This window comes from Felis catus, chromosome B3 (genome assembly GCF_018350175.1).
Source record: "Felis catus isolate Fca126 chromosome B3, F.catus_Fca126_mat1.0, whole genome shotgun sequence".
Taxonomy (NCBI): domain Eukaryota; kingdom Metazoa; phylum Chordata; class Mammalia; order Carnivora; family Felidae; genus Felis; species Felis catus.
The window spans coordinates 131,249,433-131,315,735 of record NC_058373.1 but is presented as its reverse complement, the minus strand read 5'-3'; the positions used below and the strand labels follow the sequence as shown (position 1 = coordinate 131,315,735).

Sequence of the window (66,303 nt, the reverse complement as noted above, 5' to 3'; positions counted from 1 at the left end):
GAAATTTATTGTGCTTCTGGCATCATCATCATCATGATGATCATAATCATAAACATTTACTGAACGCTTCTGAAAGTCAGGCGTTGTGCTAATGAGTGCCTCCCATGCATTTATTCATTTGCTTCTCACGATAAGCCTGTGAGGTAGGAGTTATTGTTACTCGACACACCCCTGGCACTGGTTTCCTCACCTGAGAAGTGTGTTTCATAGTCATGGTGCAGCTGAGGGCATGAGGAGTAGAGTAAAGCCTTGGATTGTGAGTAACTTGCTCCGCGAGCGTGCCAAAGATGAGCAAACCTTTTAACACATTTTCACTTGATAAATGAGTGATGTCTTGCAGTACGAGTAGTACGTGACGCAGGACGTCCCGTGATCACCACTGAGCCAATGGTTCTTGAAATTCTCTTTGATACACGAGTGCTTTGGATGACAAACATGTTTCTGGAATGAATTATGCTCGCAAACCAAGATTTTACTGCATTTAGCAAATAAAAGCCAGGTGTGCTACGTATCTTACAATGCGTGGGGCGGTTTCTTGAAGTTGGCCAGCTCAGAATGCCGACAGAATAGCTCTACAGACCATGTGAGCTCTAAAGAAGTCCCCAAGTTTCTGAGAAGCCTCTCAGCGCAGCTTTAAGGGGGCGTGGGCTCTTTCCTTATGATGGGGCATTCGGACTCTTATACCAATGGCAATAACTAAAGTGTACAAGCAGTAGAGGGTGATTATTGAAGCTTAAGGGGCCTGGGTTTTATCTATGGTGTCCAGTGATTCTTGGTCCCGACAGACCTCAAGAATCTTCCGGAAAGCTTTGAAATATACAGATTCCCTGGGCACCAGCCCTGGAGATTCTGACTCAGTAGGTCTGAGGTGGATAGATAGCCCAGGAACCTTTTTGTTGTCGCTATTCTACGAGGGAGTCTAATGATCAGCCACTGGCCCCACCGCCCTGCTTCAGTCCATCCCCTTGCACATGGGGCTGTGAGTGCTCGGCGTTGCAGAGCTGGGCTTAGCACCCAGGTGTCCTGCTTCCTTCTCTCCCACTGCAAGACTCTGCTCCTTGCTTGCTGCTGCTGCTTTGTGTTGGGCCTTCCTAAGGGAAGAAAAAGAGAAAGCGAGAAAAGGACATCCTGAATTTCTAAGATACACCAATGGTTGCGTGTAATTCCCCCTCCCGCCATGGCCTCCCCTGGGGGTTGCCTGTGCCTTTAGATTGCAGGCCGTTATGTTGTATGATGATTAGTGCAGGTCCAAGATTGATCATGAGCACAGGTGGGAGTTTGCACCCACCCAGATAATTAGGGAAGCTCTCTAAATAAAAGCTGTAGCTCGAATACTTAATTACTAGGTGGGCTTGTGACTGTCAGGGAGTAAAGAGTTTACTTTTTAAGGGGTTGAGATGATGTCAGGAAGAAGAGTCAAAGGAGCCCTTTCAGCCGGGAAGTCAAACTGATGTCCCATTGGGAGAAGCCCAGAAGAAGTTGTTTTAATTTTACCCAGCACCTTCCGAGCTCCAGAGTGGCTGAGGGAGGAGCCCTGGTTGTATGAGTCTGTTTGTATAGAGGTGTGTTTGTGCGTGACAACTTTTGGGAAGAGTTCACCTCATTTTAGAAATAAGGAAACAGAAACCCAGCAAGAGGTTAGACAACCTGCTTGGGTGGGTCCAGGGGCAGCGCTGGGATTTGAACCACAGCCGTCTGACCGCCACGCCTGAACTCAGACCTGCCGCGCTCCCTGGCCGCACACAGGGAAGGTTGTGTTGAGCCAGGGCAGCCAGAAAGAGCCCATCCAGGGGTCAGAACCCTCATGCTAACCTGAGGGTCGTTTTCCCAGCCCCAGGCTTAGAACTCCATTTTCCCTTTTCATTCTCCTGGCTTAAATTCTGGCCTGCGTCTGTTTGCTTCCGGAATTGTACCCACCTGCCCACCCTCCCCACGTCCCATACCCAGCTTAGCAGGGGTTCTGGTGCTCACCCCAGCATGCGCGTGGGCCCGGTACCTCATCTGCAGCTTCTAGTCTGGCTTCAGCAGGGCAAGTGGGAGCTGCCGCCCAGGGTTTCCGCGCCTCCAGATTTGCCTTCTCTTGTACGTGCGCGCCTGTTCCGGAGCGGCGCTCTCGGAGGGGATGGCGTGTGGGTGGGAGACATGACCGAACGGACACATGTTTGCCTCTGAGTCCCAAAGACCTTGGGCCTAAGGGAAACCAGTAGCAAAGTAAGATGCCCAGCTTCCCAGTTCCGAGCCTGGGCTGAGGGGAGATGGAGGGAAAGGAAGGGCCGAGTTGGCAGCTGGGGCCGGGGGTGGCTTACGTAAACCCCAGTTAGGTTTGGAGGAGTTAGGATAGAGTCAAGTCCTCTAGTGCGGGGTCCACATTTCCAGCAGAGATTCAGGAGGGGTCAGTCCCCAGGACAGAGGTGACTGTGCTGGATGTCCACGAGGCGGACTGATCCCACCCAGCCCAGCGTGGCAGGGCACCCGCAGGGTCATCCTCCCTCACCGAAGAGTAAGGTGTCAGAGGCAGAGGGTCCTAGCCTCACAAAGGTCCCCAGACGCCAGCGTGACGTCAGAGCATCACGCTTCCGGGAGAAGGCAGGGGACATGGGAGATAGCGGGACCCAAACAGGCCTCGAAATCAGGAACAAGGGCTGATGCTGCATTGAGCAGTGCAGACTGAGGACAGGTGTAGACCGAGGACGGGTGTAGACTGAGGATAGGAGCCTAGTTGGAGACAGGGGTGGAGGGGGGGTGGGAAGCAAGTCCTGACGCCGGTGTGGGCAGGGCATGAATGAGGTCCAGTCAGCCTCTTGTAGAATTTGCAACAATACCCTGGCCCTGCATAACCCCCCCTGAAACATAGCCACAACGCTGGGGGGACGAAGGGAAGGGAAATCCGGATCACGGGTTGAATGAGATTTCCTGCTAAAGCAATTAAGAGGATTCAAAAAAGTTACAGTTATGCTTTTTTTTTTTTTTTCCCCCAAACACGAGATTCTGAAGGGACAAGCCTTGCACTTTCATTGTTCTCGGGCTTTCTGCAGCCCATGGAGCCCTTCTTTGACTTCTGGGGCTGGGGAAGCAGAGAGACCGGTTCTCTGGATTCACATCCACCACCTTCCTCTCCTCCGGCTGCTTTGAGTGCTTCCCTGCCCCCAGGCAGATTGCCGCCTCTGACAACCCAACTTCCTCCTTTCGTGGGCCCCTAGGATTTCATCTCTGCGGGTTTAGTGTTAGTTTTGTCACTCCAATTTATCTGGTGGGATCACAGCCTGCTGCTGCTCCCTGAAAGGTACGCAAGCTACGGTCTATTAGGAGAGGGAGGAGAGAGCAGTGACTTGACTGCTTCCGTCTGTACAGCCGAGAGCTTAGCGTTTGACTGATAGGTGTGTAAACAAGAAAATACCGTGGCTGGATCCCCATGCTTCTGAGGAGTCCGATGACACACAAGATGCTGTGCTGTCAGTTGTATAAGTTCAGTTAAATTAATTGGTATCAATTCAATTTTTAATTAATTAACTAATTAATGATTCAAATCTGTGGAGGACCCATCATGTGCTGGGTTCTGTAACACTAATGCCCTAGAATCATCCATCTATCTATCTATCTATCTATCTATCTATCTATATTCTATCAGAGGAAGTTTCTGGAAGCAGCCCTCCAGATCGGCTTTGTATTTAGATTCTGACTTGTGCCTATTTCTCTCCAATTCAACCATATGAATCTGCAATATAGGAATCTAGTAGTTTTCTTCCCCTGGTAGCTTTCAAGCCCGCCTTTAAAATGTATTAACAATTGCTATCGTTTGTTAGCACTAATCTGTGCATATTCTGAATGTGGCACTTCCCTTATATTATTTCATATACACCTCCTAAAAAACTGGTAAGGAGGAATGATCATTGCAGGAATACCCAGTAAGAAAGTGATTCTCAGAGAGGTTACTGTGCCCAAGGTGGCACAGGACGTGACAGCCAGGACTTGAACTTTGGCCTGCTTTACTCCATGTCCTAAGCTGTACTGAAATGTACTGAGTCCTTACTCTGTGTCTGGCACTGTACCAAGAGATCCGACTCCCATAATCTCCTTGCTCCTCAGAACAGCCCTATGAGGCGGCTCCCATTTTACAGATGGAGGAACTGAGGCTCAGAGGTGATAACTTGCCCACTGCTGGAAAGTAGTAGACTTTGACACTTGTTCTTTCTGATTTCAGTACCACCTATGTTATATCTACAAGTGTACATGTAATTAATTATATCCAAGTGGAAGGGAAAGAAATTAACATTTATTGAATGTCTTTTTTTTGTACCAGGGCATATATTACTTTTTTCTAAAACAGCTCTAGTAGGTGGAAATTATCCCCACTTACTGATAGAGCAGGCTCTCTGGGCAGGTGGATTTTTAACTCACTGTCATAGAGCAAGTTCAGTGGAACTTGATACTTTATCTGGTCTATTTTTTCCCATTACATCATTTTGCTTCCCAAAGAAATAAAAACCCACTTATAAAAATCATTTTATGCATTAATTAGTTTTAATTCCCGAAGGACTAGCAAAGAAAAACATCTATGACTAGCACTAGGGGTCAATTCACTTAACTCATTGAACTCATTGAATGGTTGGTGCTTCCCACTGTTTCTTTTTTTTTTTTTTTTATTTAACATTTATTTATTTTTGAGAGACAGAGCATGAAAAGGGGAGGGCTAGAGAGAGAGGGAGATACAGAATCCAAAGCAGGCTCCAGGCTGAGCTGTCAGCACAGCTTGAACCCACAAACATCGAGATAATGACCTGAGCTGACCCACCCAGGGTCAGCTTAACTGACTGACCCACCCAGGCACCCCTCCCCACTGTGTTTCTAAGCATCTTTTAATTCACAAACATGAGTGAGTTGTGACACTTGTAATTCTTATTAGGTTTGCTTAAATAAGCGAGCATCTTTTCGTGTGTCTGTTCGCCATCTGGAGGTCTTCTTTGGAAAAGTGTCTATTCATGTCTTCTGCCCATTTCTTAACTGGTTTGTTTGTTTTTTAGGTGTTGAGTTTGATAAGTTCTTTCTTTATAGATTTTGGATACTAACCCTTTATCAGAGATGTTGTTTGCAAATTCTCCCATTCCATAAGCTGCCTTTTAGCTTTGTTGATTTTTTCCTTTGCTTCGTAGATGTTTATCTTGATGAAGTCCCAATAACTCATGTTTGCCTTTGTTTCCCTTGCCTCTGGTGATGTGTCTAGTAAGAAGTTGCTCTGGCCGAGGTCGAAGAGGTTGCTGCCTATGTCTCTTCTAGGGTTTTGATGGTTTCCTGTCTCACATGTGGGTCTTTTAGCCATTTTGAATTTATTTTTGTGTATGGTGTAAAAGAATGGTCCAGTTTCATTCTTCTGGAAATACAAATCAAAACCACAATGAGATACCACCTCACACCTGTCAGATGGCTAAAATTAATAACACAAGAAACAACAGGTGTTGGCGAGGATGAGGAGAAAGGAGGACCCTCTTACACTGTTGGTGGGAATGCAAACTGGTGCAGCCACTCTGGAAAATAGTATGGAGGTTCCTCAGAAAACTAAAAATAGAACTACCCAATTACCCAACAATTGCATTATTAAGTATTTTTTCAAAGGATACCAAAATACAGATTAAAAGGGGTACATGCACCCAAATGTTTATAGCAGCATTATCAACAATAACCAAACTATGGGAGAGCTCAAATGTCCATCAATTGATGAATGGATAAAGAAGATATATATATATCTTCTTTATGTGTGTGTGTGTGTGTGTGTGTGTATACACACACACACACATATACACACACATATATGTGTATATACATATACACATATACATGTATACATACACATATATACATATGGAATATTACTCAGACATCAAAAAGAATGAAATCTTGACATTTGCAATGATGTGGATGGACATAGAAGGTATTACGCTAAGTGAAATAAGTCAATCAGAGAAAGACAAATACCATACGATTTCCAGTCATATGTGGAAGTTAAGAAACAAAATAGATGAATATCTGGGAAGGGGTGGGGAAAGAGGACAGATGGAAGCAAACCACAAGAGATTCTTAACAAGAGAGAACAAACTGAGGGTTGATGGAGGGTGGTGGGTGGAGGGTTGGGGTAAATGGGTGATGAGCATTAAGGAGGGCACTTGTTGTGATGAGCATTGTTGTATGTAGGTGTTGTATGTAAGTGATGAATCATTGAATTCTACTCCTGAAACCAATATTGCGCTGTATGTTAACTGACTAAAATTTAAATTTAAAAATAACAAACAAAATTGGGCGCCTGGGTGGCTCAGTCGGTTGAGTGTCTGACTTCAGCTCAGGTCATGATCTCACAGTCTGTAAGTTCAAGCCCCGCATTGGGCTCTGTGCTGGCAGCTCAGAGCCTGAAGCCTGCTTCAGTTTCTGTGTCTCCTTCTCTCTCTCTGCCCCCAACCCACTCACGTTCTGTCTCTGTCTCTCTCAAAAATAAATAAACATTAAAAATAACAATCTAAAAAAGAAATACTGAAAAGAAAAAAAAATAAAGAAGTGATTTTTATGGTGGAAGCCATGGAGATAGATTGTCTCTTGTATGCAGGACATATCCTACTGCCCGTGGCTTGAAAAATGCTGTCTGTGGGCTTATCATGTGCCTAAAGAGATAGTGACAATGATTTTTACGATAGGAGGACCGTTGTAACTTATGAGGAAACAGACAATAAGGGACTGCCCCTGTGGTAAAAATAAGTCATGGCTAAAAATGAAAGAGCTAATCCAGGCAAGGTGATGAGAAAGATAGAAAGCATGGAAACTGTCCTGTTGGGACAGATAGCACCAGACTCAAACACAGGGGTCAGGAGCCAGAACTTCACATGTGTATTGTGTGTCTGAAGAACACTGCCCAGCAACTTCTCATAATCCCTCTGTCGGAGTCATCTCTCCAACTAAAAATTGGGATGCAGGGGCACCTGGGTGGCTCAGTTGGTTAAGCATCCAATTTCAGCTCAGGCCATGATCTCACAGTTCGTGAGTTCGAGCCCTGCATTGGGCTGCGTGCTGCCAGCGTAGATCCGGCTTCCGATTCTTCCCTTCTCTGCTCCTCCCCCGCGCTCACACATCCTCTCTCTCTCTCTCAAACACAGACATTTAAAATAAATAAATAAAAATTGGTATGCAAATCTTGCCGTTATAGTGTTGAAGGCTAGAATGTCTAGCAGAATGTTAGGAATCATGAGTAAGTCCCTGAGAATCTAGGAGCCCAAGGGAAATTTAGGAAAGTCACAATTTTTTTTTTAAACCTGCCAAGATCCTATTTAAAAAAATTATGCCTTGTGATGCAGAGAAACAAAAGCCTAAAAAAAATTAGATTGTTCTATTTAGTTTCCTTTTTTTTTTTAAAGGAAAAGCTTGTACTTAGTGACTTTAATCAAATACATTCTTTTTATCTGTTGCTTTCTTTTATTGGATTCTGGAACAAGCAGAAGCAGAGTGTGTGTGTGTGTGTGTGTGTGTTGGTGGGGAGTAGGGAGGCTCCATGTTATTGCCACAATAAATATTACAGTGCAAAATCCCGCCAGACTATTTCCTCTAGCGAGAGCTGTTTGAGAGTGTAATAAGGCTTGGTGACTGTGAATTCATGCCTTGTGTATGTTATTGTAAAATGAACATGGCGACAATACATTGTCTTAATGGGTCTGGAACTGGCAGTGAATAAGAGAGGCAGGCTAGGGAAGGGGGCCAGGTACAATAGTAGCCCAGAGACTGAGCGATGCCACCAGTTTGTCAGGGAGGCCGTCTTCAGTCTTTATAGTGTGCAAAAGAGGTCCCTGCACTGGGTCCTCATGCTTTAGATGGTCCTGCTCTGGTCCTTTTCCAGCTGTGTCCTTCCCCATTGGGCACAGCTCTTGAGAGGCAAGGGGATGTGCTTACCCAGAGTCCATATCCATCCCTCTAGACCATACTTCAATAACAGTTTCTTGCCCAAATAGTCCACTCCCACTTCTGGGATCTTCTTATAAAGTCTATCCTCCTGAGGGGAGGTCACTGTGTAGATAGGAATCCCTGGGTCCCTGTGCTGGCCAAGGGGAAGTTGTTTATAGAGGCATGGACATACCTTAGATCCTGGGTGGGGTGTCCATACAGGCACACGTGAGGTGTAACAGGTTGCTGGAGAGAGAGAAAAAAAAGTGGGGTGGTCTCTGAGCTTAGGGCGAGCTGTCAACTTCCCCAACATCACCACCATGTTCTGTTACGAAACTCCAAAGGGTTTGAGACTGGCAAAGTTGAACTGGATCTCTAGGTCATTATGATGGCACACTTGTTAAGGTGGAAGGATAGAACGTGTTCTAGATAGCAGTTTGCTAGCTTAGTTTATAATGCCGAAAAGGCTATAAATGTGGTATATGGACCTTCGCTTGTCTTCCTGCCACAGGCCTCGCAAATATCAGGTATGGGACTGGCAGAGCCTGGCTGCACTTGAAAGGGGATATAAGACTGAGAATTTGGTCTAGCGTTAGGTTGGAAATAATTGGACGTCCCCAAAGATGACTTACCACTTCTGTGAGAAGGACAGAATTAAGAGTGTTGATGTCAGGCAGAGGTGAAACAGACCCCAGCTCTCTTTTGGACCTCTCCTCTTCCTCTCCCTGGCTTCTCTGCATCTCTTGGAGATATAGTCTGGTTGGACAGAAAGCAGATGTAGTGGAAAGTATATTCAGAACTGAATTGATGGGGAATCTTTCAGCACTGCCAATTATTGGCCTCAATTTCCCTATTAAAATAGTGATATTTACTTCTGGGTTGTTTTGAAGATAAGACGAATTAATGTAAAGTGGTATAATGCGAACTAGTCTTCAAGTTGAAGAGCTGTTCAACCAAGGGCCCCCCCTTCTCTTTCTGGCTTTGATGAGAATAAACTTTCCTGTGTTTTATTTCCTTGGATACTTACCAAAAGTCTTATTTAATATTTAATATAATTCTTACTAATGACATAACATGAATACTCTCAGGAAAAGTTTTGAAAAGTGACTCCTGGAAATAGTGCACTTTAATGCCACAGAAATATTTTGGGGCAACAGGGTCCTTTAATTCTCACTCACAGAGTGACCAGTGCCCATCTCAAAGGCTTAACTATGTTGAGATGCAGGTTTCATCGCTCTGGTGTTATCTTTGACATATCAACATTGGCTTCATCTCAGTTATTGGATTTTGATTTATTTCCAGAATTACCTGGACTGAGTTCAATGCCAGAGAGTATTTGGAATGATGGACTATCACATGGACTTCATTTTCTTGAAATGTCGCATGCTCTAATGTTCCAATTTTTCTCAGCAGACAGTAGTGTGATGGTTAGTTTTATGTGTCAACCTGACTAGGAGACAGTACCGAATTATTCAATGAAATGCTAATCTAGGTGTTGTTGTGAATGTATTTTGTAGCTGTGGCTAACATCTACAGTCAATTGACCTTAAGTAAAAGAGATTGACCACATTATCTGGGTGAGGCCCATCCAATCAGTTGAAAAACCTTAAGAACAATCAGGTTTCTCTGAAGAAGAAATTACGTCTCTATCTGTCTGTCTATCTCTCTCTCTCTCTCTCTCTCTCTTATCTAATCCCCCTTCTTTCCTTCCTTCCTTCCTTCCTTCCTTCCTTCCTTCCTTCCTTCCTCCCTCTCTCTCTCTCTCTCTCTCTCTCTCTCTCTCTCTCAATTGGTTCCCTTTCTCTGCTAGAACCCTGACCAATACAAATTTTGGTACCAAGGGTAGTTCTAGAAGTACAGAATCTCAAAGATGAGTTTCTGAATTGATTCCAGCTTTTCTGGAATTGTTTTTCTAATCTGGCAGAGTCCGGCTACATTTACAAGGGGATATAAGATTGAGAATTGGCTCTACTGTTAGAGTAATGTGATTAGACTGTTTACATTTAGAGGCACTAGTAACGCCATTTCCTGTGGAAAGAGGGCACTGGTAGTCTGTGGCATGATGTGGCAATAGAGGAACACAAAATATCATCATTGGATACTCCTAATCAAATGGGTATAAAAGGCGAAGTTCTGGGTAATTACATTTGATTGGTGCTTCAGAATATTTTAGTCAAATTAAGGAGTATAATGATCTTGGTTGCTTGCTTCTAACTGGCCTGGAGAAACTAGGGAAACACAAGGATGAACTCAGAGGTACAAATTCCTAGCTCAAGTTCTGCATACATATCCTGAAAGAAACACCAATCTTCTATTGTTGCAGGACTGAGATTTCTGAAAGCCAAACTCTGAGTCTTATCCTATGTGTAGCGTTAATACAACAAACACTGAATCCCAACCTCACAGAGTTTCTTCTGTTAAAGTGGGCCCATTGGTGGGAAAGAATGGGATCCTGAAAATTGAAATGGGATGTATCAGGAAACCTCAATGAACCTGAGGATACTGGACCCTTAAGTTCTGCTGGGTGTTCTTTGCCAATAGTACCTCCCCTTCCTTGTCTGAGGACGTTAACACTGCTTTGTCCAAAGAATCTGTAATAATCTCCCTGATGTGATTCCCTGGCAAGACACTGCCGATTTTTCTTCAGGACATACTCCATACCCCTCTTTGCTTTAAAACTCTAATGAGACTGAATTTCCAGGGGGTGAGGTGCAAAGTGTGATGCATGAGGAGATGCAAAACATACCCAGAGAACCTCATGATTTTTCCAAATCATACGGACAATAATCTGTGATATGTGTCAGGATGCATAGTAAGGGAGTGGGGTATCGCAGAAAAAAACATAAAGTTGGGTCAGGCTGAATTTAACTGATATGCGTTCACTAAGCAAAACTCCTGGATTCGGTTTTTTAGCCTGAAGATTTAGAAACCACTCTTAAGTTTGTTTGTTTAATTGGCTGAAACATGGACCGAAAGGTTGTCTGCTCTAAGCTAAGTTGAGGGGCGCCTGGGTGGCTCAGTTGGTTCAGCGTTCGACTTAAGCTCAGGTCATGATCTCATGGTTCATGGGTTCAAGTCCCACATCAGGCTCTGTGTTGAGAATTCAGAGCCTGGAGCCTGTTTCAGATTCTATGTTTCCCTCTCTTTCTGCCCCTTCCCTACTCGTACTCTGTCTCTCAAAAATAAATTAATTAAGTTGAAATGGCAGAACTGCCTTGCTGTACTATTCAGGAAGGTTTTTAAAGGCTTAGGGAGATTGGAATTTTAGAGTAGATTTATCATCTAAGACCCACTCATCCACCCTGGGAGGACCTAGGGAACACACCTTTCATTACAACTGTGAGAAATAAATTTTTGAGGGCAGTCTCAGCGTCCTTCATGAGCTCTGTGGTTGCTCTTCCTTTCAGGTCAGAATTTACAGTGGGGACTGTTGACACCAAAGAAGGAAGCAGAATAATCTGACTCACAAGGAGGTATGGTGCTGGCTAGATGATCACAGTGTCCCTAGAAAAAGAGTAGATAGACATTCTACTGAATTCTCACTCGATCTGTACAAGTGGAAGTGTTGCAGGTTGAGGGAACAGGAGTCTAATTTGAAGCATAGAAATAGTTATGCATCAAATGGTGCCCTTCCTAAATTTGTATGTTGAAGCCCTAATTGTCAATGAGACTATATTTGAAGACAAGGTCTTTAAAAGGGTAATTAAGGTTATTTTTTTAAAATGTTTATTCATTTTTGAGAGAGACAGAGTGTGAGCAGGGGAGGGGCACAGAGAGAGGGAGACACAGAATCTGAAGCAGGCTCCAGGTTCTGAGCTGTCAGCACAGAGCCCAATGTGGGGCTTGAACTCATGAACCGTGAGATCATGACCTGAGCCAACGTCGGACGCTTAACTGACTGAGCCACCCAGGCACCCCTAAAGGAGTAATTAAGGTTAAATGAGGTCATGGGGTAGAGCCCCAATCCAGTATGACTTGTGTCTTTATAAGAGGAGGAAGAGGGGCATCTGGGTGTCTCAGTCAGTTGAGCTTCTGACCCTTGATGTTGGCTCAGGTCATGATCTCACAGTTGGTGAGACTGAGACCTCGAGCTGGGCTCTATCCTGACAGTTGTGGACCCTGCTTGGGATTCTCTCTCTCTCTCTCTCTCTCTCTCTCTCTCTCTCTCTGCCCCTCCCCACCTCATGCTCATATGCTCTCTTTCTCTCTCTCAAAATACTGTCAAAATATTTTTCTCTGAGCACAGAGAAAAGGCCAGTAGAGGACAGAGAGCCATCTGTAAGACAACTAGAGAGGCTCCAGGAAAAACCAAACTTGCTGACCCCTTGATCTTGGGTCCCAGAACTGTGAGAAAATTTTGGTTGTTCAATCATCCAGTCTGTGGTATTTTGTTGTGGCTATGGGAGTAAAGTAATACAGAGAGTCATGACTCCTCAGACAATCACTGGACTTGAGCTGATTAAGGCCAGGTTAGAAAGGAACCAGCTACACTTGCCAAAAATGAATACTTCTAATTTAAAAAAAAATTTTAATTATTTTTGAGACAGAGAGAGAGAGCACGCAAGGGAGGGGCAGAGAGAGAGGGAGACACAGAATCTGAAGCAGGCTCCAGGCTCTGAACTATCGGCACAGAGTCTGATGCGGTGTTCGAACTCACGAACTGTGAGATCGTGACCCAAGCTGAAGTCAGATGCTTAACCTACTGAGCCACCCAGGTGTCCCCAAAGTGAATACTTTTAATCTTTCTCCTGGACTTCCCTAAAGGGATCTATTGTCTTTTACCAGAATAACTGCACTGGGTAAAAGGAAATAATCAGACCTTTCAGGGACTACTGGACACTTGCCCTGAACTGATAATAACTTCAGAAGACTCAAAATATCGTTGTCGTCAAAAACAGTAGGACTTATGGAGATTTGGTGATCAATGGAGTTTCAGCTCAGATTCATGTCACAGTGGATTCACTGAGTTGCTGAACCCATACTATGGTTATTTTTTCAATTCTGGAATGCATAATTAGAAAAGACATACTCGACAACTGACAGAATCCACACATTGGTTCCCCGACCTGTGGAGTAAGAGCTGTAATTGGGGGAAGTCCAAGTGGAAGCCACTAGAACTTATGCTATCTAAGTAGTGAACTAAGACATTAGTGCCACTAATCAAGGACTTCAGAGACACAAGGTCGTGATTCCCACCACTCTCCACTCAGCTCACCTATTAGACTGTGTAGAAGACAGATGGGTCTTGGAAAATGACAATGGATTATTGCAACTTAACCAGCAGCTGCTGGTGCAGATGTGATTTCATTGCTTGTGCAACTTAACATACCCCCTGGTAACTGATATGCAGCTGTTGTACAGGCATATGCTTTTTTGTTTTTTTAAAATATCTGTTAGTAAAGGCAATCAGTAGCAGTTTGATTCCAGCTGGCAAGGTCAGCAATACACCTTCACTGTCCTACATTGGGAGAATATAAATTTTCCATCCCTATGTCACAACTTCAGGAACCTCAATCAACTTTGGCTTCCACAAGACATCGTACTAGTCCATGACACTGATGCTATTATGCTGGTCAGTATAGACCCTTTGGACTTTGGATCAAAGCCTTGCCATACCCTGTGGATAACTACTCTTTGGAGAAACAGCTTCTTCTTGCAGCTGGGACTTAATAGAAACTGAATGCTTGACCAGAGGTCACCATGTTTCCATGTGACTTGACGAGTTTCCATGTGTTCATGACAGCATAATACACTTGCTATTGTCTGATCTGCCCAAGCCAAGATGGATGTGTACAGTGGCATTCCATTTTCAAGTGGAGGTGGTATATACAAAAATCAGACCCTCAAGTTTTAATAATTTACATGAGGAAGTGACCAAATGTCCATGGTTCCTATTTCTACTCTATTACTGTCTCTCTCCAAACCTGTATCTATGGCCTCATGGGGAGTTCCCTATGAGCAGTTGATGAAAGAAGAGAAACAATTTTGATGTACAGGTGGTTTTGATGTACATGCTATTCAGGCACCGCCTAAAAGTGGACAGCTGCAGCACCACAGTTCTCTTCTAGAACATCCCTGGAGTACATGGTGAAGGGAAATCTCTCAGTGGTTTCTCATATTACTTGTAAAGAGAAGTGGCCAGAGGTGTGAGTTTATATCAGTTCATGGGCTGTGGCCAATGGTTTGGCTGGACAGTCAGGGACTTGGAAGGGAAATATTGGAAAACTGGTGATAAGAAGGTCTTGGGAAGAGGTATGTCGATGAATATCTTTGAATGGGAAATAGAGTGAATAGATCTCTGTCCTATGTGAATGCTCACAGAGGAGTAACCTCTTCAGAGGAGGGTATTAATAATCAAATGGATAGGATGACTTGTTTTGTGGCTACCAGTCAGCTTCTTTCCTTGGCCATCTTTCCCAATGGGCTCATGAACAAAGTGGGTATGGTAGCAGGGACTGAGGTTCAGTAACATGAACTTCTACTCACCAAGGCCAATCGACTACAGCCACAACTGAGTGCCAGTCTATCAGTAGCAGAAACCAACAGTGAGTCTCTGATATGGCACCATTCCCAATGGTGATCAGCCAGCTACTTGGTGGCAGGTTGATTACATTGGACTGCTTCCATAATGGAAGGGGCAGTTCTTTGTTCTTACTAGAATAAACATTACTCTAGATATAGATTTACCTTCCCTGCATACAGTGCTTCTGCTGAACTACCATCTGTGGACTAACAGAACACAGAATTGCTTCTGATCAAGGAACTCCCTTTGTAGTGAATGAAGTATGGTAATGGGCCCATGATCATGGAATCCATGAGCTTTATCATGTTCCCCATTATCCTGAAGCAGCTGGTTTGATTAAAAAAGTGGAATTGCCTTTTGAAGCCTTAGTTCAATGCCAGTGAGGTGATAATACCTTGCAGGACTGGACCAATGTCATACAACAGGCTATAGGTACTCTGAATCAGCATTTAATACACGGTCCAGTTTCTCCAAAAGCTAGAATTCATAGGTCCAGGAAATGAGGGGGTAGACATAGAAATGGCACTATTTACTATTACCCCTAATGATCCACTAGCAAAAATTTTATTTTCTACCCCTGGGACTTTATTCTCTATTGTTCCGGAAGTCTTAGTTTCCAAGGAAGAAACTATTTCCAACCGAGAGACACAAGAGTGGTTCCACTGAACTGAAAGTTAAGACCATCATCTGGCCACTTAGGTCTCCTTATGCCTCTAAATCAACAGGCAATGTTGTCCTATGCTGGATGGGTTCCTTGATCCTGATTCCCAATGTGATTAAAGTAAATGGAAAACTACAGGGACTTAATTCAGGCCGGACTAATGGCCCAGACCTTTCAGAATGAAGATTTGGGTCACTCCACTAGGCTAAGAACCATGACAAACTAAGGTTCTTGCAGAAGACAAAGAGAATATGGAATGAGTCATGGAAGTAATCATAAATGCAAGCTAAGACCATATGACCAGTTGCAGAAACAAGGACTGTCATTGTTAATATTTCTTCCTAATTTTTTACGAATATATTTATGTGTGTGTATGCCTCTATTAATATATATATAATATTTTTGTTTTCTTTCCTCTCTTACCCCCTTATCATCTAACATAAGATGTATTAATAATAGTTAAGCTTACATCACAGTGTTTAAGTCATGGAATATCAAGGAGAAGTACAAATGACACCCCAAAACGTTGTGTCCTCTTCTGGGGAAAGGGTTAGTGCGTTTTCAGTTATATATAAGGTCATTGGATCCTGTTAGGTGGAATTATTCCTTTTTTTTGTCTTGATTTGGAGGTAAAGTATGGTTGAAGGAGGTATGAAGGGGTGCCAAATTGATAAGGAGGGAACTGTAGTAGTTTTACATATCAACTTGGTTAGGTTATAACACCCAGTTATTCAATCAAACACTAATCTAGGTGTTGCTGTGAAGGTATTTTTATATGATTAACACCTACAATCAGTTGACTTTCAATAAAGAAGATTATAAGGTAGATGAACTTCATCTAATCAATTGAAAGACCTTAGGAGAAAAGCTGAGGTTTCCCTAAGGAAGAAGAAACTCTACCTCTGGATGGGAGCATCAGGGTCAGCCCTAGAAATTTAAGTCCAGTCCCCACATTGTGTAAGCCAATTCTTTGAAATATGTGTGTATGTGTGTGTATGTGCGTGTGTATATGTATTAAATATGTTTATATATTATATAATATAAATATGTGCATAATACATATTATATCTATCCAACTCATTCTATTTCTGTAGTAGAACCCTAATGCAGATAGAAAACTAAATATGCAATGAGATATATATCACCAGATACAAAATTATATTAAGCAAAATACTAGGTAACGAAAGCATAATCCTGAAAACTCATGAACTTCTTACACTTCATCCACCTGGAAGAAATGGAATGAAACGATTTTTCTGGCAATTTGTCACCCAAAGCCATATCAATTATAAGAGCTGCCTTTTACTGAATGTCTATTTATGTAAGCCAGGCACCAAGCTGGGGACTTTACATTTATTTATGATTTTTAAAAAATGTGACAAAGTAAACATCATTTCTAATTTATAGAGTATGAAATGGTGTTTCAGAGAAAGGGAATAACTTACCAAGAACGTGCTTGTGAAGGCAGTGCAGGGACTTGAACTCAGGTCAACCTGACTCCAAGGTCTGTGCTCTCCGTAAAAGAGATGACAGTATTTCAGCCTAGAATTCCTAGAAGGTAGCCCCGTGTATGTGGAGTTTGGTAGTAGCCCTCATGGGGACAAGTGACAAATGACAACTTCATATACCATTCTCCGTGCTTGGGAAATGAAACAAGATGGTGTGTCAGCCTCTGGACAACTAGTGTGCAACCCGCTTAGTATAATAACCATCCAACTCTATGATGGGGGCAGTGAAAGATTCCAGTACTCATGCAGTTGTGTGTCCATTTGAGACAAGCCGAGGCGACTTATGTTTTCTTTCTTGGGACCGTGGTTGAACACCGAAGCTGAAAGTCATAAAACACCAGAACAGGCCAAAGAATACATTTAGTGAAACCCCTGGTTTTCTAAACCTAAGGTTCTTGGTTAGAATATTTCGGTCACTCCGAAATTTCTAATCCTTAGGATATTTATAGACCAATAATCAGGGCTGGGAAAGTTGAAATTTACAAGTCAAGTTGACTTGAGTTAATGAGGCACCTCTGGTATGGCAAAGAGAACATTGGACCAGGAGTCGGGAGACCCAGACTGAACATCCAACTTTGGGCCTTACTAAAACACTGTCACCTTGTCCAGGTTACTTAATCTTCCCAATCCTCACCGACTCCATCAATAAAATGAGTACGAAATCCCACCTGATGGCTGTGGGGTTTTAAATGTGCTTAAATGAGAACACGTGGGTTGAAAATCGTCTAGCGTAATTCATGGCATGTAATAGGTAATCAATCAATGCTTTGCACAACTTAGCAATCGCTCCCCTTTTCAGGCATACTAATTCTCTGTTGTCATTGTAGAGGTCTTAGTGGGAGAGTAATTCCAGGCACTCATCTCCTACCCAGGAAGCCAAGAGGATGGACATCTTTCCACTCCAAATAGGCCCGTGAACCTAGTTCCCCTCTCTTCCCTGGGACATCGCATCCCGAGTGAATGATGCAAGGTCAGGAGAAACAGAGATGACTCGTGTTAGGAGCAGTGGCAGCTGAGGCTTTCTGACCAAGCTCTTCGAGTTATGGGGACACTGCAGGGTTGTTTGCTTCTAGTCTCATGTCCTTGTGGAGGCTCCTGGTTTCCTACTCATTCCGAAGTCTGATCTTCCAGCTCTCACGGATGATGTTAGCAGTAGCACCCTCCCACCATCGATATTCTGAAGAATTCTTCCTTTGCTAATAAGTTGACTGCAGTTGGCTTTTATTTCTTGCCATTGGGATCCTGGCTGACACACATGTGAAGAACTGATATGAGAGAAGCAGTAGACTAGGGCTTATAGTCCTGTCTGCATATTTCATTAGGTTTGGTGAGTTTGCAATCGTTGGTGTGGGTGTAAAATTCCAATTTACTTCTCTAATGAACTCTTCAACGATTGACCTGCTCCTAATTTAGCTGTACATTATTATAGCTAAATGTTGGTTGCTATGAAAAGACCTTGTTTTGACCTCATAAGACAACACCATTCAGAATCAACTGGAGGAAAGCAAAACACATGGCCCAAAGTCAGGGAAGAAATTCACTGTGTGTGTGTGTTTTAGGGCTGGCTGTGTCCTTATTACCATCTCTTTCCTAATACACTAACAATCTCTTGCACATTTGACCACTGTTTAACATGATCAGACAAATATTATTTTAAAAGGAGACATTCTGAGTTAAAAATGACCCTCCTTCTTGGGTGTGTTTTGTGGTTTCTGCGGCTGGAGGTTACAATAGGCCATTTGATTAATGAGCTGTTTTATTGGGATGCAAATAATGCATAATGTCATAAGATCCATATGTTGTACATTACCGAGGCATAAAACCTACCTTGGCATGAAATGGAAAATTTAAAGCATCTTTCTTGAAAAAATATATCATGCTAAACAAAAAGCATGTGGGTATTTCTGGTATTTATGAAACTGGTGAATGCTATTCCAGATTTGCTTAGGTTTAGTGCTAACTCTGATCTTGTGTGTGTGCGTGTGTGTGTGTGTGTGTGTGTGTGTGTTTTGTATTCATCAGAAGTAACTTTATGCTTCTGTTCCTTCTCAGTCTGTTCAGAATAGTTGAAAAGAGCCAAACAGCTGTTTCTGATAACACACAGTAGCTATAACCTGCGTGGGTTAGAATGAAAATGGTAGATACTGGAAAAAATGTAATTATAATAAAAACACCCTTTGGGATTGTAGCATGTAATTGCCTATGCATCACCAGAGAGGTGGAGCATGAGAAAGATATGTAAATACACAGTCCAGTGGATACAAATTTCAGAGAAATAAAACCCTTTGGGGGTATAGAGACTAACAAGGTGGTGGGTGTGAAGTGTGTTGGAGCCCTGAAGTTTTGGTTGATATTGGAGATTTCACCCTCCCTGAAACACTCATAAGGCCAGATGAGACCGATCAGCCAACTTTCCAGAACCTTCACATGGGTAACTACTCTTCCACCTTCGGCTTCTGCTCAAGTACCATTTCTCAAAGGGCCTTTCCCCAGTTACTCCCTGGCTGCCATGGTCACTCTTATTCCCATGATGTCATTTTATTGTCTTTATGAAAACTTTTACTGCCTGAATCACCTTGTTTGCCTGTTGGTTTACTTATGTAGTGTATGCTTTGCAGGAGAAAATAGGCTCCAGGTCAGATGGGTGCACAGCTATAAACTCTGGTCAGTGTCTGGAGCACAGTAAATGCTCAATAAATATATATGGAATGTTGAATTTAAAAGTGAGGATAATAATAATCCTTCTCCCTTGTAAGGAATTCTATAAGGCCTAACTGAGATAATGCTTGTGAACTTGACATGATAGTGCCAATGCAGAGTATTTGGCAACCGTTAGCTAGCATTATTATATGTATATTAATTAATATATAATTAATATAATTGTTTAATATACATTGGTTATATTGTTTATCATATTACAGATATTATATATTATTTATCATATTTCACATTTTATATATCATATTATATACATTAATATATTAATTAATTAAGGTGTAATATAATTATACAATTATATAAATTGTATATGTTATATAAATTATATAATTATAGTATATAAAATTAACATTTATTATATTATGTAATATATTACATATAATTAATATATTTTTATATCATAATAATATATTAATTTTAATTAATAATTTAAATATAATTTAAATAAATATTATAATGACATAATATATAATTAATATACGTTAATATATATTCGTAATGGGCAGTTGGCTCATGTGATGGTCATGAAGGCTGAGAAGTCTGATGATCTGCCATCTGCAAGCTGGAGTCCTAAGAAAGCAGATAGTGTAAGTTACAGCTCAGTCCCAAAGTTCTGACAACCAAGAGTGCCAATGGTATAAGTCCCAGTACAAGGGCAAGAGAAGGCCATGTCCAGCTCAAAGAGAGAGACAGAGAGCCGATTTCCCTTTCTTCCACCCTTTTGTTCTATCCAGGTCCTCAATGGACTGGATGATACCCCCCGCCCCCCACCATATGGGGAGGGCAATCTACTTAGTCTACCAATTCAAATTCCAGTCTCCTTAGAAACATCCTCAGAGACATACCCAGACATAATATTTAACCAACTATTTGGGAACAGCATGACCCAGTCAAGTTGACACAGAAAATTAACCATTACAATTCGGATGCTATAGAACCATACAGGAGGTTGATTGATGCTCATGGGGAGTGATTTAACTTGGCTCTGTTATTCTGTAACTTATTCACCTAAAAATTTGGAAAGTAAAGTTTCACAAACCTAGATCAAGAAAATTACACAGGGGCACCTGGATGGCTCAGCTGGTTAAGCATCCAGCTCTTGGTTTCGGCTCAGGCTGTGATCTTGGGGTTTGTGAGTTCGAGCCCCACATTGGACTCCATGCTGACAGTATGGAGCCTCCTTGGGATTCTCTCTCTCTCCCTCTCTCTCTGCCCCTCTCCTGTTTGTGCTCTCTCTCTATCTCCCTAATTAAATAAACTTTGAAATAAAGAAAAAAAACAAAGAATTAGTTGCACAGATTATTAACATTCTCTGTTTGCTATAGCAGTGAGATTATGCCTACTGTTGGAGAATTATGACTCCATCAAGAACTGGTATGCTATAACAAACTCAGCAGGAAAACTCTACAGGAAAGAAGTTGAGATAGAAAGCTCTTTCAGATCGTGTGGTGTCTCTGGGTCACTGGGTTATCATTAGGAACCTTAATTATTTCTGAGCTTCATTTAAGTGCTTTCTTAGAAATTTCTGGCTCAATGTAATTGCACTTACTCTAGCTTATATGATGGCATTATACTCTGCACCTTTAATAAACCTGCTTTATTAGGAAAAAAAGATACATTGAATTTCTTTTATTTACACAGCACAACATATGTAGGCTTTATTCTTAAGCTTCCTATAGATAGAGTGATGAGATATGCGATCCTTCTTCACTGAAGTTCCACTCTTCAAGCAAAGTTGTGAATGTGTTGCTGTTTCTTTTCTTGATGATAGAATTTTACTTTCTAGCCAGGTTTATCTTGCCTACCAGAAGGTCAGGGCATGGGCCAGTCCCAGCTGGGGAAGGACTGTTACTCCTCTGAAATGTCTCCTTGCTGGTTCACTGCACGCCAGAGCTCCTGTTCACAGGTATTGATTTTTGCACAGTAAAATTCTGATGGCTTCCTCAAAGGGGCCAATTTTTTTCAGATTAACAGCTGCTCTGTTAATGTCAGAGGAGCTCGGTGGCTAAAAAAGGTCTTTATTTATGGATGTCAAAGAGCATGTCTCAAACATCAGGCCTCTCAAATTCAAAACAAAAGGAGTGTAATAAATGGAAAATTATAGTTTATGTGAACTGTCCTCTTTGACTATAACATACTTTAGGTAATAAAGTCAGGGAATACAAAGACAGTAGATGTTCTTGTCATTACTTATGTGGTATGTTGACTTGGTACTATTTCCACATGGACGCTAAAATTCTGTGTTTAGTGTTCTTTTAAATTTAATTGTATTAACGAACCAAGCAATGACTTGGCTATGTTTTTATTTTTATTTTTCCTGTTGTAGTAGGAACAAAGAGACAAGTAGGCACAGATCATCATTTCTATTTCACCAGACCATTTGTAGTCTAACGTGAGTCATGGTGGAGATGGGATCTGAATGGACCCCAGATATCAGGGCTGGACGCAGACTTCCTATTTATCAGAAAACTATCTACTTTTCCTGGAAGAAGACAGTGAAGGGGCTCTTTGGCTTATAGGTTGATCCGGTGTATCTCTTTTGAATGAAAAGAAGAGATCACAACTGCCCCAACCAAGAAGACAGGGAAACTGCCCTACTACATGGAAAGTTGGAAGACATTTGCCACCAGCCTGGGTTACCTGTGGTTCTGGATTGAGGAGCCTGTGTGTCATGTAGGGTCATCTCCCACAAGCCGTCTGATTTTCAAGGTTCCACAGGGAGTGCTCCCATGTAGCTGTCTGTCACCTCTCTCTCCAACCTCTTCCCTGTAGCCTAATTCTTCATTTCTGAAAATTAATTAAAAAATCTTTTTTAATAAAAAAGTTTGTTTATTTTTGAGAGACAGAGAGAGACGGAGTGCAAGCAGGGGAGGGGCAGACAGGGAGGGAGTCACAGAATCTGAATCTCCAGGCTCTGAGCCGTCAGCATAGAGCCTGACGTGGGGCTCCAACCCACCAGACGCGAGATCATGACCGGAGCTGAAGTCGGACACTTAACGGACTGAGCCACCCGGATGCCCCTCTGAAAATTAATTTTTATCAGAGTAATGCAAGCAATAGTCTAAGAGTCACATATTAAAGAGCCTGTAATGGAAAACAGCTGCAGACAGAAATACAGCTTGAAAACATGGAGGGAATGGGGAAGAAATACGTTGTTCTCTCTCTCTCTTCCTGTCTTGTGTCTCCCGTGGGCCAGTCCTTACCAGAAACAGGAGCCTGGGTGATGCATTCAACAGGGCAGAAGATGACTGCATGGAGAACCAACGAAGCTGGCAAACAACAAAAAAAATAACCCAATACCTACGTGGAGCAGCTATTGTGAGACTTACATGAGGTAAAGCTGAAAAACACCAGGAAAGTAACTGGTAGGTGGTGGGTCCTCAAATACACATTTTCCTCTCCCTTCGTTCCCCTTTCTCATTGATCAGAATCTGCTTTAAAAAAAAATGATTTGTTTAGTGCATAAGCTGTAAATGTCTTAGAAAGCATTTTAACAAGGATGAGACTAATTCAAAGCATTTAGGATATTTTAGTGTTAGTAACTTGTGAGTGGTATTTTGACGGGGTGGGCGGGCAGGAGGGGGCTTGCCTCCATCTCTTGTTCGCACCCAGGGGCAGCTGCTTGTTTAGTTTGCCCTGCCTTGTGTGCTAAGGTCCTGCCTGCTTTGCTCCAGGGCCCCCTCAGCTTTGCCTTTAGGACTCAGTGTGGCTGTTCCCACAGAAAGGTGCTGTAACCCGAAAATGCGGGTCGTAAATCTCTCTGGAAGCCGGGAAGCCTGGTTGTCTCAGACCACTGAGCCACCGCACGCAGACGCCTTCGCTGCAATGCATGCACCTTTGCATTCTCCGGCACGTTTGCCAAAACCACGTGCCATTTGGTCAGTGCCAAAGAAATGACTTTCTACCCTCTGAATCTTGTTTCCCACCCGTACTGTCCTTGATGCTGTGGGTTCTGATGGGTTGCCAGTGCCCTTTATTCTTTGCTATTAACTTCTCCCTGCCCCTCACTATTAACCCTTCGGTGGATCCCAGGGAGTTTCTAGGTTATGATTGGAGCAGTTGTCTGGTCCAGGGAGTCCTGACATCCTTCTGGCAGAGAGAAATGGTCCTGTATTGCAGGACCTGCCTCAGTCCCTGGAGGCTGAGCTTTGACCTTGCTCAGGGAAGCTTTTCTGACCTCTGGAAGGGGCTGACCAGCAGAGAGTGCCCCTGAGAGCTGGGCTGGGCTTCCCGTTGGGATCTGGGACAGCCCCTAACCCCACGAGTCCCAAGGAACATAATTTTCTCTCAGGGCTCCCATCTACCCTCCCCTAATCTACTTCACTCAGTTTCCTCGTTAAAGTAAAAGTCATCAATGTGCTTTTAATGTGGCTTTTTGCGTTTCATTTCCTTTGTTGCTTAAAAAATGTTTCCAATGAAACATTTTATAAGATTTCTATACAGTGCATACATTTTGAACATTTTGTTCCTATTAACATAAAATATTATTCTCATTTCCTCTTGTGTTGGGAAGAAAGAGGAAAAGAGTATTCTAAAAATTAAAAATAATTTCTTTGCTATTAAGGAGGTATGAATGATTTATGAGCATAATAAAGGCAAGTCTCTTTGGTCAACATTATGAATTTGAAAATAAAACTTCTTTTCAGATTTTTGAAATGGCTTCGATGACAGTAGGCCCTAAAATAACAAAGGAGACCAGGTTAAAATGGGAAATTCTTTCCCTCTGCTTTTCCTCTCTGGGGGACATCGTGTGCTCTCTACCCTTGGGAAGCAAAGTGGAGTCATCCCAGGGTAGAGGCAGGGAACGCGGTGCCGAAGAGGTTGTTTCCAGGTGCATCTGTGGGTCATCTGCATCTGTACAGAGATGCACTGAAAAATCCCCTCTGTCATTTTTATATGTCCTTAAGGGTCATATCTAGTTGAGTCTTACCAAAGCTACCCACGTTGGCTGACTCGCTCCCGGTGACACGGGGTCCCTTGGTTCCTCCCACGTGCCGATCGCTCAGTAGCTCTGGGAAATGACCTAAAGGACTGTGTGTTCTCAGGGTAATTCCCCTGAAGCTCCGCCAGGTCTGCCTGTTAAATCCCATGCTTGCCAGAGTGAGGGGGTTCTGTGTTTGGTTTTTGGTTCTGCGTCTCATGGTTCCCAGCCCATTGTCCCAGTTCTGCAATACTAGGCTATATATTAAGCTGGGGATATCACCGGGGAGGCTGGCAATTGCGAGGGTCCTCTTGAGTGGCGTTTCCTAGGTGAATTCACCCTTGTTTGAGGTCAAGTGGCTGGCAGTGCCTGCTCAGAAACCAGATTCTCTTACTGTTATTAACGATGTGCTGGGGAATGGCCGTATATCAACCAGCTTACGGGGCTGAGGAAGAGCCTGGCCCTCCAGTTACAATAGAAATACCACCTTTTAAACACTTGCATTGATGCCAGATCATTGCAGGGAGAAGATACCTGCTTGGTGAGACCTAGAAAGACTGGTGTTGACATCATCACTAAGATGCTAGCTGCTGGATGTTCAAGTTCTAGGCAACTTACTGAGCACCTAGTTCAGGGAGGGCTCTGTTTGAGACACTGGGGATACAGCAGGGAACAAAGCAATCAGAAATCCTTGCCCTCAAGGAGCTCGTATTGTAGAGACTATTTGAGCCCAGAGGTCTGGGTAAATCACTCATGCACACATGTTTGGATTTCTCTTTTCTCTCCTCAATGTCTCACAAGCTCACTCCAGAAGTGAAGGCATACTGAGGCAGTCCTTTGGAGAAATCACCTAAAGAAAGGGCAACGTGGTGAGAAATGTCTCTCCACGCCTTCAATTTTAACCCAGAAAATTCTTTTTTTAAAGAAATTTTTTTTACGTTTATTTATTTTTGAGACAGAGAGAGACAGAGCATGAATGGGGGAGGGTCAGAGAGAGGGAGACCCAGAATCCGAAACAAGCTCCAGGCTCTGAGCTGTCAGCACAGAGCCCGACGTGGGGCTCGAACTCATGGACCACGAGATCATGACCTGAGCCGAAGTCAGACGCTTAACCGACTGAGCCACCCAGGCGCCCCAAACCTGATTATTCTTAAGTCCTTCAGTCTGCTGGTCTCATATTTTCCTTTCACATACAGTTAAAATAGTATGATCCCCCTTTCCACCGACCTGCAGGAAGTCTGCTATCCACTCCAGTATTTTTAAGGTTCCAAAGGTGAGTCAACTGCCTGTCATCTCCCACTCCAACATTCTAGCTCGATTCTTCGCTTCTTCAATTCAGTTTTTAATGAAGTAATGCACGCGCTAGTTTGAAACTCAAATATGCAATGGATCAAAATGCAAAACAGAAGTCCTCAACTAATTGTTCCAACCAATTGTCCAACTCCTTGCAGGCAACCATTTTCAACTCTTCCAGCTCTTGCTTTCTTATACAGTAGAACCTTGGATTGCGAGTAACTTGTTCTGCGTGTTCTGCCACACAAGCAAACATTTCTAATGTATTTTAGCTCGATAAACGAGAGCTGTCTTGCAACACGAGTAGTACGTGATGCCAAACATCACATGATCACAACCGAGCCAACGGCTCTTCTCTCTCTTGCTGTGGGATTGTGGGTGATCGTCGATGCAATGTCACCTTTCCGCAAAACCCTCAAAAGGGGGTAAAAGCAAGTGTCACTGGATAGGTTTCTTGTTAAAGTTGCACGAAAAGAAAAAGATTCCAGTGAGCCAGGAGTGATTCTGCTAGTGACAGTGAAAGTCATCCTGCACAATAACCCTCCTCTCTCGTCTCCCTCACACCAGTCATGAAGGTTTTCAAAGGTAAGTGCAGGTTAATTTGTTTATTTTTCTTTATATTTTGTATTTCATTTATTATTTTGTATTATATTACAGTATTGTAATCATTTTTATATGAATATTTTTGGGTTATGGAATGAATCATGAGAGTTTCCATTATTTCTTATGGGAAATTCACTTTGAAATACAAGTGCTTTGGATTACAAGCATATTTCCAGAATGAATTATGCTTACAAACCAAGGTTTACTACTTACCTTCTTATTTCTAAATAAAACGCTTGCTTTGTCACTTATTAAATTATTAACTTTAGGTGTTAGGGACGGATATTCTGTTACGATGGGCGAAGGTTTAACTCTCAGTCTTCTACACCCCCCCATCCTGCCCACCTTCTCTTCCTACGCTCTATTTGAATGATATAAAGTATTTTTGATCAAATCAGCAGTCAGGATTGACATTATTATGACTATGAAAAATATTAATAACCAAGAACTGTGTCATAGTTCTATCTTCTTTCTTGTACGTATTGTTTTTTTCCTAGAGTTAGTATTTTCCTCATTTTTTATTTGCTTATTTTTGTGTGTGTGCTTCTATTTAATATTTTTCATGCAGCATTGTATTTTCTTACACATCCATTAATATTATTTTCCAAATGGTCAAATAAACAAAATAATCTCTCAACTAATTCTTTTTCCCTGGGTTCCTCTCTCCAAATGCTTCCTCTCTTGGTTTCCATTTGGCCAGTTGCTTCTCAGGCCTGCTGCTCTCATCATGGATTTCCTTTTTTGTGTCTTTGTGTTGCATCCACTGTTTCCAACTCATTCTGCGTTTGCCCCCTCACTTGAAGGAGGGAGCACATGCTCCTATACTCGTGGGAAGTTGTTCATAGTGATAATTATGTGTTTAAAATATTGCCTTTTTGTGTCTGATCTGCCTTCATACTTAGTTGATCATTTGGGTATATAATGGTAGGTTGCAAATCATTTTGCCTCATAATTTTGAAATTATTTTTTCCATCGCTTTCTAACCCCCAGATTTGTTGTTAAGAAGTCTGATATTATTTCATTCCATACACTTTGTCAATGACCTTTCCTCCCAACCCCAAGGAAATTTACAAGATTTGTTTCTTTTACTTTCTGGTGCTCTGATATTTCCTAGTGAAGAGCCTATGTGCTTGCTTTTTATCGTTTCCTGTGCTGGACACGGTGTGTTGTTCTTTCAGTCTGGAGAATCTCCTATCCTTTGGCCCTGGAAAATATTCTCTGGTATGAATTTGAAAATAGCTTTCTCTCCATTTTTCCTTCTATTTTATTAATCTATTGTTGAGTTTCCTGGGCCAATACTCTAAGTTTCTTATCTTTTCTCTTCATAGTTCTTTTGATTTTATTTGCTCTACTTACCAAAATGTTTCTTAGTTTTTATCTACCAAACTCGTTACTTTTTTAAGAGTGGGGGGTGTAGAGAGAGAGAGGGAGAGAGAGAATCCTAAGCAGTCTCCACGCTCAGCATGGAGCCCAACGTGGGGCTCTATCTCCCGATGCTGAGATCAGGATCTGAGCTGAAATCAAGTGGTGGATGCTTAACTGACTGGGCCACCCAGGAGCCTCAGTGTTACATTTTTTATTTTGACCAAAAATTTTCCAGTTTGTTCCCCAACACTTGTCTATGCAGCATCCCATCTTCCTCTTGTATTTGCCTCATCTCTTCTTATCTCTCCACTTTCATTCTTTCTGCCTTATTGACTAAGCTCATAGTTTTCTTTTCTTCCTTACTCCTCCCCTTCCTCCTTTTTCTTTCAGTTGTGGTATTTTGGGTTCTTTCCAAATGTTGAAAGTTGTTGCCGTGTTTTGGGTTCTTTTCATGTTGGATGCCTTTTCCAAATGTCTGATTGTCTCTTCACATTTAATAGTGATGACTAAAAGCTGATTAAAAGTGCTGAAAGTGGGGACTGGACATATTCATAAATAATTTTCAAGATACTGGGATTGGATGCTACCTGTAGAGCTGACATCAGTATCTGGCAGCTTTTTATTTGGGGATTGTAACTTTTCCAAAAGAAGACTTTTCAAATCTTCCACCTATAAGGGCTATTTCTAGAAGTAGAAATTTCACTTAAACTTCTATTTTCAACTGTTGACCTCTCTCTTTCCTGGATTTTGACTAATGTTCTGAGTTTCCTCTGTTTGTCTTTTCCTGAGAATGAACCATGGGTCCTGTGTGTGTGTGTGTGTGCGCATGTGTGTATGTGATGGGGGGCTTCATGAGGTGAAGGAGGAGACAAGGAGCCAACCCTTCCACAAAGGGACTTTTGACTCTTTATGGGCTGAACTGTGTGTCCCCCAAATCTATGTGTTGAAGTACCTCAGAATGTGATTATATTTGGAGACCGTTTTAAAGAGGTAATCCAATTAAAATGAAGTCATCAGAGTGGCCCTAATCCAATATGACTAGTATCCTTATAAGAAGAGGAAATTTGGACACAGGCAATTACAGAGGGAAAACTATGTGAAGACACAGGCAGAAGACTTCCATTAGCAAGCCAAGGAAGGTGATCTCAGAAGAAACTGATTCTGCTGACACCTTGATCTTGGACTTCTAAACGCCAGAACTGTGAGAAAATATATTTCTTGTTGTTTAAGCCCCTCATCTGTGGTACTTTGTTATGGTAGCCCAAGCAAACTAATGTACCATGTTTTCAGCCCTGTTCCACATCCCTAAGTTTGATGATGCCTGTTTCCTTCAAATTCTGTTCTTTTCAAGGTCCTGTGGGACGAACTGGCTCACATCCCCTCTGCAGGCTGCCACCCTTGTATGTCACTCACTGTGCCTCTCTCCATCTGCTTTCTGTCTTCCTAAAATTTGTGGAATTATGAAAATTTCTTTAAGTGTGCCTCCTACTGTCTTTATTCGTTAGAGTTTTATACTAAAAACAAAACAAAACAAAGCATCTTTTGCTGCCATTTTAGTGGTTTTTGAGAGAGGGAAGAGTTATACTTGCATTTTAACCTAAGGCGAATTTCTAAAATTCTAGAACCTTTTAATCTAGCAATAGCAATAATCAACGTTATGAAACTGTCATTCTTTTTAATAAATTACATACATACTGGCACCCAATTTGTTGGTTCTCAGCTCCCAACACATGCTTCTTTGCCCTGTTTCTGATACTGGAGCTGTATCCTGTAAACATTTCTGGTTTACCAGATGGCTTCATACTAGGCTTCATCAATAGGGGACTTTGGAGGGACACTGCAGGGGGAAGGAGTTTCTCTTCCTGGTTTCCCTGTTCTTTTATCTCTGGCTCCCGTGGCGTGAGGCTGCCAAAGGCATTTGGGGCAGCCATGACACAAACACTTCAGTGAGTTTCACAGACACCCATCTGTGAATTCCTAGTAAGTCTTGGGGGCCTCCTAATGGGGGCTTCCCAGTGAGTCCCATCACGGCCCAACAGGAAGTTTTCAACTTGCCAGCACGGGCCTATGGCACTTCAGTGAATTTCTTGCTATCCAGTGGGCCCCAGTCACAACTTCTCAAATGGGATCTGAATCTCAGCCTGGTGTAGTGGGATATTTTTTCTCAGATTTTTCTCTTTTTGGGGTGCTCTGTCTCAGCCCTAGATGTAATGGCTCTCTCCCTTATCTGCTGGTCTTGTATTTTTTAGAGCAAGGGTGTGCAAAACTTTTCTGGAAAGAGCCAGCAAGTAAATATTTTAGGCTTCACGGGCCATGGGGTCTGTATTACTCAATGGAATGTTGTAGTGAGAAAACAGCCACAGACAGCACACAAATGAATGGGCATGGCCAGATGGGCCACAGGTCCACTCCTGCTTCCCTATGCTCCTTAGCCCATAGGCATCAACCCCCTGTTACTAGTGAACAGTTCTTTATATGAAGTTCTTACTGTTCAAATTACTGGTGTGGTTACTTCTGACCGGACCCTGATTGATATACCACATTGAAATTTTAGGCGAGGACTTGGCTCGTGACTTGGGCCAGCTGAGAGTGTTTGCTCTGGATCTTACAATTCTGGTCAGTGTTAGAGAATGAATGAGAGAAGGAGTGACTCTGTGGCAGTCTTAAACAGTAAAAATAACAAGCGGGTGGATATTTTAGGCAGGGCTTTCTTACCTGCGTGCAGACAAGACTTGGGGCAAAGCAGAAAAATCTTCTCTTCTTGTCAGTCGTAAACTTCAGGTTCATAAAATGTTCCCTCCCGTTACCTACTCTATAAAACTTCCACGTTTATTTTAAAATAATTTCCCCGAGATCTTCGGGTAGAATTGACACTCTAGGAAGATGCAGGGCGTTTTTTCCTGGGGCTCACTCTCCCCTAGGCTCAGGATGGCAGTGCTCTTGGGGAGCACGTGTCAAATGCTCTTTGGAGTGGTAGTTTCACCGCCTCCCCAAGCTTTTCTGAGCCAAAATACATCGCAGTTGATTAGTTTTCTGCTTTCGAAATTGCTGTCAAGTTCCAGACTCATCTCCCTGAGATTATTCCCATCATCTTTATTGGAGGTTTGGGTGTCTGCAAATTCTTCAGTGACACATTTACAGGCTGTCTTTTGCTTTATGCTCACAGATGGCTAATCACAATGACACCGTGTATTTTACTAGTTTAATTCTCAGAGGGTAACCTCTTTTCCAAGATTTTGTTTCTCCATGCATTGCCATTACCAAGAAAATGTTCCCTGATCACAATGGGACAGAGAACACTTACCCCAAGGCTATCCCAAAGACAGGGCTCTGGGACTTCCTGAAAATCAGAACCTTACCTGAGATGTTTCTGCCAGGTTTCCTATGGCTTTTAACTCACGTGATGGGTTAGGGAGAGAAGTGAAAGGAAAAAGCATGCTTCCAGGCAATCCTGGGGTAAAAGCAATAGCAGTTGGCAAAACCTTTGCCCTAACTGCCTATCAATTTTTCTCTTCGTTATGATACAAGCAGGGAAGGTTGTAAGATCAGCTGTCGTAAATGATGAGTTAAGACAGAATTATGAGTACAGGATGCCTTATTGCTGGTGTCATACTGAAAGCTCTGAAGGGAAAACAGGGGAAAGGGAAAGAAACATTTTTCCCCTTGCTCACGTAAGGCTTGGGATGGAGTATGAGAAGGCGCTCCGATCACCAGCTGAGAGCTTTCCACTGCCCCTCTTTCCCATCCCATTTTGGATCAACCAGTCCTCTCTTGTAGATAGAATACAGGGTCCACAAGGTGCCTCGCAAGGATTCAAAATCGGTAAGGTCGTCCTCTGGGTTAAGCTATAACACTGACTTAGGTCAGTGTGAAAAAGTGCAAAGTCATCTTAGAAATAAAATGTTTTCTAGGCCAAGACAATGATGAATGGACTGTAGGCACCGATGCAGGCAAAGGAAGAAAAGGCTTTGCAGAAAGAGGGTGAAGAGAGGCAGTGCCTGTCCAGGTCCGTTGTGCAGGAGAGACACTCCACCCCCAGCCCCTGTCCCCGAGGAATCAGGAGCATCAGCCATTATCATCTTTATACTCACCCTTCGCCACATTTGATCTTTGGCAAGTCAACTTCTGCTCATGGTCTTACTCCCTGTGTGGATTTGTCTGCAGAGAGAGAATGGCTTGATCCCCAAACATCCCTATCACATCCACTTGACAGCTGTTGTCTCATTGGAAACGAACAAATTAGCAACATGGTGGCTGCCAAGTTGGTTGGCATCTGAAACTTGGGGTGCTAACAGATCAGTTATGTGCCATGTTGGATAAGGAGCCCCAGTGTGGGACCAGCTGGGCTCTTATGGCACTTGTAAATAGTCCTAAAATACGTCTGAACTTTTTTCAGACAGACATTTTTATTATCTAGAAACTTAATTCTAAGAGAAAAAGTTGATTAAATTGCAGCCATTAAGAGACTCAGAATACTACAATGATGACGATCAGGAACTTCAGGTTCAGACAACATGGGCTCCAGGTCTGGTCCTCTAGCCTTTCTTCATGATGTCCATAGGCGCTTAGTTGGGTCTCTGTGTGCTCAAATTGTTTCACCTATCAAGTGAGCATAGTAGTACATAATAAAGTATTTATGTAACAGGTTTGTTGTGAGCGTTAAATGAGGTTTGTCCATGAAATATTTATTGCAATGCCTGGCACTCAGTAAGGGATCCATAAATTTTAGCTGTCATCACCGTGATTATTATTATCAAGTATTTTTTTTCTCCTTTTCAAGGATCAAAGTCGTATGTTACTGCCAATCAGAGTTTAGATCTGCCCAAGATAATCAGTGCTAAAAAACCCAGTTGAAAGCACTTTTGACCAGGCACTACTCTAGTATAAAATAATAGTAAGCAAAAAATAAAAAAAAATACATATTTATTTAACAAAGAATATCGAATTTAATTTCAGAGAGTAGTAAAGGAAATGGAGGTAAGGGCTGTGAGAGGGTGATGGCGATGATGTTAGATAGTGTGACTCTACCGGTTTTAGATCCAAGAAGCGATAGGAGCTGGATGGAGTGAAAGACCCTGAGAGAAAGTGGCATCAGAGGCTGAGAGCCAAAAGATGAGGTCAGCCCTTTATGCTCTGCAGCAAACATTCAGGAAGGGGGTACAGCTGATACAGCCTGGAGGAGAGAAAGAGCTTGGGAATTTTAGCAATAGAAAGAAGGCCAGTGAGGATGGAAAACAAGGATGGGGGATAGGCAGGGGGCGGGTTTGGGAGGGAGGGGTTGCAGGCTACCGTAGAGAGGAGGGTTTCAAGCCTAAGGTAGAAGGAATGACTGGGTTTGAGGCAGTGCAGCCAAGGCTGGAGTGAGGAGAGTGGATTGTCATGGGGTAATGTATCCCCTAAGGGCAGGGAGACTGTCTGGAAGTTAACAGCTTGGCCAGGGAAGAGAGAATAGTGGCTTAGGCTGGTGCAGAGAGAGTGGAAATGGAGAGAAATGGTTGGATGCGTTTTGGAAGGAAAACTGATAGGACTTCCTGACAAATCAGGTGCGGGGAATAGAGGCCAGAGAGAAATCAAAGACGATCGTTGGATTTTTGGCTTGAACAGTGACGTCAAGGATTGTTTCATGAAGTGTGGGTGGATGGACTGGGACAAAGTGGATTTGGTGGGGAAAAAATTAGGTTTATGAGAAATAAGTTGAGACTGTTAGATGTTGTTTCAGATATTTCGGTGGCCTTTGCGTGGCATGTTTGTGCTTTCTGTAAAGTTTTAAAAACCCCAAATCCTATTTCAAGGAGCTCTACCACCCTAGAGCCCTATACTGGGAACTGTTCTTCTGTTCAATCCTTTGGTTACACATGAAAAAAATGTTACGTAGCAATGAGGTTTCCATTGTGACTTTGTGGTGGAACTGGCGCTGGCACCTGAGCTTATTTACTGATCTATTTATTTCTGATGAGTTATTCTGTTCTGAGCTTCACATCAGCTCCAAGATCGTCTCTATAATAAGAAGAGTCTCAGGAAACCCTAAGCCTAAGAATGTCTTTTGGATAAAACAAGGATCTTGTTTTCACGCAAATGTGGCCTCATAAATGAAGAGACGTAGAAATGGACGTAGAGCCAAGCTGTGGAAGCGAAATAGATTTTCTGAAACACCAATAGTTTCCTAAGGGATCGTTTGCCCATCTGGGTTTATTGGGACTGCCAGGAAGAAAAAAAAAAAAAAAAAAGAAAAGTCATGTGATCATGTCCAAAGAGTACGCCGTGTCAGTTATGAAATAATTATTTAAATGGTATTATTTGGATACTGTCTGAATTCATATTTTTCTGCCCCAGGGATTGGGAGGGGTCAGGGAAGCCATTAGTGATTGCTGAGAAACCAATACTACGTATCCCAAACAAACCTGCACACAATGTCCCATAAAAATCTCATTACTCACCCTGTTCTCCCTGAATCAGCATTCTGGGCACTGTTGTAGATATCCTGTAAATTGCACATTTATAAATTACTCATTTATAACATCTGTCGGAAGGCAGCTATAGAAGCAGATAATCTTTTCCCTGTAGCCTCAGCTCTGTAGCAGCTTGCTTTCAGATTTTGCTTTGATCTTTTTTCAGTGTCCCTGAAGACTTCAGACCTGTTGTTGACTGGCTCCAAATTATCTGGGAGTGTTCCAATGAATCCGGACTGCCTCTTTGACCCAGTCGTGGAGGAGGCTGGAAACCAGCCATGTGCCAGGAATTAGACGTTGGGAATGAAGAGGTGAAAGAGACAGTCCCTGTTAAAGACGGCCACAGAGAGCTAAGAAAATTAGTGAAGACAGCACAGCATGCAAAGAAGTGCCATCGGGATTTGCACAGAGTATTGGTGAGAATGGAAGAAGCATCTAACGCCTCCTGGGTGACACTCCAGGAAAAAGAGGTGGGGAAATGCTTTAAAGTGACACCAGAGAACACTCACACACTGCTGGTGGGAACGTAAAACAGCGCAGCCACGTTGGAGGACAGTCTGGCATTTCCTCCGAAGGTGAAACACAGAGTTACCACGTGACCCAGCAATTCCACTCCTCGGTCGGCACCCAAGAGAAATGAAAATACAGGTTCACACACACACACACACATACACACACACACAACTTGTACGTGAATGTTCAGAACAGTATTACTCATTATAGCTGCAAAATGAAAACAGCTCAAATGTCCCTCCTGTGATGAATGGATAAATTAAATGTGGTGTCCGTACCCTGGAATGTTATTTGACGTTAAAGAGGAAAAAAGTACTGATGCATACTACAACGTGCATGAAGCTTGAGGACGTTATGCTGAGTGAAAGAAGGCGGTCACAAAGGATCAAATATTGTATGATTTCCTTTGGGTGAAATATCTAGCATAGGCAAATCTGTAGAGACAGGGAGTAGGTTACTGTTTGCCTAGATCTGGTGGAAATGGGAGCATTGAGGGGTTATGGCTGAGGGCCACAGGGTTTCCTATTCAGGTGGTGCTTTGAAATTGATTCTGTAATCATTGCACAACTTGGTGAGTATACGAAAAGCCCTTGAATTATACACTCACATAGGTGAATTGTATGGTATATGAATTCAATCTCAATAAAGTTGTTAAAAACAACAGTGACACCTGAGGACCAGTAGGGGAGAAGGTTACTGGGCAGAGTGACAATAATGAGCAAATATACCCCATTAGCAATCCCCCCTTGACTCTACTGCCAAAATGTGTCCCCCCAGATCCTTTTAACCTTCTCTATTCCCACCACTACCTTCCTGATCCAAGCCACTGGTATCTACCTGAACCACTAAAGTAGCCTCATAACTACTATACTCCTGTCCCTGTGCTGGGGGGTTGAGTGGCAGCACAGGACCATCCTTCTTCTCTGGAGGGGCTGAAAGTGTGGGGAGCTCATCTTCCAGAGGCCCTGTTTCGGGGCTCCAGACTGCCCATGCCCCTTCCCTAGGACCCCTTCCCTGTTTCTGCTGAGTATCCAGCTCATCCCTAGTCGCACTGTCTTCCCCTGTGACACTCGATCATGACTGAGAGTGGTTTTCTTTGTAGCTCATGTCATACGTGCTGAGGTTCACGTATGTCCTTTCTTGCTCACTCTCCGTCTCCTTTCTGGAATGCAAGCTCCCTGCAAGCAGGGACTTTGATTCACAGCAGTATGTGCGGTGCCTCGCTCAGTCTCTCGTACACAGAAGCTTCTCGTACTCTTGCTTGCTGAGTGTGCGAAGACGAGGCAGGACGAGGACAGGGCGTTGAGGGCCTATCTCGCACCGTCCGTGGTTGGAATGCCACGGGGCAGTTGTGGGGGTGGAGGGAGGTGAACGGTGAGGTTGCTGGGAAGATGGGTCACACAGGGCTTTGCTATTTCCTAGCTGTGTCATCTTAGAAAAGGCATTTCATCTCTCCAAGCCTCTCCGGTTCTCCACTTTCCAATGGAATTTTTAAAACCCATCTTGTGAGGGTTGAATGTGTACATTACATGAAAATCCTGAGGAAATTCATATATTGAACATTGAATATTCTCATGTGCCCACAGGGGCTAGGCCCTGAAAATTCAGAGATTAAAAAAGGTGTGTTCTCTGTCCTTGAGAAGCCCATGTCTGGCAAGGAAGACAGACCCACAAGAAGTCATAAAAGGTGTCTTACATGATTGTTGCCTCAAGGCCTCTCAGCCAGAGTGCCTGACTTCCAGTCACTTCCCATGACAGGGTGCCAGTCTGTGTTGTGTCTTTATTAGCACTGGGACCTCCTCAAGGACGGTGGCGGGCCTCCACGTCTTCCACAGGGCCTGTGGGGCCTCCTCGGGATCCAGGTACTAAGGAGGCCCAGCCTGCCTCTTCCCTTGAATGGGGGCCTCGGCTTGTCTTCAAAACCAGGGGATCAAAAATCCCAGGTCTCCCGACCTTGTACCCTGAGTTACAAAAAACATTTCCTTTTATGACAGGAGAGCTCTTTATTCTCCTTGCATCGCCTTTCCTGGATGCTTATTCAGTCAGGCGCCATTTTGACATGACTCTGCTTTCTAGGCCTAGGTTCTTTCCGCCCTGCCTTTTCACTGCATCACTTCTTCTCTTGCAAACTTTCTCTCCTTTGCTAAAGTCTGTTGTACCCAGCCTTCATTGTCTTAAAAACCAACTGCTGGGACTCTTTGTGACTGGGGACTCTGCTTTTTACCCTTCCAGGTTCTCAGAGCTTAGCAGTGCCCGCAGAAATGTCCTCTCTGCTCCCCAGAATTTTATCCACGCCCTGTAACTGTTTGGAGGCACAGTCCGCGGGAGTGCGTGTTTCTCAGCTGCTTGTGACATCAGGTTGGTAACTCCCTTGGGATGCTGGCCTTTGTCACCTCATCACTTGGTGTGCCTGGCAGAGTGGACAATGGTGTATGGGATGGAGGTTTGATGGCTTGGAGTGACAATAATGTCTTCAAACCTACCCTCTTGCTCTCGTTTGGGTCTAAGTAAAAAATGCCAAATGAACAGCCTCTTCTCGGCCTCCCTCAAGCCAGCTGGGACCAGGCAGCAGCCTTCGGGGTGGCTAAGGAGGAGGAGGTGCGTGTTTTACTATCATACCTCCAGTCTCCGGTTTTCTCAACGGCTTCATTTCTTTTGCTTGACTGGGGGAGCTGAGTGTCTAAGTAGAGTGCATTGTTTCCCCTGCTTCCGATTCACCTCAGGACTAGACTGGCAGCTGTGGGGCACCTGGGTGGCTTAGTCGATTAAGCATCTGACTTCAGCTCAGGTCATGATCTCATGGTTCGTGAGTTCCAGCCCCGCGTCGGGCTCTGTGCTGACAGCTCAGAGCTTGGAGCCTGCTTGGGATTCTGTGTCTCCGTCTCTCTCTGCCCGTCCCCCACTCATGCTCTGTCTCTGTCTCTCTCAAAAGTAAATAAACACTAAAAAAAATAAAAATTAAAAAAAAAAGACTAAACTCATTCTGGTGCTCAACTGGAAGTTTTGAGGAAAAAAAAAAAGACTGGCAGCTGTGTCTGAGAAGAAGACGGTGCTGGTGGGGATGGAAGGAGAATGAGAGGTAAGTTTTGATTAGAAATAAATGGAAAAAATGAAAAAAAACTAAGGAAATGCATTATTCAAAGATTTACAACATGTTTGCTCAATAAACCTTTATTTATTGCCCAAAGTCTGATTTCTTTTGGAAGATTACCTTGGCAGACAGTCTATAAGTAACGGCAATGCAACAGAATTGGGAAATCGAGGCCAGGGGAGCCTTAGAAAGTAGTTGTCCATCTGTGTGAACTTTAAAAAAGTTTTTTTTTAAATATTTATTTTTGAGAGAGAGAGAGATGCAGAGAAAGAGAGAGACACTGAATCGGAAGCAGGCTCCAGGCTCCGAGCTGCCAGCACAGAGCCTGAGGTGGGGCTCGAACTTGTGAACTGTGAGATCATGACCTGAGCTGAAGCCAGAGTCTTAACGGACTGAGCCACCCAGGGGTCCCCTGTGTGAACTTTTAAACAATTTTTTTTTGTGTGTGGGGTTGGAGGGTGGTGCATGGAGAAATTATTCCCTTTGAAAGTCAGCAGGAATGCGATCGTGCTGTCCTGGGTTTGAGGCTGCTACCGTAAAATCTTCATCTTTTACCTAATTATGCCTGCTTCTGATAGCAGCTCTTGGGTAAAAAAAAGTTTTCTCCTTATAACGACACATCTGACTGCACATTTGTCAAAGTGTTGATCAAGGGCTCTTTCTTCTTTTAATAAATGCGATGTATCCATTCCAAAGCATTCCTTCTATAATTAATAACAATAAGATCCAGTACCTGTGGAGAGCGGAGACATTGAAAAAGAACCAGAAAAAATACAAGATGGTATCAGCAGCCTAACAGCAGTGCTCTCGGCCTTCTCTGGCCCCCGTCCAGATGGCACCTGCTACCCAGAGATCCCACCTGCCTGTGGGGGGCCCCTTGCTCCCTTCACGCTTCCCTTGGTTGTTTATTTTAAAGGAGAAAAAGTTGGATTGCAGTAAGAAGATAGATCCCATTTAGGGGGGGATAAAGCTAAGATAAAATATTATACTTGCAAAACAATAATACAAGGAGTGTTACTTGCCCTGGACACTTACCCACCGAGGGCCTGTCTGGTCACTGGTCACAATGCACATACAAACACAGGGAGATTCACAGCAGCCTTTTTGTTAAATTCTCCTCCTTCAGATGAACTATCTGGGAAATTTGTTGTATTAAAAAAATTTTTTTTTTTTTAAGATTTGCTTTTGAGAAGGAGAGACGGAATGTGAGCGGGGGAGGGGTAGAGAGAAAGGGAGACACAGAATCTGAAGCAGGCTTCAGGCTCTGAGCTGTCAGCACGGAGCCGGACCAGGGGCTCGAACCCATGGGCTGTGAGATCATGACCCGAGGCAAAGTCAGATGCTCAACTGACTGAGCCACTCAGGCACCCCTGTACTTGTATATAATGCCAACAGCTACCTTTTGTAGCTCGTGCATCACTTATACTATTTATAATAATAATCATAGCTAATATTTAGTGAAGCTCTCCCCGGGGTCATGTGCTGTTCTGAGGCACTTCATGTATTTGATGGACTTCTCCAAAACACATATGGTAGGAGACTTGCCACATATTTTATCTAAATTAAGTCAACTCTGGTCCTGATGCTGCATTTTGCATTGTGGGAAAGTAACTTGTTAGTATCTCCCTCCCTCCCTCCCTCCCTCCCTCCCTCCCTCCCTCCCTCTCTCCTTTCCTCTCTCTCTCTCTCTCTCTCTTTCTCTCTCTCTCTCTCTCTCTCTCAGGTCTTACCAGGACCTAAAGTATTGCAGGAGAAAGGGGCAAGAGTTCTCTGTGCATGAAATAGTCTGGGGTCCTTGATGAAGACAGTCACCGCTTGGTCACTTGGAGACCCTTAAATCTGGACAGCTCCACTGAGGGTATCTAGATCTCAGTCTATATATTATATGGATTTATATACATTATGTTTCACCAGAGAAGCCTGACTAATACACTGTTCTTTGCGAGACCATACCTGGAATAACAAAGTCTTATTTGGAGAGGTCTCCAAGGAAGTGGGAAGTTTGCTTTTTTTTAGATCATAATGAGAACAGTTATTGCCTTTTTCTAGAGAGAGCCTAGTCTTTAGCAACCCAAACCTGTTTATCTCTTGGGGCAAGAACAGGAAATGGTTCTTTCATTCCTTTAAAAATAACCCACATGTGTAGGAAAAATAACACTACTTGCTCAGTGCTTATACTGCTATCCACACAGTTTGTCTCTTGTTCTCGCAATTTCTCACTGGGGAAGGGATGAACAGGGTGATCATTTCCTTTTTCAGATAAAGAAACTGAGGTCAAAGAGAAGTCAGGGAACTTCTCCAAACTGATCCAACAGGTTGTTCCTGGTAAGGTCAGGATTTACACTTGACCAGGCTGACTCCAAGCCCATCCTCTGGGTATTGCTGTGCGTTAATCTCAGTGTGCAGAAGCAGACTGCCTATGAGCTTCTAAGATAGTTTTGGGTGACCATACTGGCTTGGCCACCTCCAAAGTGCATGATGTGGGATGTGCTGGGTGGCCTGACCCATCCCCTTCCCGGTGCCCACTGCCCCCTGGTCACACTAGCTTTCTTTCTGCATCTTCTTTCTGTCTTCATCTTGGGTGCTTTGCCCTTTCTCTTCATTCTGCTAGAAAAGCCCTCTCCAGCACATTTTATTGGCTGGTCCGTCAATATTGAGCGCTCTACCTAAATGTCCCCACCTCCGGGCACCTGGGTGGCTCAGTTGATTAGGCATCCAACTTTAGCTCAGGTCATGATCCTGTGGTTCGTGGGTTTGGACCCCACATCCGGCTCTGTGCTGACAGCTGGGAGCCTGGAGCCTGCTTCAGATTCTGTGTCTCCCTCTCTCTCTGCCCCTCCCCCACTCACACTCTGTCTCAAAAATAAACATTAAAAAAATTAAGTGTCCCGCCTCTGCCCCAGAGCCCCTCCAACATGTCACTCTGTAGCAAACCGACTGCTTCCTCCCTTCACAGCACTTATTAGTGCTTGAAGTAATGCTGTTGTTGGTTTCAGTGCTTATTTTTTATTTTTCCCTACTAGAATGTCTGTTCCTCGCGGGGCACTGTGTCTTTCATATTCAGCACCGTATCCATTCAGTGCTTGGTCCATACATAATGCATGCCCCCAAAATGTCTATGAAATTCTGGACTCACTGGCCCCCAATTTATCTTCAGGTGTAGTATCAGGATGGCATTATTAACTTTCGGTATCATTGCTAGAAATTGAGGGAATACGTACATCTTGGTGCATCGCCAGCTTGGTGCTTGGTGCTCAATAAATAGTAGCTGTTCTGGTGATCATTGGCTGCTTTTCTTTTCACTACCCAAGGGCTTGGAAAAATGTTTCGCTGAACGCAATCTTGGCAGCAAAGAGGTCCCCAAAGCATTGCCTTGCCTGCCCTCAGCCGTGGGGAAAATAAATCACATTTTCTATTTAAGGGTGATGTAACATCGCCACAGAAGAAACTTTATCTGTTTGGCCCTATCCATCATTTTTCCCTCCCCACCCCTCCCTGCCTATCCCTCCCTGGGAAGGCGCTCACATTTACCACGTGTGCCCTACCCACTGTGTTTCTGTCTGCCTTGGTGACTGATCTGTAGCTAACAAATCAGCTGGGATGGCAGCGTGGCCGCTGTCCCCTTCCGCCTCTGATGGAAGGTGCGGTTGCTCTGTAAATCATCGCTGGGAGCTGCAGGCTGGGTCCGCCGGGGCGCAGCTTCAGCCGCGCTCTGTTGAAGAGGCTGTCGTGTGCACTCTCCTTCAGGCAAGGTGGCAGCATTGTCATCTGCCCCCAGGATCAGGGCCAGCGCGCATGTGTGCTTTTGTGGCCCGTTCCGCTGCCTCCTTGAACTCTTAAATCAAAACCCGGCACAGCACAGAGGTCAGGAAGCCAGGGCTTCCAGGGGTCTTGGTTGGGCCTTTTTGTGACTAACGACAATAATAAAAGGATTGAAAAGGGATCTTTGAACATATTTTAGCAGAGAAAATTGTCACACGTTGTTGGGAACTTTCCCTTCCTTCCTCCACTCCATCATGAAGAATCACGTCATTTGTGGGATCTCTGGCAGGGCCACCGAGAGAACCCGGCTACGTGTCCTGTCGACGATGACAACGACGATGATGAAGATGATGAGACCTTACCAGGCGCCCTGCACCATTAATCACTTTCCATACAGTTGTATTTAATCTTCCAGGAATAATGGGCTAAGGAAGCAGGTCAGAGACTTCTTTGGTGGGAATGCATGCAAAGCTGGAGTCCTGATTTTGAAATCTGGAAAGTACTGGGTGGAAGGGGTAGCGTTCAGCCAGTACCTACCCCAGCTTCAACCCTTTCACATAAGGTATGCCATCTGCCAACTTGCAAATTAGGTCGCCTCTTCCCTATGTTTTTACAGGTGAAACTGAGACTCAAGAAGCCTTAGCAGCCTGTCCGAGATCACACCCAGTTGCTAAGTGGCAGAGCCAGGATTTAAATCAGATTTGTCTGACTCCAGACTCTGGTTACGGATAGAAATGGTCTGAACAGGGTCCGTCTTACAAGTAGGCAGTCAGATGGGAAGTCTGCCTGTTAGAAGTTTTTCCTTCAAGCCTTAAACTTTTCTCCTATTCCTAATGCACAGGCAATGCACTCGCCACGCACCCCAGTCTGAGGGTGGAACCAGACAACCTCTGCAAAGCACCATGAAGCCGCGAGGATTGAACTATTCCAAGCTTTCACTTTATCACTATTCCAGCTTCTAAACTTGTCATCTTTATAGTCCATTGAATTAATAAGAGAAGCGGATACTCGTTGACATTGACAGAGCAGGACACTGCATATTATATAAACTGCTCTGTGCAACCCCATCTGATTGCTGTAGAGACACGAATTCATACTTTTCACCATCGTAACCCATAATCGTAACCCAACATCCATTCAAATTAAGGCGCTGTAACTCTTTTTAGGAGTGGAGAAAAAAATTCTTGCTGCTTTTTACTAGTTGATTTATTGTTACATGACAATATTGGGTATATTAAATTTTAATATTGGTGCTGTCTTTTTCACCGTAAGTCTTGTGCTGAGGAGCTCAGAAATTATTTCATTTTAAAAGGGACATTTATTGCACCATATAGGCAGGTAGGTAATTCCTTCCTCTGAGAAGCTCGTGGATTATTCTCCTTCTGAGGTGTGAGAACTTTTGATTTGCACTTGCTGTGCTGTTTACGTGCAAAGGAAGGGTGATTTACTGTTTCCACTGGCATAAATAATGTGCCGTTTGTTTCTGCATCATTTTCCAACACCCACTATTGATAGTGCCTCGCAGTTTACCAGGCAGAGAATTCAGCCTTTTACTGTAAATGTCAGGGAGAGAGAATGCAAAAACAGCCTTGGATTTCAGCCTAATGTTCCAGTGGGTCCCCAGTCGCACTGGAAAGAGACAACCCAGTCATGGTGGGCTAGTGCTACAAAGCACCTGTCCTTTCCAGTTCATTTCTTGGAACCATTAAAACCCTTTAGGGAACATGGCAACCGTCTGATCCTTACAGTAAGACCATTCCCAGGATAATTTATGCTTTTACCGAAGATGAGGCATCTCTTCTGTTCTACTTCTCACCCACCAATTTCCTCCATGCTTCCCTACTCTGACCTTTTTAAACATATGTGCCAATTTGTGAAAATATTATGGGGGAACTCTGGCATAGCACAACTTCCTGGGATCTCTACAAAACAGATAAGACAGGACCTGTTTGTTCCTGACCCAACGTCCATTTTCTTTTTCTTCCTTGGCTATCAAAGCTGATTTTCTTTGGCGTGGCAATATGTTTGCCCTAGATACAAATTTCTCAGTTCCCATTACAACTTCAGGTGACCATTCTGGCTAATGAGGTGGGAACAGAGGTTATTGGGCAGACACTCTGGAAACCAGAACTGTGAGGCAGACGGTTGGTATGGGCTCATTTTTTGCCTTTCTCTTCTAACTTCTACTTCCTGTTCGATTGTGGACAGTTGGCTGGATCTCTAGTAGATCTCCATATTGACAGAGGAGGCAACCTTCAGGTCTTGTAATAAGGATGGGGGGACAGAATTCAAGGCACCTGATGACTTAATGTAGCACTATGCCAATCACATACCACCTACCTTAGGACTTTTATAAGCGAGAGAACACATATCTACTTTATTTAAGCAAATATAGTCATGTCCTATTATGGGCATCTGGGGCAGCCAGTCGCCATATTGTGAGGACACTAGAGTAGTCCTATAAGGAGGTCCACATGGTGAGGAACTGAGGCCTCCTACCAACAACCAGCATTGACTCGTCAGCTGTGTGAGTGGACCATCTTGGAAGCGGATTCTCCTAGCCCGGTCAAGCTTTCAGATGACCGAGACCCTGGCTGGCAACTTGCCTCTGACTTTCACGAGAGACCCCAGATAAATGTTTATTGTTAGTTTAAGCTGCTACAGCAATATATAAGCAATACAGATTTTAGCATTAGGTGTGTATTCTTAACGTACATATTTTAAAGCTGATGTTATCAAGTGAGTAATGCAAACCCCTAATATTCTGAAACCCTATAAATGAAAATATCCACAAAGGCATTTAAGTGCCTCCTCTTTTTAAGGCATCATAGTTAAATATGGTGGCAGACTTAATCACTTTTTAGCCACCCTTATGAATACGGTCGATAATTCTCATGAATTTCACATTCCACTACACAGGCCATTTTCTTAACTGACCGTATGTCAATTCAGAATTAGACTAAAAATCCCATATTCTACTCCCCTGCTTCCTCACTATTGTGGCCCCCCTGCCCTCAGTTCTGAAAGGCTGGAGTGACCCTTTAAGCCCCAGATCATAGAGGATTGAAGATTCCCAGACTGCTTCCCTCCCCTTAATGACAGTGTCTCACAGGGAAAGCTAGCCTTTGGAAAGGAACATGACTTCTCAATTTCAAGTTCAATTTAACTTGGTGGGAATGAAACTGCCTTCCCAATTTACCGTGAGATCTGCGTGTTTAGCTGCCTGAGTTCTCTGCTGATGGGCCCCCAGCCCCCTTCCTGATTTCCATAAACACTTACTAAGTTTCCAAACACCTGGCTTCGTTTACAGCAGTCAGAACCCTCCTCATAGAGCATGAACCACCCCCATCCTGAAACTTCCGTGATCTTTAATCTCTCACACCCCACAGTGACCCCTGAGCCCTGGAGGAGGTTGCCAGCTGAGCTGCAGAACATAAAACCTAGGGGTCTGGTTTTCCTTGAGCTAGAGCCTCTTTTAGGTCAGGTGCAAAGCTTCGGGACCCGAGGTGTATTGGTCACTTAGTTATGATTCGCTATCACTTGTTTGCCTCTTCCTAGACTGCGGAGCATTTCCGGGAAAGCCCCCACTCGTCATAACATCAGGGATGAAGGCTATCATGTCCACAGGGGGATTCATTAACCCGCATTTCAGACGGGCTTATTCCAAGATTCCATTTGTGACTCCATTTGATTGATAAATATCAAGGGCTTCAGCAGGGTAATGGCAAACTGTCCTGCTGAATTTACTCAAATCCCCCTGATTAATCCTGTCTCGCTGCCCAAAGCTATCATTATAACTTACATGCTGCCTTTTAATTTGGATTTTATTGCCCTCCTCCTTCTCTTCTGCCCTCTTTCTTCCTTTTGCTGTCCACATGCTTGCAGGTTAGAAGTTGAGGCCCTTGACTTGATTCTTGTTTGGTTGGATCCTTCCTTCCTCTCTCCCTTCTTTCTTTCTTTCTTTCTTTCTTTCTTTCTTTCTTTCTTCTTTCTTCTTTCTTTCTTTCTTTCTTTCTTTCTTTCTTTCTTCTCTCCCTTCTTTCCTTCCTTCTTTCCTTCCTTCTTTCCTTCCTTCCTTCCTTCCTTCCTTCCTTCTTTCCTTCCTTCTTTCTCTCCCTCCCTCCCTGCCTTCCTTCTTTCCCTCCCTCCTTCTCTCCTTTCTTTTTTGTTTTCTTAAGGCGTATTCAGTTCTGTGCTATGAGAACTTCAGAACCCAAAGAAGGAACCATCATTGGCTCAGCTCTATGCCAGAAGCATTTAGAAACTGTATGGGTATCCCCATTTTCCCCCTTTTAAAGCTATCTAGGTGTGTGCCTTTATAATAACACCTTCAGCCAGGCAGACGCAGTTGAGTGATCTATAAATAGGGTTTGGGATTGACTGATCAATCAGAGCTTCTCCTGCTGTAAGGAGGGACTAGTGCACCTGTGTTCTGGTCTGCGTTCACTTGTCAACCTCAAACTTGAGCAGTTTGGAGGCAGGTTTGATTTTTGAGGCTTTTTCTTTGGTGAGGGGTGGGGTGGGTGGAGGATGAAGAGGAAAGTCTCATTAAGATATTGTTCTACTCTTGCCAAACAGGTAGTATAAAAGGACTCACTTGCTAGATATGGCCATTAAAGGGTAACTGCTTATTTTTCTTCTTTTCCAAATGGGCAGCTTATTTCCTGCTCGCATCCTATGCGCAAGGTAGCAATCTGGAAGCAGCTTGAAGTCAATAGCAGCGAGCAATTCCAATGTAATTTGTGCCCAAGCTCAGCTTGTGTATTGCAGCGACTCCACTCAAGCTACTATCAACTGACCATGTGAACACACACACTTACACATACAAGTACGTGTGCAGATGTATGTTTTTTCTATCCAACTCTCTCACCTGTACCTTCTCTTCATTGTCAGAGGAAACAAGCCTGAACACACTAATGGTTTTGGCTGAAATGAAGGTATTTGCCCTTGCTACGTACAAATCTGAAGAGATAGGAACCTTGAAGTAACAGGGTTGCTCTGCGGTCCATCTCTCCCGCCTCCGTGAGAGTTACCAACCTCACGAACTGGGTGGGTGCAGAATCCAGTAGTCAGCCCGTGGGAGAGAACGCGGTGGTCCTCCCAGCTGCGGCTAAAAAGTCCTAAGGATCAAGAGTGATCAATAACACTTTTCTTTTCCCCTAGGTAGGCTTTTCTTCCTATACATCCTTCCAGTTGCCATTTTGGGCATCTAGGTTTGCAAGCCTTTGTCCATGTCCACTGGGACATCCGTGTTTGATTTGGGGAGAGAGAGACGTGCTGGGTGAACTTTTGTATTGATTCTAAAGGTCTTCCTGTGTAATACTTACAGACAGCTCTAAGGGCCTGCCTTGAATAAGCTGCCCTTTATAGAACAAGATAATGCTGCTGATACCCTAGGAGCCCTTTCTCTTTCAGGAGCCACGATGGGGTACGCTGAGCTGTCTACCCCTCATCTCTGCCCCAATAATGAGTCACTGCTCAAAGTTAGGCATACAGGCAGCATTGTCCTAAGAGCTCCAGCTAGAAGACCAATGTGAGTTGGGTGTGAATCCTAACCACCCCTTAGTAGCCGTGTAAATTTGGTCAAGGTTTTTTTTTTTTTTACATCTTTCTTAGCTTCAGTGTCCACATTCGGAAAAGTCAAGTTAGTACCCCATTTGTTGTGACAAAGTTTAAATGGAATCATTCATTAGATAGATGAAGAAAGAAGGTGCCTATGGGGTGCCAGGCACTTTTCTAGGCGCTGGGAATAGAGGGGTTAATGAGCCAACAAATTCTGCCTTTGGTTACCGTGGTTACCAACTGGAGGGTAGCCGCATATGATACATAAAGGAGTCAGGACACGAGGTCATTACAGAGTGAGCAGTAGTATGAAGAAAATAAAACTCATAGATGCGTGAAGAGTAAGTTGGGAGAGGTGGGGTAATTCTACACTGGATGGTCCTGAAGGTTTCTCCAAGGAGGAAGTGAATGTAAACCCATGTAGCCCAGCGCCTGGCAGGAGTTAAGAGCACCACAAATGCTGTTCCATTAAAATATGTATATATACAATTATTTATGTCTGGGACAGCCAGTGGAGTTTGCAAGCTGATATTCTGGCGTTATGATCATCTCCCCGGCCCTCTTTTCTTCAGCCTCCAAGCAACGGAGCAAACAGTAAAGCAAAGTACTTGGAGAGAAGGCTTTGTCATTCTTCAGGTACAAATAAGACATTGGCCTTGCTAGAAATCAGAGAATGGGGCAGTCCCTGGATTGAATGTGCATATCCAAATTATCTTTGACAGGAGGCTTCACAGGAAGAGGTTTCCTTCCCGGATTCTGTGATATGCTGTGATTCCCTATGCTGTGATTCCCTGGGTGTAAACAGAAGGGAGTTGAAATGGACTCATTCGGTGATCGTGAAGTGGGTCTTCCACTGTGGCTGCAAGAGCGTTCAGGATATTGTCTCATTTGTGAGGAGGGAGAGCCGAGAGGCAGAGATGCCCAGGGAGACATTGAGACCCACTCCTCCAGCCCTGTTTTGGTGAACGGCTCCATTATTTAGCCCATAGAGGAGCCAGGAACCATTGTGTCTGTGTGAGACTCTCTCTCTTGCATTCAGGTGGTCACCGACATCTCCAGGGTCTCCCCCTTTACTGTCTTACCCATTCTGTTTTCTCTCTCTCCACCCCCACTGCTATGGCCTCTTCTAGGCTTACGTCTACTCTCTCCCTCTGATCCGCTATAGGCTTCACTTGAAACTCTTTCCTCTAGTAGTTTTAAAAATGTTAAGATCTTTAGGGCAAAAACAAGGCCGCTTTCTCTTTTGCCTCCTCTACAGTAGTGATTCCTAAGTTATGGACTGAGAACTCCTCGGAGCAATAGCTAAGGAAATATTGCAAGAGATCCTTGGATCTGTTGTCTGCGGAGTAGATAAGTAAGTGCCTTAGTCTGTTTGCGCAGCTATAACAAAGCACATAGGCTGGGTGCCCATAAACAACAGAAATGTATTTCTTATATTTGGGATGCTGGAAGTCCAAGATCAGTATCAGCACGACGGGGTTCTGGTAAGCTTCCTCTTCCGGGTTGCAGATTGCACACTTCTCCTGTCCTAACAAGGTGGCAAGGGCTAGGGAGCTCTGTGGGGTCTCTTTTTTCAGGTAATAACCCCATTCACGGGGGCCCCACCCTCACGCCCTAATCACCCCAAAGGCCTCACCTCCTAATACCTTCATGCTGGGGAAAGAGGGTTTCAACATATGAATTTTCTGGGGCGAGGGGAAACACAAACATTTATTTCATAATAAGCTTCAAAAGTAGACGTATAAAGATTTTCAAATATATGTAGATACCGTTTTGACAATAAGATGCACATTTGCTCAGAGTTGCTGAATTGAATTTTTCATTGTATATTTTTAAAATCAATAAGTGCTAAAAAGGGATCTTTTCTCCCTTAGGGGCCCACAACAGCGTTTTCATCTATAAGTGGGTCTTCGGCCTTGAGAAGGAATCTTGGCCATCACTGAGGTGAAGTACAGTGACGGATGTGTTGGGGCACCTGGGTGGCTCAGTCCGTTCAGCGTTCCGACCCTTGATAGTGGCTCAGATCATGATCTCACGGTTTGGGAGTTGGAACCCAGCATCTGGCTCTGTGCCGACAGGGTGGAGTCTGCTTGGAATGCTCTCTCTCCTCCCCCCCCTTCTCTGCCCCTCCCCGACTCACACTTTGTTTCTCTCTCTCTCTCTCAAAATAAATAAACTTAAAAAAAAAAAAGACTGATGTTTCATTTGGCACCTGCTACAGCCCGCGGTACTCCGTAAATGTAAACGCCGGTTCAGACCAGCGCCCTGTGTATGGGTTCGAAGAGGGACCAGGGGCTGCTGCCCTCCAAAGCACTCGACAGCACTAGGGTCCCTGAAGTAGGTCGAGGGACATGGAAGCCAGCTTTCTGGCTTCTGCGGTCCTCATGCCTCAGGTGCAGAAGGGATCATCGAATCCGGATCCCATTCAGGCAACACGTTAGTCTTGGATGTTTGAGCGAGAGCAGTGTGCCGAACGGACACATCGGGCCTTTAGATGGCAGTTGCCACCGATTTGTATGCGTGTGAAGGCTGTGTCGGAGCTGTTTCCGCCTCCGCTTGCTCTGTTTATGCAGCACGAATGTCTGGAACACGCAGTCATGCTGCCGCTGCTTATCAGATACGCCATCCCAAGGTACCACGGGGAATAGCTTCATTATTAACATAAGAAGAGGGGAGCAGGCTGCTTGTGGAAGCTGCTTGTGGAACTCGCCTTTGTGTTACGTGCCGACTGCTAATTAGAACCAGGCTGACGGTGGCGGGGCATCAAAGGAGGAAACGATCCAGGCGAACACCACGGAATGTTAGGACGGCGGGCTGGGGGGCCTGGGCGGTTCAGAGTTTGCCTGCAGAAGAAAAGAGGTGTGAGAAATGGAGCCTCAAGGAGAGCTTCCGACCAGGGGTTCTTTGTGGCCCGGGAAATGAGTGAACACACGCTTACCTCTGGGGAGACGCTGCCCGTGTCTATCTGTCCTTCCCGTACATCTGGTCAGCGCGGGAGGGGGCCGTACCTCCTCTCTGATGCAGCCGGGAGGGGAAGGGAAGGCCATTTCGCCCCCTCTGGATCGTCTTTGATACTTTCATTACTGTGATCTTGAAAAAATTACACATAATGCAAATATAATATTGCAAATACTCAAGGAATTCCCAAGTGCACAGATAGAAAGTGAAAAGTCCCCCCATGTCCCCACTCGATCCCACCTTCCCCTCCAGGGATGACCATGCATATTAGTTTGTGGTGTATCTAGAGCCCATCTACTCACCTACACAGCGTTGCTTTTTCCAGTGACCGTATCTTGAAAGTCTTGCTGTGTCGTGACATGTAATGCTAACACAGGCTGACCTAACTCGTTTGTCATAACCGCTGCGTAGTATTTCAATGACATATGTATGTATTGTAATGTGTTTGATCATTCTTTTATTCACAGCACTTTTTAAGCCTTTGACGAAAAGCCTTAGTAGGATTCTAGCCCTGTATATTTTCTTTGTTTTTCTAGTTTCTTCTCTTCCTACATTTCTTGAATAATGTGCCCCCCGCCTCCACCATTTCTGGAAACAGTGAATGTACCTTATATGGCCAAAGGGCCTTAGTTTTTATTTTATTTATTTTTTTAATGTTTATTTTTGAGAGAGAGAGAGAGAGAGAGAGAGAGCACGTGAGCATGGGAGGGGCAGAGAGAGAGGGAGACACAGAATCTGAAGCCGGCTCCAGGCTCTGAGCTGTCAGCACAGAGCCCGATGCGGGGCTCGAACTCACGAACCGTGAGATCATGACCCGAGCCGAAGTCAGATGCTTAACCAAATGAACCACCCAGGTGCTCCCAACAGGGCCTTAGTAATTACGGACTTGATATGGGAACATCATGCTGGATTATTTGGGTGAGCTCGACGGTGGGAAGGGTGCTAGAGGGTTCAGTGAGAGAGAGAGGTAAAAACAGTGAGAAGATGGAAACAGAGGTCATGGTCATGGGGCCGTAAGCCAAGGGATGCCAGTGGTGTTTGGAAACTGGAAGAGACAGGTACCCACTCTCTCCCCGAGCCCCCAGGAGAAACCAGCCTTCCCTGCACACCATCTTGAGTTTTGGACTTCTGCTTTTATAAGCCACTACCTTTACTGTGGCAGTGTAAAAAAAAGCTGTGGTAACTTTTTACGGCACCACTAGGAAACAAATATACTTGGCTCCTCTGGCTGTATTCTTTGAATAACTGATCGTTACCATTAAAGATTTTTTGGGGGGGGGAATCTTGGCTGTCATACAGATATAAAAATGAACACGGGCTACAGATTTTATTCAACACACGAGGAGACCAGACGGATGTTCTAACTGGTTCAAAAAAGAACCAAGTAACATGACTGTCTCCTGAGAAAGAGTTGTTGAAACAGGAGCAAATAGAGGCCCACCTGGTTTTTGTCATTCGAGGAGGGAGGGAAGCCCGTGGAACTTCTCCCAGGTGGGACAGAGTTCGCAGGCTGGTGGTGGTGAATGAATCTGCCCGAGGGCTCAGGCCGGAGCTTTAGGCAGGAGCTGGGAGGCAGGAGCCTCTCCTTAGCAGGTGGGGGAGGGCTGGTCTTGGGCCAGAGGTTCAACCTGTTATATGGGAGAACTTCACCAGAGGGGAGGGTGCTGGTGGTCCAGAGCTGGTCTGTGGGAAGGGGGCTGCGGAACTGCAGGGGAACTTCCCAGAGAATGAGCACCCCAGGCCTCCGACAGATTGATTTTCGGCAGCCGCATATTCACCCAAATATAAATAAGCGAAAACTGAGGTGGGTTCTCCCCTGACAGTTTGGAGCCTGCTTGGGATTCTCTCTCTCCTTCTCTCTCTACCCCTTCCCTGCTTGCGCGCGCTCTCTCTGTCTCTTATATACAAATGTTTATTTAAAAAAAAAAATTAAAAAAGGGCCACCTGGGTGGCTCAGTCAGTTAAGCTTCCCACTCTCGGTTTCAGCCCAGATCATGATCTCAGGGTTCGTAGGTTCGAGGCCCGCATCGGGCTCTGCGCTGACAGCATAGAGCCTGCTTGGGATCCTCTCTCTCTCTCTCTCTCTCTGCCTCTCCCCTGGTCTCTTTCTCTCTCAAATAAATAAACATTTCAAAAAAAAACTTTACAAAAAGAAGCAAAAGGAGGAGACATGATCAATGGAGGTCTGAAGAATGTGCAAATACACTGAACACAGGCAAATGCTTAAACTTCGAAACACGATTGTTCTACAACTTGCTCTTCTCACTGAACCGTATACTGTGGACATCTTTCCTTGTCAGGGGACAGGCATCTGTCTCTTCCTCCTGGTAACCGTGAGGGATTCCGCTGCGCACATGCCCCAGAATTTAATTCACTAGTTTCTTACTGACAGGCATTTACGTTGTTTCAAAGTTTTCACTACAGTCAAAAAAGAAAAGCTTTCAATATGTCTTCTTGTCAGTTTACTTGAAAACAATGGGCACACGCAGAGAAAATTCTGGAAGGATTGACACTAAAATATTTACTCTAGTTGTCTTTGGAGGTGGGGGGGTGGTTTATGGAATGTTTTCTTTCTCCTTTACTTATTCCTGTACTCTTCGAATTGAGTTTTTTTTTTCTACAAGCATGTATCATTTTTTCGTAATTAGAAAATGCACACAGAAAGAGCTTTCAGTGTTGGAAAGAAGTGCAGCTTCGTTGAAATTGTTAAGCTGTCACTGACATTCTGTTAGATGCTCAGGTATTTACATGAGAGACATGCTTTTGGCTTTCTGGGAAGGAGAAGCCGTTGGCAACTGCTGTTGCAGGGCCCACGTAAAGAAGAACAGGAGTTTTTTTTTTTTTTAATGTTTATGTATTGGGGCGCCTGGGTGGCGCAGTCGGTTAAGCGTCGGACTTCAGCCAGGTCACGATCTCGCGGTCCGTGAGTTCGAGCCCCGCGTCGGGCTCTGGGCTGATGGCTCAGAGCCTGGAGCCTGTTTCCGAATCTGTGTCTCCCTCTCTCTCTGCCCCTCGCCCGTTCATGCTCTGTCTCTCTCTGTCCCAAAAATAAATAAACGTTGAAAAAAAAAGTTTAAATGTTTATGTATTTTTGAGAGAGAGAGAGAGAGAGTAAGAGAGAGGGGGAGAGCACCCGAAGCAGGCTCTGTGTTGAGAGCAGAGAGCCTGATGCAGGGCTCGAACTCATGAACCATGAGATCGTGACCTGAGCCGAAGCCAGAGGCTTAACCAACTGAGCCACCCGGGCACCTCTGAGAGCAGGTGCATTTTAAGTGACATCTTGCCCGGGCTGGTAGGCATTTGCTAAATGGGGAGGGTGGCAGGATCCGAAGAGAGAGACGGGGTGAACTCACATTTTATTAACTTCGAGGCACTCACAGGGCAGCTGGGCTAGACGGAGTGGCTGGTTTCGCCTGAGTGGCCCGTCCCGATGTGAGGATTCCCTCCACCTTTGGTTCTGAGCCAGGACGCGGCAGGGAAGGGGAGAGCTGCTCTGACCAGGTCTGCAGGGGATTCCTGGGAGAAGGGGAGGTGGCCACCCGGCGCCCATAGCACAGATGCTTCTTCTAGAATGAGTATTCCGTCTAGAGGGGTTAATAATTTAACAAGCGCTCTCCAGATCCTAGGGCTAAACTCCTTTTCCTACAAGCTGCGGTACAAACTAAGGAGAGCACAGTCTGTGCGACCAGTTTTGTTTTGATGAAGGGGCTGCCCCTCTCCGCTAAGGGTGATGTGGAAAAGCAAGGCTCGGGTTGGGGGGGATCCCGAGGGGATCTAGGGGAATCTAGTGCCCATGGGGTCACTCAGGAGCCACAGCCTTGGGCCAGGGCCGGGCACCTTTGCTGGGGAGGAACCCCAGCTCCAGCATCTCTGAGATTTGAGGCTGCCGGAGAGGTGACATTTCATTTCCTCTTTTAACAGAGGATTTGTGACATTCGGGGAAGGGGCAGACACCCCTCACCCAGCTGGAAGGGAGGGCCACAGGGGGAAGGCATCAAACACCTCCACAGCAGGCTTTTTCAGGGCTAAAAAATACCAGCCGTGGCAAACAGAGGCAAATAATAACCGTCATTTTAAGATAGCAAGATTTGGCCTTCGGGCCCTTTGCTTTCTCCTGGGTGCTGAAAATAGTCCTGGAAATGGGACTTCATGGATGGTTCTGAGCATCCTGCAGCTTCAAATAGCGGAGCAGTCTGCCCGGTGGGATGGCCCTTTAGCCTGCCCATCACCTTCTTTGTTTTGTTAGCATTACTGGAAAGAAAAAGGGTGAAAAATCACTTGAACAGTGAACAAATTCCTTTTCTGACATGCGTTTGCCCGGTGGGGTCCTACTGAAAGCAGACCGCTATCAGGAGCATGAAGAAAACACAGCAATTAACATGAATCTAATACAGTGTTTATTTCAGAGCAAAAACTCAAAGTCACGATTTCAGAGACTTGCCCTTTGATTCCACCTCATTCTCAGTGGGGATGTTGCTGATGGTCTTTGCAGAAACTTTCGAGTACACAGTGTAACTAATCGTTGTACAATAGACTTGGTATTGGAGGCGTAACTTAAGGGCAGCGTTATTCATGGAAGAGAATGAGTCAACCTAGGGTGGAAACGCCCTTCTGGAAATAGTCGTGGCCATTTCCTGGGGAGTGAATACAGATCAAAGCTCTTCAGCAGCCCTCTGGCTACAGAGCCCAAAGCCCCTCTATGCTGAGCATGGCTGGGTGCTAACATTTGAGACTTTGCAGGAGCCCATGGAGGAACAGCACTTAAAATCCCCGCTTGGGTGCCTTCCTAGGATCCCGATGGCAGCAGCAGCTTGGGGGCCATTTGCCCACCACTGAGAGGCAAACCACCCTCTCCACCCCGCCAGTCCCCAATCCTCCAGCTCCTTGGTGTCTGTCAGAACCCAGGTTATAAAATCGCTCCTGCTGTCTTGGTATTTTCCTTGCTTTCTCTGGCTGCACTGGCTTCGCCTGTCTGTTCTCCCTTCTTGCCTAAAGAGCTGTCCAAGCAAATGCCTTAATTGTGATGAATCACTATCTTAAATAACAGCCATGTGGTATTGTAAATGACAAAGGTCTTTGGTATTCATTTTTCAGCTTTGAGACTCAGCAGCCCTGTGAGATCGGTGGGGCGGTTATTACTATCTGCATGTAATATACGGAGAGATAGAGGTTCACCAGAGAGGTAGTGGGGTTAGCCCAAAGCCACACAGCAAGTGGGCAACGAAGTAGGAAAGCAAATCTGAGTTTGTCTGACTTCGAGTCCACTGTCTATGTCCCTGGTCTAAACAATGATACACCATCTTACATTTCAATCACTCTGTGTCCTTTATAAACACCTTCACCTTACAGGACCCTACAACCAGTGGTCAGTAAGGAAACTAATTCAGAAAAAGAGAACTTTGATGGCCAAGGTGGAAGAGCTAGACAGCAACAGAATTAGGACGTCAACCCACTCCTAACTAAGCTACCGGCTTGTTAGAAGCTGGTTGGTTCTTGCTACCCGGCTTCCCATGAAAGAAGTAAATGTTATCAGTGCCTTTGTGGGTGCACTGACTGCATTTCTTTCTTTTTTTTTTTTAAGTTTATTTATTTATTTGAGAGGGAGAGAGAGAAAGAGAGAGAGAGAGAATAAGCAGGGGAGGGACAGAGAGAGGGGGGACAGAGAATCTGAAGCCCAATGCAGGGCTCGAACTCCCGAATGAACTGTGAGATCATGACCCGGGCCAAAGTCCAATGCTTAACTGGGCCACCCCGCCTCCCCCACTGACTGCATTTCTTAGAATCAAACATGTAACTGGAAAGAGAGGCTTCTGTATGACATAATCATTGTGGCTATCATTTATTGAGTTCTTACTATGTGGTAGGCACTGGGGTGTGAGTGTGTGTGTGTGTGTGTGTGTGTGTGTGTAAGTCCTCATCTAATTTAGTCTTCATCACAAACCCATGCAATGTGTACTGTATTTATTCCCATTTTACAGGTGAGAATCTAATAATGTTGAGGCTCAGGGAGGTTGAGTAACTGCCCCAGGACACACAGCACTAGTGGCAATATTTGACCGCAGGTTTGTCTAATATTTTACTTACCAATACACGGGTCATTTTCTGGTCTCACTGTAGGCTCGAGAGGAAACTGATCTATGCTGGATGCGGACAGCTCCCTGTGGCTGATCCATTCTCAACAATGCTACCTGGTTATCTAACTATCATGAACGTCACCCTGATCAGAACCCTCGGACAGCTCTCACTGCTCACCAGATGAAGTGTGAAAAGGACCCAGCCTTACTGAGTGTCAGTTCCACTGCCTACATCAGCACAGCTAACCCCCTGACAGCCTGTGAGGGGAGATTTTATTCTTGTCCCCGTGACCAAGAAGTGGGAACTTAGACATGTTGTATCACCTGCCTCCGTTACAAAGGCAGTGAGCACTGGGGCCAACGTTTGGACATCTGTGTCATCCCAACCCTCAGAGAAGGTCTCCAACTTGACCCAGACCCTGTCTCCCACTGTTATGCTGGTGCCTCCGTGGTAGGCACATAGTACCAAGCCCTTCGTGATTTTGGACTCCTGAAGGTTTAGAGGGAGCGAGCGTGGGAGGGTGTCCCAGCTTTTTCCTGCGTCTCTGGTGACACCTTCACATATATTCCACACCCTAGAGCCACGGCTAAGCCCCCACTTCCCTTGTCCCAGCAGAGACGTTCTGCCCCCACTTCAGAGTCTGAGGTCTCACCGAGAATGATAGGTTTTCACACAAAGACCTTTCCTTTCCTTTGCGTTGTTCTGAAGCAGCTGCAAGGAGGAGGCGTGTTTCATTTGGTTGCATGTCGGTTGCTGTCATCCGTGGCGCCCGGGCAGAGCTTTTTGGCACTTGCGGAGAGAGAAGGACATGGAACTCCCCTCCACGCTGGCCACCTCATGGTTTTGGAACAAACAGGAAGAGAAATGATAAATATTTCAAAGCTGGCATGCAAGGTTTACAGCAGCACAGCCTTACAAATATACTAACACCGCCGCAAATCTCCTCTACGAGTGCGTTAAGGTGATTCATAAGAATAGAAAATTCATCCTTGTCAGCCAGGGTTGAGCAGGACGGATTACCTGTGGGCCCACTATTACACCTGTTCTTAGTACTTCCAAAATCACAGCTGACATTTATTTCTAATAAGTCATGGTGAAAAAGGCGAGATAGTTTACCTGTGCTAGAAGACAGAAAAGTCTTTTTTTTTTTTTTTCAAAAACCATATCATTTTTTTTGTGGGTTTAAAATAGATAAACCACCCAGGGAAGGGGATGTTCTATAAAAGCACGAGAGAAAGTTTGCCCTGGGGAATCAACAGGACGTGATAACCGGCCATTGCTAGGGTGCCTTTTTCCTACCAGGCTGCTTGCAGCTGCTGTCCACAGAATGAAAAAGGATAACGCCATTTGCGGCTGTAGGTGCCAGGGCCAATTAAAATCACAGTTTCTAAAAGGTGTGCAGGAAGGCTTTTGGCCAGGCAGTGGCCGAATAACCAGGAAAGGGTGTGTGTATACGTGGGTGTGTTTGTAAGGGTGTATGTGTGTTTGGGAGTGCTCCTTTATCTTGACCACCTCACAAAGAATCTTCCTTGGTTTCTTTCTCAGTTCCGGCTCGGCTCTTGGCTCGGAACCATACCAGCCCAGCGGGCGAAGGTACCCTCTCCGACATTCTTAACTGGCTTGCTGGGAAGGTGAAAGGGAAGGAAGGCACAAACTCCAAGTCCGAAAGCATGCAGGGGTGGTCGAGGAGCAGGAAATGGACCCCCTCCCCCCCCGCATTACTGGTGGGACCAAATGGTTGTGTTTTCTTTATGTCCATAGACATAGCCATTTACCGGCAATTTCTCCTCCAGGTTTACTTGCACATATGGGGAAAGAATACATAATGTCGTTTGTATTAAAGACTACAACCAAACGAAATGGCCAAATGGAATGGCTAAAGAAATCACGATCAACTCCTACGGTGTCTTGGCCAGGGACAGGCAAGGAGCCTTCCTATCCTACTTCTTAGCTTTCCATTTGGGAAGCCTCTGAGGTACGGATTCTGCCCCAGCCCCCAGAATTCCCCGGCAGGTTTGTGCCGCAGTTGCCCACTGTAGTGACTCTGCGTGGCGCCTTCAGCTCAACAACACGCCCTTCCCTCCTTCCTTCCCTTCCTCGTGTCACTTCCTCACTCTCTCCCTTGACAGTTTCCTGAAACCACCTCTCCAGGAAACTATGAGACGATGTCATACCCAGCTGTCCTATCCTTAGGGATGTATTCGCAAGTGATTTGCACCAGAAACCACAGCAGGGGCGTTTCTCGTGTCCAGAACATGTACACCACGGGGGGTCCACCATAGCCTACCCAGGAAGACTCCAGGCCACCCTCTTGCCAGTCCCAGCTCGTGTGGTGTCAGACCTGGTTGGCACCACTCTGTCTTCCCAACAGCTGGGTTCTTATTTCAGCTTAAACGAGCTCCTGCTCGTCAAGGTCTCCTGCTCTTTCAGTCTGGCCTCCAAGTCAACGCTCTACGCGCACCTTTTGCGATGTGAACCTCTCTTCCTCGGAAAGGATAGTCAGGTGAAAGAGAGGGTGTCTCACTTGGTTCCACCTCTGACTCCTGATTTTGGCTCAGGTCCTGATCTCACAGTTCGCGAGTTTGAGCTCCGTGTTGGGCTCTGCGCTGACTGCACAGAGCCTGCTTGGGAATCTCTCTCCCTCTCTCCCTCCCCCTCCCCCAGCTCTCTCACTCTCTCTCTCTGTCAAAATAAACATTAAAAAAAAAATCAAGTGAAAGAGAAAAACTAGGCTTAAGCTCAAATGTCATTTCTGGTTCTCTTGAGGTTCCTCTTGGCGCTGAAGGAACAGGAGGGCAAAGGACTCCACCCCAACGTCATCTGGTGGGGGGGGGGGGTCTGCGTCTCATGACAGATTCAAGCCTTCCCACACGCCTGTGTTCTGGGAGAGGCGAGGCTGGGATTTGGTGCAGAGAGTAAGCCATGGAATCTAGGCCCAGGCTGACGAAGAACACTTCCTACAGGTGCAGAGAACAACAACTGAGGTCCTGCAGGACGTTGCTCAGGCGACTTGGAGAAAGCCCCTGGCTACCTGAGAACTAGTGAGAGAAAGAAGCTAAGGGCTTCCGCAAGTTTTTAAAACCTCCACTCAAGCCACTGTCAAGGATGGCCTCACAGGTGTCTGCTGAGCCCCTGTCACAGGATGAGAGGCACGTTTCTCCGGAGAGCTTCCCCCAGCGGCGATTCTTGGGGAACATGGCAAAGGTAAATACTCAGAACCCAGGGGGCAGGTGGTTCTTTAGACAAGATCATGGAGGATGCTGGTTGGTGTGGCTCAGAAGCTTCCCGACCTGGTGGTTACCAGTGCGGAAGGGATCTCTCCTCTCCCTTCACCTCTGTCTTCAGGTTTTAGAAGCTTTGTACTCCAGGGGCCCTTTTTTGGTGGCAGAAAATGGAAGTCCTGTGGCATCACCATGGCTCCGAAGTATGTGAACAAGGCTGCTGCCTTACGAGGTGGGGAGTGCGGAGACATGGGTTCGAAGAGAGCATCAGGATGCTCGGGGATCGGTTCGAAGAGAGAATCGGGATGCTCGGGGATCTCAAATCTGGATGCCTTGCTCCCTCCTTCCGTGCTGAATCCTGTGTGTATGAGTGTGAGTGAGGCTTTGTGTAAAAAAAAAAAAATGAAGGATGGGAGGGAACTTTCGCTTTGACAAGGACAAATTGCCTCTGCTGCTCTCTCTTCCCACTGGGCCCTCTCCTGTTGTTTAGAAGCAGGAGAACGAGAACACAGTGTTCTACTCTGCAGTTGTGGGCTCATTTGTTAATTTGAATCCAGTTGCTAAAAAACAGGCGCCCCTAGGGGACACTTGGGCAGCTTTCAAGGACCTTGCAGCTTTGTGCCTTTACACTGGTGGCCTGTGCTCCCAGACTTTCTTGTGTTCTCTTTTTTGTTCTGTAGTTCTCTGTTCCTTGCCTTTCCGTTTCTTTAATATGTAAGTTTTACTGCAACAATGGACTGGCAGAGAAGCCGGGGTTTGCAGCTTGGTATTTGCAGATGGGCGGAAACCACCCCGGGCTTCCTGTTCCATGAAAATCTAGATGCCCTGGAGAAACAAAATGAACCAGAAGTCAATGGGGTCTTTGTGGAGAATCAACCTATAGAGAGCACAGATTTTCTGTTTTGACATCTTACCACTCTGACCTTGCCTTATTCCACATCACCCAGGGGAGGCAGAAGAGTCTAGCATCAACGGTATGGACTTTATCAGCTACATGTGTATTTCTCTTGGGGAAATATTTAACCTCAGCGTCCTTATAAATATGTAAGACAGTAATATCTTTCCCAGGTAGTTGTGAGGATTTAATGAGATAACGTGTATAAAGTACTTAGAACAGTACGTGACCCAGAGGCATTCGAGTGTCATCGAATATCGATATCATCGAATATCAGGTGTTAGTTGATGCTACTCTTTCTTTTGCTTTCTATTTGGCATATATTGTCTTTCAATTAATTATTACAGAGACTCCATGATGTTTTTTCTCCCCAGTTTCTCTACCATGATATCTGATGGGCATCTTGAACGTAAATCATCTAAAACCTACCTCTGGATCCTTCCTTTATTATTCTCCATCTCAAAAACTGACAACCCCGTTTTTTCCACCCCACCCCACCCCCTTTTCCCTTGTGTCCTATATCCTCTTCCTTTTATTATCCGTTATCCAATCCATTAGCAAATCTTCTTGGCTTTACCTGCAAAATGTATTTGGAGCCCCGCCCCCTTTCCCCACGTCCACGTCTGAGCCCTGGTCCTGCGATGTCAGAATGGCTTCCTACCTGTTCTCTCTGCGTCTGCCTTGTTGCCACTCCCCCAAGTCTATTCTCAATAAAGCACAGTCGATTCACACCCTCAGATGGTGTCCCGTCTCAGAGAAAATTGTATTTTCCTTACCGTAGCTTAAGAAATCTGTATACATGTTCCCCTCTTGAGTTCCCCTGCACAAATCCCACATAATTTTTTAAAAACTTATTTATTATTGAGAGACAGAGAGAGACAGAGCATGAGCAGGGGAGGGGCCGAGAGACGGGGAAACACAGAATGTGAAGCAGGCTCCAGGCTCCGAGATGTCAGCACAGAGCCTGACGTGGGGGTCGAACTCACACACTGAGATCATGACCTGAGCCGAAGTCGGACGCTCAACCAACTGAGCCACCCAGGTGCCCTACAAGTCCCACATAATTTTACCTCTTTGTCATCATGTCCTATTACTCTGGCCCTGGGTCATTCCCCTCCTGCTACCACACTGACCTGCTAGCCTCTTCTCCAACACACCAGAGACTCAGCACCCACTGCCGCCTTGTCTGGAATGCTCTCCTCCACATCTTGCCTCGGGCTCCTAGTACCCTGACTTCTGAGAGACCTTTCCTCAAATGTCTCCTTCCCTGTAAGACCCCCTTTGGCCACCCTATTTAATATCATATCCTCCCCCCCACTCTTTATCTACCTCCTGTGCTTTACTCTCTACATAGCATTCATCACCATGCAGCATATCTTTATTTTCTGTGTCCACAGATAGAATGTAAGCTCTAGGAATTTGTGTGTTAGGGGGTGGGGTGGAAAGGAATTTCTGTCCTGCTCACTGTCATATCCCCAGTACTTAGAACAGCATCTGGCAAATAGTAGGCACTCAATTAATATTTAGTGAAAAAATGACTACGTTGATTTACAGTTTATAGATGTGAAAACAGAATCTCTGAGAGCTCATGTAATTTATATCACTGGGCATCAATGAATACAAGGCCCATGTGAACCCTCCTCTGTTCCACTCTCAATCCTGATATTTTACATTATACCGTTATCACTGTGATTATCTATCTATCTATCTATCGACCAACCGATCGAATGATCTATGTATCTCTCTATCCATCATCCATCCATTTACCCACCTATCTGCACATATGTATCTCAATATTTTTTTTTTACCCTACTGCCTCTACAGTGAAAGAAAGAAATAAATGTTATGGACTGAATTGTGTCCCCCCCCCCATATTCATTCATATGTTTAAACCCTAACCCCCAGTGCCTAACCCCCAATGTGATTGTATTTGAAGACAGAGCTGTAGGGGAGGAAACATGATTGTTCCTCTCCCCTTCTAAGGTCTTTGCTGAGACTCCTGCAATAAAAGATTAACAAGAGAAAGACAAACAGAACTTTGTTAACATGTATAATTCATGTATACATGAGGTACCTGGGAAGAGTGAATAACTCTAAGGTTTAGAATTCAGATTTAAATACCATCTTCAGCTAAAGATACAAGAAAGAAAGGTGCGTGGAAGCCAGTTATGGAAACCTTGCAAGAGAGCGTACGATTTGTAATGCAGATTTAAGCCAGTGCCTTCTCCACTGATAGGGTCTAAAGTTGTCTCTAGGGATTAGCCTTTAGGGAGGAGGGGAGCGACACCTTCGTAAATTATGTCCTGCTTCAAAACAAATAGAGGGAAGGCAGAGAAATTTTCTTATACCTGCTTCTTTTCAGTTGCCTTCAGCTCAAAATAATCCTTATGCCAAAGTGGTTTCTTTTGCCACCCTTCAGGGCCTTTAAAGAAGTAATTAAGGATAAATGTGGTCGTAAGAGTTGGGCCTTAATCCAGTATGACTGGGATATGAGACACCAGGGATATGTAAGCACAGAGGAAAGGCCATGTGGGGACACAGAGAGGAAGGAGCCAACTGCGAGCCAAAGACAAAGGCTTCAGGAGAAACCACACCCGCTGACACTTTGATCTTGGACTTCAGCTCCCAGAACTGTGAGAAAATAAGTTTCGGTTGTTTCAGCCACCCAGTCTACGGTACTTTGTTCTGGTAGCCGGAGTTGACGAAGCTAGGGAGGCAGTAAATCTGCGTGCCTACTATGCGCTGAAAAGAAAGGAAGGGAGATTAAATAGTCTAGAGAAACAATAGGCTTTGATTTCCATGATCAAAAAGAACCCCACGTGGGTGGCTTGAGCCAATAAGCATTCCACAAATGCATGTTTGCGGAATCCACGTACAAGTGAAATAGAAAGGGTTGGAAGGTAACCTGGAAGTGGTCACTCTTGAGCTGCTACGTATGTCTTCTTCAAAGCATGGCTGGGAAATTCACAACACATGACGAAAATCCAGTTCTCTCTCCCGCACATTCGTGTGTCCTGTATCTGTGATTCATGACGCCTGTCCTTTCAAATGCAAGATGGCAGGCTGTGGGCTCCTCTCCAAGGTACCTCTAACTCAGTCAGTATGCTATTTTCTGGAAAAGAATATTTATTGTCTTAACAGCTGTACTTCTACCTTCTTGGATTAAAAAAAAAAATTACCTGCATTCACAAATGACTTCCAGGGATTGGAAAGTAGAGCATTGAAATTCCCAATTTAAAATATTCTACAGGTTTTACAAAACTGTCCCCAAACCGCAGGAGTTTTCCATTCTGGCTACCTCCGTAGCCCTGGAAGGTTTGGGGAAATCAATAGCACTTGTCAGCATCCAGAGTTTGCCTGGGGGTTGGTCCAAAATTGTGTGTGTTTATGGCAACGCCCAGTGAGGACCAGCCACCTTTACGTACCTGCTGACCCAAGGAGAGTCAGTACCTACGAGATTCAGAACTCTTGGCAAGTTCTCATTTAGTTTTCCTGAAACTATTTGTCTTCAAAGAAAGATTTGCTTTTGAAGGGCTGCTGATGATATTGCAGCGCTAAGCTCCCTGGGTTATTTGTTTTTGAGATTGCATATAAACTACTAACATTATTATGACACAATTACCAGTAAGTAATCATCCAATTGCCATAAACATGTCCCTCTCAAAATATTGCAAATTAATATTCATGCTTTCCTCAAATCCACCATTCTGAGCTAATGCGTGCCCACATAGTTCATCAAAATGTATATATGTTTTTTTCCCAGTGAAAGGAAGACTTATAGTTCAGTTCTTCATCTTGAGGTATGGGAAGATTGTTTTGACGGTAGCATTAGTTGCTCTGAGAGACAGTTTCCCTGTGAAACTGATGCAGCCACAAGAAATGAACTATTGCTTCCAGGGAAAGCATTTGCACTCCCTTAGAGCTATATTGTTCACAAAGCCTTTATAGTCATTCAATCCTGGCAGCTGAGAAGTCACAGCAACTACATGAGCATATGTAATTGTCATATGTGATGATAATCGTATTTGTAATTCTAAGAGTTGACGGGTTGGTCGCTGCGGAGTGGAGATCCTAGAATCTCACCATGAATAAATCGCTGTAGATTCCTCTCCCCAAACCTCATAAATCTATAGAAAGCAAAGAAGTCCCCAAACATGCTAGGATGTAGAAACATGAAATGCACAAAGATGATTGGACAGTGAAATCTGGACCGAAAAAGTAATCCTAAGATGAGTCAATAGATTTTAAAATTGAATGTAAGCAAACTTAATTTCACTGTATACAAAGCATCAGATAGTGATACTGTTTTCTGCTAATCCAACAGGTGACATCAATGGTGACAATAATATACTAGCCAAGCCTGAGTTGATTCAAATTAAGGAAGTGATTCTAAAGCCCTTAGCTTTTTGCGTATCAAACACATATCTGTAAATGCTTACACACCGTGGTGTGCTGGGCTGGTGAATGTTTCACAACTGAAAAAAGTCCTATTTTATAACCTGTTTCAGTTTCTGTGGTGTAAATACTCTCACCACGGCTGACTTCAAACTACCATCACGATATCACTGAGCACAGACTTGGGAAGAAATGTGAACTGGCCGTGGTGGGCCAGAATGCGATGTGTCTAGCATACGGCTGGCCGTGCAGCTAACTGCAAAATCGTGGAGACAAGTGTGCTCAGTGGGTCACGTGACTTTGAAATTAACAAGTCTGAAATAAAATGTAATACATGTTGCTCTGATATTATATAGAGGGTCACTGGGCTAAAGAAGAGCGTTGAGAAGGAATCCTAGCCCCAGCACTGTGATTGTGCTACCCCCGTCCTTCTGGAGGTAGTGAGACTTTGTGCAAATGATGTGGGATATGAAGTGCCCCAGGCCGGTGTTTAAATCGGCTCTGCTATTCCATAGCTGCAAATCTGTGGATGAGACCGTTTCTCCTAGCCTTCATTTCTTCATTTGTAAATGGCGATGCTAGAAGCCTCCATGGATGGTTATCCTGAGGATTAGTTATAAAGCCCAAATCTTCTAACCATGGGCTTGGCACATGGTGGGTTTTCGATATTCTTCTGTTCTTTATTGGAGATAGTTGGGTTGCATTATATTTTAGGTTTCTTTCAATGTGTAAATCTCAGAAAAACGTTCTATTATGTAGATTTATTGGACAAAAGATGTTACAGTCCCAGGCATTTACAAAGTGTTTAATAAATACTGTTACTGGATGGATGGATATTTGAGATTCGTATTATCTATTGTTTCTTCTCAAGCTAAAAATCTGTGAGAGGCAACTTTGACTCTTTTCTCTTTTCCTTTTTTTAAAAAATTTTAATATTTATTTACTTTTGAGAGAGAGAGAGCAGGGGAAGGGCAGAAAGAGAGGGAGATAGGGAATTTGAAGCAGGCTCTAGGCTCTGAGCTGTCAGCACAGAGCTGGACGCGGGGCTCGAACCTACGAACCGTGAGTTTGTGACCTGAGCTGAAGTTGGACGCTTGACCGACTGAGTCACCCAGGCGCCTCTCTTTTCTCTTTTTGTAAAACAATCATTCTCCATATTAAATAAGTTACCAGGTATTGACGATTTTTATCTCTCAAATATTTTTTAAAAACCTGTCCCTCCCTCTTTATCTCCCTATGCTGTGCTAGGTCAGTTCATCATTGTCTCCTAATTGGTTCTCTGCTTCCTGTCTTGAACACCTCAAAACCATCCTTAACAAGATGGTCTGTCTCCAACCCAACATTCTAAGCAATTTGAGGACAAAGATTTATTTAACTTATTTTTGTCTCAAAGTCCAATATAGCTCCTGGCACAAAATATATGCTAAATAAATGTTTATTTTATTGCATAATGAATGATCCAACTTTGGGAAAAGTAATTGGTGTAGTTTTTTTGTGTGTTGGAAATTTTCTTCCAAAGTGGCCTCACCTATGTTTCCTCATGTGTTTTCTCATATGTCATCAACTTTGTAGACCTTCCTACACTGTAGGACTTGTGTTTCAGGACTATGTACAGATCTAGATATTTCATGGCACTGTTCCTGCTCTGTGAAGCAGGGTATGCTATGGCCTGCCTCTGCCCCCCGGGCCCTGGCTGTTCTGGTGCCATCTGTAACTTTCCTGAGGATGCCCTTTCTCTCCCTTGGACTCTTTTCCATTCAAGTGAGGCTCTTTAGAGCCAGAGGTTACTGACAGAGCAATTAAAGTTTACTTCCTTAAATTAGTGCAGATTGGGCTAAATTTTACAGGGTCAAGGTTGAATACACTGAAACTTTAT

The 66,303-nt window shown here is 44.4% G+C and overlaps 1 protein-coding gene and 4 long non-coding RNA genes across 6 annotated transcripts; 1 reads left to right on the top strand and 4 right to left on the bottom strand.

Annotated features, from left to right (window-relative positions):
- Positions 1-451: 451 nt before the first annotated feature.
- On the bottom strand, positions 452-2,597 carry LOC123386248. The gene is made up of 3 exons (XM_045060672.1): positions 2,495-2,597; positions 1,972-2,301; positions 452-1,091 (listed from the first exon to the last, which is right to left on the bottom strand). Exons 1-3 carry the CDS (start codon positions 2,595-2,597, stop codon positions 754-756), a joined length of 771 nt encoding a protein of 256 aa, XP_044916607.1. The 3' UTR covers positions 452-753.
- Positions 2,598-7,515: 4,918 nt separating this feature from the next.
- LOC123386173 lies at positions 7,516-11,558 on the bottom strand. Its single transcript, XR_006599892.1, has 3 exons — positions 11,240-11,558; positions 8,547-8,670; positions 7,516-8,160 (listed from the first exon to the last, which is right to left on the bottom strand). It is a non-coding gene; the product is annotated as an uncharacterized LOC123386173 (long non-coding RNA).
- A 9,428-nt stretch (positions 11,559-20,986) lies between these two features.
- Positions 20,987-26,174, bottom strand: LOC123386171. The gene is made up of 3 exons (XR_006599890.1): positions 22,654-26,174; positions 21,965-22,111; positions 20,987-21,220 (listed from the first exon to the last, which is right to left on the bottom strand). It is a non-coding gene; the product is annotated as an uncharacterized LOC123386171 (long non-coding RNA).
- Positions 26,175-30,694: 4,520 nt separating this feature from the next.
- LOC123386172 lies at positions 30,695-36,941 on the bottom strand. The gene is made up of 2 exons (XR_006599891.1): positions 33,944-36,941; positions 30,695-32,105 (listed from the first exon to the last, which is right to left on the bottom strand). It is a non-coding gene; the product is annotated as an uncharacterized LOC123386172 (long non-coding RNA).
- A 9,892-nt stretch (positions 36,942-46,833) lies between these two features.
- Positions 46,834-48,967, top strand: LOC102901345. 2 transcript variants are annotated; one of them, XR_006599889.1, is made up of 4 exons: positions 46,834-47,519; positions 47,606-47,922; positions 48,142-48,237; positions 48,758-48,967. It is a non-coding gene; the product is annotated as an uncharacterized LOC102901345 (long non-coding RNA). The 2 variants fall into 2 exon arrangements; XR_440599.4 differs by having other exon boundaries at positions 46,901-47,519; positions 47,606-47,724.
- The last annotated feature ends 17,336 nt before the right edge of the window (positions 48,968-66,303 follow it).

What these genes read in the sequence shown, in the direction of transcription:
- LOC123386248 (XM_045060672.1), bottom strand. Translation starts at nt 2,597, where the DNA reads ATGTCCCCTGCCTTCTCCCGGAAGCGTGATGCTCTGACGTCACGCTGG. An exon ending in CTCTGACACCTTACTCTTCG is followed by an intron (nt 2,302 to 2,494) that starts GTGAGGGAGGAT and finishes GGTTTACGTAAG; the next exon opens with CCACCCCCGGCCCCAGCTGC. An exon ending in GGGCCCACGCGCATGCTGGG is followed by an intron (nt 1,092 to 1,971) that starts GTGAGCACCAGA and finishes TTCTTCCCTTAG; the next exon opens with GAAGGCCCAACACAAAGCAG.